At 44.8% G+C, this 68,196-nt stretch overlaps 7 protein-coding genes across 14 annotated transcripts; 4 read left to right on the plus strand and 3 right to left on the minus strand.

The window, feature by feature from the left end:
* Positions 1–2,574: 2,574 nt before the first annotated feature.
* LOC139421498 (ATP-dependent RNA helicase DDX42-like) lies at positions 2,575–10,014 on the minus strand. Of its 4 annotated transcripts, none has more exons than XM_071172453.1 (18): positions 9,928–10,014; positions 9,254–9,493; positions 8,969–9,116; positions 8,759–8,820; positions 8,233–8,269; positions 7,458–7,610; positions 7,233–7,337; positions 6,956–7,075; positions 6,686–6,862; positions 6,465–6,593; positions 6,247–6,346; positions 6,086–6,133; positions 5,903–6,000; positions 5,473–5,749; positions 5,061–5,287; positions 4,848–4,958; positions 4,627–4,725; positions 2,575–4,514 (listed from the first exon to the last, which is right to left on the minus strand). In XM_071172453.1, exons 2-18 carry the CDS (start codon positions 9,484–9,486, stop codon positions 3,846–3,848), a joined length of 2,793 nt encoding a protein of 930 aa, XP_071028554.1. In that variant the 5' UTR covers positions 9,487–9,493; positions 9,928–10,014; the 3' UTR covers positions 2,575–3,845. The 4 variants fall into 4 exon arrangements, with proteins under 4 accessions (XP_071028554.1, XP_071028556.1, XP_071028553.1 ...); XM_071172452.1 differs by having other exon boundaries at positions 2,584–4,514; positions 4,627–4,737; XM_071172455.1 differs by lacking the exons at positions 8,233–8,269; positions 9,928–10,014 and having other exon boundaries at positions 2,576–4,514; positions 9,254–9,391.
* Positions 9,433–18,544, plus strand: LOC139421500 (STE20-related kinase adapter protein alpha-like). 3 transcript variants are annotated; one of them, XM_071172456.1, is made up of 13 exons: positions 10,092–10,181; positions 10,491–10,570; positions 10,752–10,809; positions 11,864–11,892; positions 15,469–15,571; positions 15,694–15,815; positions 16,088–16,196; positions 16,389–16,512; positions 16,588–16,759; positions 16,853–16,957; positions 17,073–17,323; positions 17,413–17,455; positions 17,579–18,544. In XM_071172456.1, exons 2-13 carry the CDS (start codon positions 10,559–10,561, stop codon positions 17,732–17,734), a joined length of 1,284 nt encoding a protein of 427 aa, XP_071028557.1. In that variant the 5' UTR covers positions 10,092–10,181; positions 10,491–10,558; the 3' UTR covers positions 17,735–18,544. The 3 variants fall into 3 exon arrangements, with proteins under 3 accessions (XP_071028560.1, XP_071028558.1, XP_071028557.1); XM_071172457.1 differs by lacking the exon at positions 11,864–11,892 and having other exon boundaries at positions 10,076–10,181; XM_071172459.1 differs by lacking the exons at positions 10,092–10,181; positions 10,491–10,570; positions 10,752–10,809; positions 11,864–11,892 and adding an exon at positions 9,433–9,501.
* A 25-nt stretch (positions 18,545–18,569) lies between these two features.
* On the minus strand, positions 18,570–21,361 carry LOC139421501 (E3 ubiquitin-protein ligase RNF113A-like). Its single transcript, XM_071172460.1, has 10 exons — positions 21,232–21,361; positions 20,849–20,928; positions 20,666–20,761; positions 20,411–20,518; positions 20,148–20,257; positions 19,946–20,052; positions 19,743–19,832; positions 19,546–19,639; positions 19,347–19,453; positions 18,570–18,743 (listed from the first exon to the last, which is right to left on the minus strand). Exons 2-10 carry the CDS (start codon positions 20,858–20,860, stop codon positions 18,679–18,681), a joined length of 789 nt encoding a protein of 262 aa, XP_071028561.1. The 5' UTR covers positions 20,861–20,928; positions 21,232–21,361; the 3' UTR covers positions 18,570–18,678.
* Positions 21,362–21,840: 479 nt separating this feature from the next.
* On the plus strand, positions 21,841–36,875 carry LOC139422317 (RUN domain-containing protein 3A-like). Of its 2 annotated transcripts, none has more exons than XM_071173512.1 (11): positions 21,841–21,984; positions 31,095–31,210; positions 31,519–31,652; positions 31,953–32,038; positions 32,142–32,231; positions 32,321–32,401; positions 32,522–32,687; positions 34,420–34,577; positions 34,714–34,833; positions 35,281–35,372; positions 35,677–36,875. In XM_071173512.1, the coding sequence occupies exons 1-11, from the start codon at positions 21,878–21,880 to the stop codon at positions 35,817–35,819; spliced, it is 1,293 nt and encodes a 430-aa protein (XP_071029613.1). In that variant the 5' UTR covers positions 21,841–21,877; the 3' UTR covers positions 35,820–36,875. The 2 variants fall into 2 exon arrangements, with proteins under 2 accessions (XP_071029613.1, XP_071029612.1); XM_071173511.1 differs by having other exon boundaries at positions 21,859–21,984; positions 31,095–31,222; positions 35,677–36,096.
* Positions 23,596–30,169, minus strand: LOC139421502 (autotransporter adhesin UpaG-like). 2 transcript variants are annotated; one of them, XM_071172461.1, is made up of 3 exons: positions 27,892–30,169; positions 25,467–25,621; positions 23,596–25,229 (listed from the first exon to the last, which is right to left on the minus strand). In XM_071172461.1, the coding sequence occupies exon 1, from the start codon at positions 28,345–28,347 to the stop codon at positions 28,099–28,101; it is 249 nt and encodes an 82-aa protein (XP_071028562.1). In that variant the 5' UTR covers positions 28,348–30,169; the 3' UTR covers positions 23,596–25,229; positions 25,467–25,621; positions 27,892–28,098. The 2 variants fall into 2 exon arrangements, 1 of the variants encoding a protein (XP_071028562.1); XR_011635638.1 differs by having other exon boundaries at positions 23,596–25,621; positions 29,741–30,169.
* A 5,673-nt stretch (positions 36,876–42,548) lies between the features above and the next one.
* On the plus strand, positions 42,549–55,244 carry LOC139421503 (protein FAM117A-like). The gene is made up of 8 exons (XM_071172462.1): positions 42,549–43,076; positions 46,301–46,446; positions 52,717–52,812; positions 53,068–53,181; positions 53,679–53,786; positions 53,964–54,147; positions 54,235–54,391; positions 54,474–55,244. The coding sequence occupies exons 1-8, from the start codon at positions 42,959–42,961 to the stop codon at positions 54,733–54,735; spliced, it is 1,185 nt and encodes a 394-aa protein (XP_071028563.1). The 5' UTR covers positions 42,549–42,958; the 3' UTR covers positions 54,736–55,244.
* A 3,909-nt stretch (positions 55,245–59,153) lies between these two features.
* Positions 59,154–64,882, plus strand: LOC139421504 (solute carrier family 35 member B1). The gene is made up of 9 exons (XM_071172463.1): positions 59,154–60,024; positions 60,555–60,658; positions 60,816–60,946; positions 61,034–61,064; positions 61,956–62,113; positions 62,250–62,376; positions 62,981–63,087; positions 63,320–63,473; positions 63,763–64,882. The coding sequence occupies exons 1-9, from the start codon at positions 59,903–59,905 to the stop codon at positions 63,813–63,815; spliced, it is 987 nt and encodes a 328-aa protein (XP_071028564.1). The 5' UTR covers positions 59,154–59,902; the 3' UTR covers positions 63,816–64,882.
* Positions 64,883–68,196: the final 3,314 nt, after the last annotated feature.

The raw sequence follows: 68,196 nt of genomic DNA on the forward strand, positions 1-68,196 counted from the left end.
GAAAGTCTTTGGCAAAGACCTGAATTTTTTTTTGACAGAGCTCGAAGAATTTTGAAGAGAATAGAGGTAAATGTTGCACAATCCAGGTGTAGAAAGCTCTTAAGAGACTTACCCAGAACGAGTCAGCTGTAGTCGATGCCATAGGTGCTTTTACAAAGTATTGACTCAGGGGTGTCAACAACTTACGCAAAGGACATTTCTATATTTCATTTTCAATACATTTGCCAAAATAAATGTAAAATATTTTTTCCCTGTCATCATGAGGTATTATGTTTATGTGGAATAGGTCAAGGGATATGAATACTTTCTGAATGTACTGTAGGCTGCGACTAGCTGGAGAAGGAGCGCTCTGGGACGTTTGGTACACTGACCACTAGAAGGAGAGCACCTTGGCGGGGTGTAGCTGGTAGCCTGGGAGCCTGCAGGTAGCCGATTGGCAGGTCATTTAGTAGACCATATGGTACGGCTCTTGGTAGGCCTCCTGGTAGGATGCTTTATTGGCCACTTGGTAGGCCGGGGTGGCTGCTTGGTATGCTGCTACACTCCCTCCATTGTGTTACCATCCCAGGATTTGGCATCATGCAAAATAGCTTAAAGTCTAATTCGGCTGGGTGGGAGTTAACTCAATGGGTAGGTCTTCAAGAAAACAGGGAGATGGTAGTTAAACAGGCTTGGTCTTTATGGCTTCATTTATGGGTAAGTGTTCCATGCTGGTTTGGTTTGAAAGGGGCTAGTTATTGCAGGTGTGTATATTTAAAGAGGTAGTCCCGCCTCTTTCAGGTGGACGTGATTTGGTGTATTACATTGACTGAGGTGTGTGGCGACCAATAAGTAGCAGACTCCCCTCCAGGTAGGAGGAGTTTTGTACACTAAGGCTACGTTTATACAGGCAGCCCAATTATGATATTTTTTACATTAATTGGTCTCTTAACCAATCACCAATCAAATATTTAAACATCAGATCTTTTTCATTGCTGATCTGATTGGACAAAATACCAATTAGTGAGAGAAAAAAATCTGAATGGAGCTGCCTGTGTAAATGCACCCTGTACCTTTAACAAGTGTACATGGGCACATAAGGAGAATCTCAATTGCATAGTCCACGAGTCCTCTCTCCTCAAAACCCATTGGATGAGAAAGCAAAGGGTCCCTCCTCTCTGACCTCTTCTAATGGGTTTCGGGGAGGCGAAAACAGAGGTGTCACAGTCTGTCCTTTTGAATCAGTCTTTACCTGCCAAAGTCATGTTACGATATATCAGTTATCCTGTTAGAGCTTTCGTGCCGAATCCACTGCAGTGTTTCAGGTGCCACATTTATGGTCATGTCACACCAGTGTGTAGGAGGGAGATTCCAAGATGTGGGAAGTGTGCAGGAGGGCATGGGATAGAGGATTGTGTAGATTCTGTGGAAAAAGTTGTGTGTGCAACTGTAGGGGTGCCCATGTTGCTAGGGATCGGAAGTGTCCGGTGCGAGAGAGGCAGGTTGATGAGGCCAGAGTCAGAGTAGTGTAGAAGGTGTAATACGCTGTGGCTGTGAAGAAAGTAGAGGAGGATGGGTCAAGGGTGAGGGATCCTGGCAGGATCCCTGTGAGTAGTATATCTGTGCCAGCAAAGAGGGATAGACCAACGAGTGATATATACTTCAGTAACAAAAAATAGATGTTCTGGTGGCAACTGCAGAGAAGTATTTGGTTGTATGAGATTTGACTTCATAAGAGTTACAGTGTGTGTTGAGTGGTGGTGTCCCGTCCTCTCAGGCCATTGGCATGGTGTAGGAGCAGATAGGGTCAACATAGTGGAATGTGCTAGTGGGTTTTTAATGAGTGTAGGGTTATTTGAAGGGTGTTTTTTATTTTATTCAGTATTTTCTATCACAAATTATAATGGATTTATACTATAGTCCAGTTGGGGGCGGTAAGGCAACATATTGGATGCCAACTGCAGTTAAACCCCACCGAAGAGGAGGGGACGCGAGGAGTATGCAATTAAGATTCTTCCTTACACAGGCACACACTTACTCTGTCAATCAGGCTGGACATGGCTGGTGTTGGACCTCACTTGATACTCTGAAAAAGGATACCAAATGAATATATAAATAGGTGACAAAATACAGTCCAGTCTTTGGTAAAGCCAGTCAACTTACCAAAGCCCATATCAAACATGGCCTCACAAACACCAGTAACCAGCACAGTGTGTTAATCTAAACAGGAGGCCTGTCCAACTCTAGTTCAGCTGTAAGCAAGTGGGTCGGATCTGCTAGCTAAAACACCAGGGATACCACTCTCTTCCGGGTGGTGGCATTCTTTCTCACATGGTCAATCAGAAGAACATGGCCTTTCCTCAATTGTATACTCCTCACACCCTCCCTCTTCCTCAAAACCCATTGGAAGAGAAGATCAGAGGGGAGGGACCTCTGGATTTCTCATTCAATGGGTTTGAGGAGGTGTCAAGGAGAGCGGATACAAGGAGATTGCAATTGAGATTCTCCATGTGTGAGGAAAGAGACGCACCCAGAGTTGTGGCTGGCTCTGGATACCTTCTAAAAAGGTACCCTACAAACCACCCAAAAAGACAACTAAAAACCACATGATTTTATTAACAAAAATTAGACCATTGTTTTTTCACATGTATCTACTCAGTCTTAACCCTATTGTCTATGGAAGTTACATGTATACCGAGGAACAAAAATGCATCAAGGGTTAAATACAAAAAGGAATTGCCAATTATCGACAGCTGTTCGTGTCACATCTTGTGTGCAAATTACAGATATAATAGAGAATCTCACAGGTATTATCATGCCTAAGACTAGTCATTTTCAAGACAGAAGCCAATTCCAAATGGGAAGCTTTTGAAATAGAATGTTATGGCGTTTGAGAGTTCAGTTTCTCACTAGCATATAACCACTTCTACAATATCAGGTGTCAAAACGTAGTGAGTGGTGACAAATGTGGGACCAAGTGAATTTGTTTATTACAGTTCAGAACTGCTGTGTCAGCTGCAGCTAAGTTTAGAATGCACACTTATAGAACTGCCATTGACAAATTACAAACAGAAAAGGAGACTATAGACAAACAAAATAAACTGCCAAAGCCATTTTTTTAAATCAAAAATACTTGACATCCTCCTGTGAATGAACTCAAGCGTAGCCTCACACAAAAATTAACAAATACATTTTACATACACTCCACTTTCAAAAGCATAAAAAACACCTAAGTGACAGAGAGGCACTTTACTAAGAAGTGAATACAAGCTGCAAAGTTCACAAACACACATGGATTCACAGGAAGTAGTACACTTATAATAAAAAAAGGAGATCTGTCATTAACGCGGGTTGATAATATACACTCACATTTAGTCCAATAGGGCTATTGGGTTACTCAGGGCTAAGAGTTTAACTAGAACGACAGGGGGGTGGACGTAAGAATACAACAGACATCTCAAATCACAGGTGTTTTCTGTGGATTCAGGACTGCATAACAGCTCCACTGCTCCCTTCTATTGACCAGAAAGATTGATCATCTCACTTACGGTGAGGTTAAAACTATCTGGATGGTATATTTACAGTAGATTTCTTTCTCCATGCACAGTAGAGTGGAACTCTATCCAAAATCTCAACACTTCTTCAGACAAGCTGACAATCAGGAGCCATGTTTCTGAATCCCCAACCAATGCAGGATAGCATATCTTTCCCCTTGTATTCAGACCGCGCAGTAGGGTCGGTTCACACATTAACCCTTGAAATTCTGTGCATGTTTCAGCTGAAATGACCAGCTGTGCATCTACAGACTAGGCATGCTCATCTAAGAACAGTTGGTTGGTTGCTTTACAGGTGATGTGTTTTGTGCTTTAGTTGTCCCACCTACTCTTTTTGCGTTTTGGTGGATCTGGGACTGCAAAGCTGTCTTCCTCTCGGTCTCCTTTCCCCTCAGCTCTGTCCCCCCTTCCTTCACTCCCTGCTCTGTCTCCACTCTCCCTGTCACCTCTACAATTGTCTCGCTCTCTGTCCCTTCTACTTCCCTCTCCATTACGACTATCACCATGGCGCCCACTGCTGCCATGGCGATCCTTGTCCCCGTATCTGTCGCGGTCTGCGTGGCGGTCCCGCTCCCCGTAGCGGTCCCGCTCTCCCCCGCCACTGTGCCGCTCGCTCCTGTCTCTCCTGTCACGATAGTGGCCATCTCCATGGCGACTCCTGTCATCACCATGTCTGTCACGGGGCCCTTCCCTGGGTGAGGGTGGGGCGGCATTCCCCTGAGGAGCAGTGGCCTGGCTGTCTGACACAGAGCTCAGGGAGCCAGCGCTGGTAAAGCCTGCCATCTTGGTGCCCATGCCAAGGGCTGCTGGAGGGGCCATGGCCAAGGAGGGGGGCCCACGGGGCCGGTCTGGGCCCTCAGGAGCCCCGGTGGGGACGGAGCTCAGACTTCCAGCGCTGGTCCAGCCTGAAGAGCTACTGGACTTAGTGGTGAGTTTAGGAACCATGCCGGACGCCGCCACAAAGTGGTTCTTATACTGAGACTGAAAAATAGACAACGATTAAAGAGGGACTTCTAGACGTACAGAAATAATTAATGAGAAAAAGGGATAATTTTAAGCTAACAGAATAGATAGTGAGTGACAGTTTAATTACCTGGAAGGCTGACTTCATTGCTGACATGCGGTCTCCCATGGCTCCGGTAGGCTTGCTGTAGCCCTCATAGTTACCCATGGCAGCACCACCACTACGCTCCTGGAGAAACAACTAAATGTCAACAATTACCAAGAGTTACACTATTATGTCACTGATCTACCAACAAGATAACACACTACAAATAACACAACTTATGTTACAAATAGACATGGCCAACTCACAGAACTTTCAGCTCCCAATCCTGGCCTCTCTCTGTAGCCCAGACCACCTCCTCCAATGTTTAGCTTCTTCCCTTTGCCGCCCTTGAAGCGTGATTTCCTGAACCAGGGATTCTGAGAGGAATACATCAAAGGAGGTCAGTAAAGACATCATATAAAATTAACCTTTCCATAACCGTCCTCAATGCTCAGTCAGGGACATGTAGAATGGCTTACCTGCATTGCCAAGTCCATCAGCTCCTTAGAGACACTTTGATTGGCTCCCTCCAGGTTACGCACAAGGTCTCCTGCAAATGATGTGTCTTTACTGGTGAGAAGGGTGTAGGCAACACCCTTTTCTCCAGCACGACCAGTTCGGCCAATTCGGTGTGTGTGTGTGTCGATGTCCCGAGCCACGTCATAGTTCACTACTGTGCGTATTGAAGGGATATCCAGACCACGGGCTAGGGAGGAAATGACAAAGAAGGAGTGAATGATAGAATGACAAGTATGTAGGAGCACTGGAATTCAGGCAAAAACAATCAAATCATTGTCAGTGTCTGTGTAATCATACACAGATCTCTGATGATTGGAACGTTGTGCCACATTCATTCCCCACCCCCTCGTCTGCAGCCCACCCCCACCTCACCTGCCACGTCGGTGGCCACCAGCACGGGCAGACTCTTCTTCTTGAAGTCAGCGATGACCTTGTTCCTCTCACTCTGGTCCATGTCTCCGTGCAGCAGGCCCAGGCTGTGGCCCTCCTGGGTCAGGTTGGTGGCCAGCTCTTCACAGTTGGCCTTTTTGGTGACGAAGATAAGTACAGAGCCAGAGGAGGTAAACTCCACCAGGCGGCGGGTCAGCCAGCCCCACTTCTCCACCCCACTGGGCATGATCTCCACTACCTGGGTCACATCCTCATTGGCCTGGGGAGGAAGGATGGAGGATTGAAGAGCATTAGATGACTAAACTCCAGAAAATGTTCTGCCGCCAGCTGGTTGACTGTTCTGGCACTGTAGAACTTTAAATAAATTATAGAAGTGGCAATCAGAGGGTGATAGAAGAGCCACGGGTCTGACCTCCCCGATGTCTCCCTGCACCACGCGGATGGGGTCCACTAGGATATCTCTAGCCAGCCTCTCAATCTTCTTACGGAAGGTGGCGCTGAACAGAAGAGCTGTGAGGACAGGAGTCAAGTTAAGGTTCATAGGATGGGGAAGTCTTGTCTAAAGCCTCTAACAAGTGTACATGCACACACTTACTCTGTCGATCAGGTCGGACATGGCTGGCAATGGATCTCACTTGATACTCTGAAAAAAGTTTCCAAAAGTATATGATATAAATAGGTGTCAAACCATCTTCAGTGAACAATATTCTGGGCCTAGTGGTCATTGGGAACAAAAGAAAGGGAAAGCCAACTTACCAAAGCCCATATCAAACATTCTATCTGCCTCATCAAACACCAGGTATGTCACTCTCTGCAGAGAGGTGGCCTTCTTTTTCACATGGTCAATCAGACGACCCTGTGTGAAGAACAACATACACAACCCAATAAGTGAAATGACCTCAGGGGATTATTTTCCTCCAATACATAAAGACTAAACACAGTCTACCACAGTGATTGTCAACTAGAGCTCTTACCGGGGTGCACACAACTATCTCTGCCCCCTCCTGAAGAGCCTTGGCCTGCTCCCACATGCTGCCTCCTCCATATACCGCCACCGAGCGCAGGGAGTAGGCTTTCCCAAAACGCTTACACTCCGCGTGGATCTAGGAAGCACAACCATCATTTTCAGGGACCCAATCAACTTTTTGTCATGGAAATGTTTTGTTCCTGACCCATCTTTCCCTGGCTGTCTTACCTGCTGACAGAGCTCCCTGGTGGGGCACACGATGACTGCAATAGGCCCCTCTCCAGTCTCCAGTTCCTTCTGGTCCATGATGTGAACTAGCATGGGCCAGATGAAGGCTGCAGTCTTGCCACTACCAGTTTTCGCAATGCCAATCATGTCACGTCCACTCAGGGCAATGGGAACTCCCTACAGGACAGATGGGAAAGAAAATACAGGTGAGGCCTATTTGCTACTAAAGCAATATGAAAGTACCAACAAAAAAAATACGTGCTTAGGTACCTGGCACTGAATAGGTGTTGGCTGAGTGTACTCCGACTTGCGGATTATATGCATCAGCTGCTCGTCAAACCCAAAGTGGGCGAAGCTGGTGGAGAGTTTAGGAGGGGCGGCACCAGACACCTGCCAAAGTCAATGAAGCAAAATAAATAGACGAGGCTTTCGGTTAAAGAGACAATGGGATCATACAACAGTTGTCTGTAAGTGGTATGTTGGCTAGGATTGTGTGGTTGGGTTTAGATGTGGTTGTATGTGTGCGTGTCCTTCTCCGGACACTTACCCGCAGGTTGAGTTTGTGTCTCAGCTCAAACACCTCGGTGCCTGTCAGGCTGAGGAGCTCCTCATGCTCGTTGTAGAAGTTCCTCTCAAAAGGTGGGTAGTCAATCTATAAGGGGATGACATAAATGTATGACCTCAGACACTAAAATAAAATAAAAAATCCAATTGACAAGATAACATAACTTCCTGCCTCTTGGCTCAGATAGGTGCAGTATGCAGCTGTTACCTCAGAGTGGTCCATCGGGGGCAGGGGCATGATGATCTTCTTAGTGGTGGGGGCAATGGGATTCCCATCACTGTCGTAGTCTATGTTCTCATCCTCGTCCTCTGCGGTCAGCCCAGCTGTGGGATTCTCTGCCATGTAGCGGAAGTAGGCTTCCTGCACAGAGCACAGCCGCATGAGTCAACCAGGGTCAGCTTAAACGCCTAATGTAGCACACATTCATGCAGGCACTCTTACCATTCTCATAACCGGGGGACATACATTCAAATACAGTCAACAGCAAAATACTCTGATGATCACCCATATCAATGTCAGAGTCTAAGCCATTTTATGTTTTAACACTCAGTTTAAACCCGTCTTTGCGTTATTTGGGCTGAAATTGATCAGTGTCAGATTTTATAAACCCCCCTTCACAAAGTAGTAAGAACAGCAACAGTTAATAGTAAACATTCATTACAGTATGGCATATTTGAAAAGAGATGATAAACTATTAATCAACATGCTTAGTTTAGGCATGGGTATATTTAAAAAAAAATATATATATATAATTGACACCACAAGTATGCATGTACATATCCAAGAAGGATAGGGCGAAGGATTCAACCTGCAATTGGGTTTGTTAGCATAGTGTGAGAGAGCGATAGAGTAAAAGAGAGAAAAAAAGAGCAAGAGATGTGGTAGGTGGTGAGACTTGGCCATAGATGGGTCGGGAGGGGAGGTTGGGGTCTGGAGGCTCTCTGATCAGTAGTAAATTAGGAACGTTGGATGGATCACTTACTTGTTCATCTTCCTCTTCAATGTCATCACGTATACCCCTGTAAAAACAAGCGGAGAAAAAAAAACTTCCCTGCGACTCGTTTGTTCACCCATGATTCCCCACAACCTGTCTAATGTCACGCTTATCCCCTCCCTACAAAGTCGCCATGCAAGGCAGGCTTGATGAGTTACCTACAGTATGGACCAACTGGGGAAATTTAAGGTAATTGAATGGCAAGACAGATTATTTCAAATGAGACATATCTCTGCTCCACAGTGGTGAATGGTTGCAGTGGGAACTTTATATCTACAGTATCTTAATAACATGCTAGAGTTTTGGGATGAGAATAGATTAATAATTGAGACACTTGACTAATAACCATGGAAATATGTGCAAATCAATACACAGGTGAATGGGAAGAATGTACTACACCTGCCTGCCTGGTGGCCTTGAATAGGGCCTTTGCTAATAATATTTCTGCTTATATTATTGACAAGGTCATTTTCAGGGCCCTAAGCTTAAATGGTAGAAATTGAAGGGATCTTACTTTTCAACCTTCTTTTCCTTCTCTTTTTCCTCCAGTTTCTTCATGTCTTTAGCTGCTTGGTCCTAGAGCAGACAAGAGGGTGAACAATAAACCCTCTGCAATATTTCCCAAAAGCTCTGTGACAATAACCCCAGATTTTAAACAGACAAACTACGGAGAAAATGTGTATATTCCTACATGATCCAGGTCTAAGGGGAATCCATGACTCACCTCCACTTGGGCCATGAAAGCATCCAGAGGATCATCCTCGCTGTCTGAGCCCCCTCCAGACTGGAATTGTTGCCGTGTGGGGGAGTTCTCAGCTGGGATATATGGCAAATCTGTGCTGCTTGACTCCTCTTCATCATCTTCAAAATACCTGGAAATGGGTTAGGAAAGTTATCACCAGTCAAATGTCATTGAAATCAATGTAATACATCCTGCATAACTGGTTGATCATACAGCATACGAAGCACACCAAACCCAACCCTAAAGGAAAAATAAGTCTATACTCACGCATTCTCTTCATCAAAATTTGCTCTTTTTGTTCCTATCTTGTAGAATGCAGGGAGTTGCTGGTTCTTGCCATAACCTCCAGCTGTCCCTGCGCCTCCGAAGGACGTGTGGGATTTCTGAGGCACGCGCAGTTCTTCTTTCTTTCCTCCTCCTCCTCCACCACCACCACCAAGGGAAAATCCTCCAAACCCGAACCCTCGCTTACCACTTGGGCCACCCTTGCTCCAGTTCATAGCTGTCCTACAGAAGTAAGGGGAAAAGAAAGATAATCACATTTGGTATTTGACTGTTGTAGATTGCTGTTGCATTCCAGTCCATTCATCGCAGGCCTTGTGTGTCACCCACAAACGTCTGCTAAATGCTAATCATCTCGTAAATCACTGTCTGGGGGATGTCAAAGATTATCTGTGGCTTCTGGCAAATTAATATATAAAATCTCGCATTAATCTGTGTCTAGCTAATGTTTGGATCTCATTAATTGGCTAAATGAAACTAGCTAACGTTAGCATGCTACGCTTCTCTAGGGCCGCAGCAGCACGACGAAGAAGTGGGTGTGTGACAAATGATTTACTGAGCAAATATGGCTTGTCAAAGGATATTTGCAAAATCAGTTAAATATAGTGTACGTTAAACACTATAAACTAACCTCGTGGTTTCATGTACTGTTTATTTACCTGTTTTCACCACCAAGAAAGATCTGTTTACCACTGCCAAATCTCACAGCGCGACTCGAAAGTGTTTTGCGTCATTACCGTGTGTAGACGTAGATTACGCGCGACGGATTGCGTCTCACAACAACGAACCAATCAACGCAAACATGTTACATTAGTTACCGCCCCTTTTCGATAATAGTTGTTTGTTGAAAATGGTAGCTAACAAACTCGCTTCATCAGATATTAGCTAGCTATTTCTTCAAGTTAACATACAGGTAGGTTACTAGCTATCGTGGTTTATATAGCTACCAAGCCAATCTGTGTTGTTTAATGTAATGAAAAAGAGCCACGCTAACGTTAGTTTATTTATTTTTACATATCCATATGTTACTTTAGCTAGCTAACGTTAGGTAGTAGTCCTGCTAATAAAATGTTTTTGGGCCTATAAATTATACTATTTGTGAAATGGTTTTCACATTAACATTACAACTTAAATGATTCTATAGGCAGGTTATAGTTAGCTACATGTCTTGTTCATAGCGAAGTAACGTTAACGTGTTTCCTTTCCTCTGTTACTGTGTTAGTATTTATTTTGGAGGTATTTTTTCTGGATGGGGTTTCAGCGGTTCTAGCTGCCACAATCGACAGATCCATGTCTTTTCTGGTGAGTGAACTCTGTCAGCGCTCCCCTGCCTGATGACGTTAGAGCTCAGTCTAGAAAATATATCAAATAGTTGTGCTGAATCCTTACCAGTCAGTGTCACAGCAATGATCAGTTATTGGAGTGCAGATACCACCGGTCAATCATTTCTATCTGTTTCTTTCTTTCTCCCTCTCAATCCCAGCGTTGGGTCTCAGAGAAATTGAGTGTGGAGAACCTGAGGGATTTTGAGTTTTTTGGAGGTAAGGTCATAGGTTATGTTGAAAAAGGTTTCCCAAATCAACTGCTGCTTACAAACAAGACCTATCATCAGCTATGAAGTTGCCCGACCCTCATACAGAACCTGCTAGCTATATCCTATGTGCAGTTTTGCTTTCAAAACAAGATATTGCATTGCACAGTTTTTAAAAGGCAACACACTCTAACAAACAATTGGCATAATACAATTTAAACCTTCTGGAATTCAATCAGCATTGGTTCTTTGGCAATATGTGGCTGGATACCTCTGTCTCCGAGAGCTACTGCTTGCTTCAATGTTCTGCAGGTGTCAAATGTCTCACTGTATGTTACATGTGTGCCATGAAGAGAGTTTGTTCCAGTGTGATGTCTCCTTGTCTTTCAGACTTGATCAATGCAAAATATGCAGCCTCAGAATACTGCATGTCAGATTAATATTCTGTTCCGCCGTCGGTCATTGTAGTAGATACGAAGTTGACATGATACCTAGGTCAAATATTTATTAAGGAAATCATATTTTAAGGGTAACAAGTGTGGTGGCGATGAGGCATGTTCAAAGATATGTTTCTACAGTATGTGGGTCTTATTAGACTAACATAAACACTGTCAATTTATCAGTGGTTGAAGAATCGGTTTACATAGAGAGGAACTGAATTGCTGGGGAGGGGTGGCTTCACTATCAAGCTTTGCATTATCTTCATATTTCTGTGCGCTCAGCTCACATTGCATAATTGTTCTGTGTTCGTTCATACGCTTGATTTCAAGTTTGGTTTTGGCTGCTTCCGGTTCCCATGGTAATGCATAATCACTCAATCCCGCTAGACTGAATCCTCAGATTCCTCACTGATTTAACAGATGCATTGGAGGTATCTAATTAGCCTAAACTGAATCCTCCTTGTTATGGGAGCCAGCTAGCAGCATTGATACGACTCCTGCAACAAACACGACATGCTATACTTTACACTTACAGTGTACCTAATGGTTCCTGAGCTGCTCTAAACACAGATCCTTCTCTTGTGTGTGTTTGTGTTTGTCATTGATGTGGTTTCTCTACCACAGAGCAAGCTCAGGGAAGCTCTCACAGGAAAGTAAGTGCGGTACTCCAGTCACTGCTCTCGATCGTTCCATCTGCCTGTGTGTGAGGGTGGAGCCAACGTGAATGAATTCACAAGCCCTATGTGCTTTTGTGCATGGGCATCTGATTCACAGTGTTGTATGTGCTTTGTATTTTGAGGCCCATCCTACTTCACCCACCAGGGTTTCCTATTGGGGGAGTTGGGAGATTGGTGGAGTTCACAGTAATGATGTTCTCTTGATGAGACATGGTTGGGTTGGAGGAGAGAGCAACTGAGGTTGCTGAAGTCTGATGAAAAAAAGATGATCAGTATAAGTGGACAGATGGATCACCCCATTAATACTACGTGTTACCTGATGGCTCCATCGGTTGCTCCAGAGATCAAAACAGTCCTTTCTGATTCATAAAGTTGACCACAGTTTGTGTCTTTTAGAGTGGGCAATGATGGGTCATCCGTAATTACCTGGCTTAATTGACCTGCACTTGTCTTTTACGGCTGTCACGGAAAACGGCTGTTTGGTCTCAGCTGACCGATAATCTCCCTGTAAAGCCAGCTTTAATGGGCCCTTAGGAACCTCAGCGTGGTCTTAACATGGTGTTACTATTTGATTTATGGTTTCTGTTGTTCTTCACTGAAAGTCCTCACTAATTTTGACCAAGCCTGTTTCATGTTTGTGAAGTAGTTTAAGTGTGGACACTTTGTCTATTGCCTGTGTTCACTGTACTTCTCCCTTACTAGAAAGCAGAGGGCATGTAGGTAGGTGGGTGGCGGGAGGGTATGAGCAACTGGTCATTTGTTCATGTCTAATGTGTCACTGTTGTGGAAATCTCTGGATCCACCAATGGTTGTGAACTGGAGTTGAATGGAATGGATAGAGTTCCATGTGTTCCATTTTTTGGCAATGCATGGCAACCCCGTCTGAGTGATTTAAAGTGATGGGCATCTACCTCGCAATGCTGGCTGGAAATGAGTAGATAAATGGTTATTAAGTTGTTACTGCATTTAAAAAAATAATAATAATAACCTAATACAGTTGAAGTCGGAAGTTTACATACACCTTAGCCAAACGCATTTAAACTCAGTTTTACACAATTCCTGACATTTAATCCTAGTAAAAATTCCATGTCTTAGGTTAGTTAGGATCACCACTTTATTTTAAGAATGTGAAATGTCAGAATAATAGAGTGATTTATTTCATTTCTTATTTCTTTCATCACATTCCCAGTGGTTCAGAAGTTTACATGCATTCAGTTAGTATTTGGTAGCATTGCCTTTAAATTGTTTAGCTTGAGTCAAACGTTTTGGGTAGCCTTCCACAAGCTATCCACAATATGTTGGGTGAATTTTGGCCCATTCCTCCTGACAGCGCTGGTGCAACTGAGTCAGGTTTGTAGGCCTCTTTGCTCGCACACACTTTTTCAGTTCTGCCCACAAATGTTCTATAGGATTGAGGTCAGGGCTTTGTGATGGCCACTCCAATACCTTGACTTTGTTGTCCTTAAGCCATTTTGCCACAACTTTGGCAGTATGCTTGGGGTCATTGTCCATTTGGAAGACCCATTTGCAACCAAGCTTTAACTTCCTGACTGATGTCTTCAATATATCCACTTAATTTTACGTCCTCATGTTGCCATCTATTTTGTGAAGTGCACCAGTCCCTCCTGCAGCAAAGCACCCCCACAACATGCTCACAGTTGGGATGGTGTTCTTTGGCTTGCAAGCCTTTTTCCTCAACATAACGATGTTAATTATGGTCAAACGGTTCTATTTTTGTTTCATCAGACCAGAAGACATTTCTCCAAAAAGTATGATCTTTATCCCCATGTACCAAACCGTAGTCTGGCTTTTTTATGGCGGTTTTGGAGCACTGGCTTCTTCCTTGCTGAGCGGCCTTTCAGGTTATGTCGATATAGGACTCGTTTTATTGTGGATATAGATACTTTTGTACCTGTTTCCTCCAGCATCTTCACAAGGTCCTTTGCTGTTGTTCTGGGATTGATTTGCACTTCTTGCACCAAGTACATTCATCTCTAGGAGACAGAACGCGTCTCCTTCCTGAGCGGTATGACGGTTGCATGGTCCCTTGGTGTTTATACTTGCGTACTATTGTTTGTACAGATGAACATGGTACCTTCAGGCATTTGGAAATTGTTCGCAAGGATGAACCAGACTTGTGGAGGGCCACCATTTTCTTTTCTGAGGTCTTGGCTGATTTCTTTTAATTTTCACATGATGTCAAGCATAGAGACACTGAGTTTGAAGGTAGGCCTTGAAATACATCAACAGGTACACCTCCAATTGACTCAAATGATGTCAATTAGCCTATCAGAAGCTTCTAAAGCCATGAAATCATTTTCTGGAATTTTCCAAGCTGTTTAAAGGCACAGTCAACTTAGTGCATGTAAACTTCTGACCCACTGGAATTGTGATACAGTGAAATAATCTTGTCTGTAAACAATTGTTGGAAAAATGACTTGTGTCATGCACAAAGTAGATGTCCTAACCGACTTGCCAAAACGATAGTTTTGTTAACAAGAAATTAGTGGAGTGGTTGAAAAATAAGTTTTAATGACTGCAACCTAAGTGTATGTAAACTTCCGACTTCAATTGTAAGTTTAGGCCAACACCCCGTACCAGGGCTCTACAGTGGTACCATTTTGGTCGCATATGCATCAAAATATTTTACTATTACCTGGAATTTTAATTTGGGAGCACCAGTGCTTTTGTAATTGTCAATTGTTGTCATTAATACCTCAAATATTTTTCATTGTGCCCCTACATTTTAAGGTGCTCCTTGTAAAAACATTTTTTTTTGTAGCATAGAGCCCTGCATACATTTTTTTTGTAGCATAGAGCCCTGCATACATTTTTTTTGTAGCATAGAGCCCTGAATACATTTTTTTTGTAGCATAGAGCCCTGCATACATTTTTTTTGTAGCATAGAGCCCTGCATACATTTTTTTCCAGTCAAACATTTTGACAGTGAAAATAGTTTAATTTCTGAGCATCTTTTAAGACTGTTATTGGATCCCTATTTTCATCTTTTGAGATGATACTCGAGATGCTCACGTCTCCGCCCAACAATGGGAGTCATTGTTCCAAAGGCGGGAAGGCGGGAAACGAGCTTAAGTCCAAAATAAGCCCATAGAAACACATTGGGCTCATTTTGGACACATTTTGGCGAGAGTGCAACCTCTTGCTTCGCCTCTTCCTCTCTGAACACACTCATTATTATTTTCGGGTATCCACTCTGCATGTGTCTTACCATGAGCGTTAATATTTCAAGCACTATGGTGTGATGAGGTTTGGAGAAGGCATGATTCATAAATGATGTAGCTTCTTGCTTATAATTTGCCACCAACAGAATTCAAACCTGAAGTTAATGTTCTCCACTCAGGTTCCACAAGTACTGCTCGTACACACTTTGTTCTGTAGTCTGACTGTATATGATTTAGCATCAACCATCACGTCTGACCAAGCCTTTGCAGGCCACTCTCACAATGCCACAAGTAACGCCCAACACTAAGGGCCAATATATGCTATCATTTCCAATGCTAACTCCTTCCCTGCTGCCGCCTCTCTCCCCAGGCCCATGAAGACAGCCACGAGAGCCTGACCTCAGTCCCACGGCGGGGCAACATGGGAAGCTTCCTCCCCGACAGCAGCGCCTATGAGCTCCTGACCATCATAGGTCAGTCAGTCTCAGGCTTCCAACCCCAGTGACTTGGCTGCCAAGGCGCTTGTGTGTTTGTTGTTGAATACATTGTTTGTGCGCCTGTCTCTAGTCTAATTTGGTGTGTTTTGCTGTGCTAGGTCGAGGCCTGGAGGACTTGATGACCGTCAACCTTGCCAGATACAGACCCACAGGGGAACACGTAGCAATCCGTCGGATTGACCTGGAGTCCTGCACCAATGAAATGGTCAACTACCTGCAGGTCTGGACCTGTCACCATCAATCTATCATTCTACCATCCATCTGTCACATTTGCCTCTGCCAGGCATACAGACATCAGTCAAATCATCCTTGCCTTTATATCCCTCTTTCACTCCTCCCCTCTGAATACATTCATCCCTTGCTTTATGACATCACCTGTTATGTAATCCAACCTCCCATCTCTGCCTGTCTAATTTGTATCTATTACATAACTCAATGTAATCTCTCTCTCTGTCAATTTAAACCTAACCCAGTCTAATCTCTGTCTCTCAGGCTGAGCTCCATGTATCTAAGCTGTTCCACCACTCCAGCATCCTGCCCTACAGGAGCATCTTCATAGCAGAGAACGAGCTGTGGGTCATCTCTCCCTTCATGGCCTATGGTGAGGATTCACAGACAAAGCACTGACTGTAACACTACACCACTCTGGTCCTAGTCAAATGTAGTCAAAGGTTAAATGTAGACCGGAGGACTCTAGTTACCATTCCCACATTAAGGTAATTTGTCTCCACCTAACCCTACTATTCAGTCCTCTGCTCTCTCTCCGACTAATGTAGTGTCTAACATGTCCTAGGGTCAGCCAGAGACCTGATCAGCAGCCACTTCACTGATGGGATGAATGAGCTGGCCATCGCCTACATCCTACTGGGCATGCTCAAAGCCCTGGACTACATCCACCACATGGGCTATGTACACCGGTAAGTACAAAGTTCACACAGGCCCAGGACTTTTCATGCAGGATTGTGACATGGCGTCTAATTTTGTGTGTTTAGGAGCGTGAAGGCCAGCCACGTGTTGATCTCGGTAGACGGTCAGGTGTGTATGTCTGGTCTGAGGAGCATCATCAGTCTGATCCGTCACGGCCAGCGGGCCAGAGTGGTCCATGACTTCCCCCAGTACAGCATCAAGGTGCTTCCCTGGCTCAGCCCAGAGGTGTTGCAGCAGGTAACTCCATACCACACCTGGCTAACATACAATTCCTTGCTTTTCAACTATAATACCTTAATTTGTTTATCGGTCAACCCTGGTGTGTGTCAGAATCTGCAGGGATACGACTTCCGGTCAGACATCTACAGTCTTGGCATCACAGCCTGTGAGCTAGCCAATGGACATGTGCCCTTCAAAGACATGCCAGCCACACAGGTGACTAGTGGCCAGATCAACCCCTCACCCTATCTTTATTCTGAAAGATCTATATTCTGCTCCTCAATTGACTGGTATCTCTCTCCATTCCTCTTCGTGGTCCTCTTGTCTTTAGATGTTGCTGGAGAAGCTGAACGGGACAGTCCCCTGTCTGTTGGACACCACCACCATCCCCCCAGAGGAGCTGACCATGAAGCCCTCCCGCTCTGGAGCTGACTCTGGGATCTGTGAGGGCCCCAGCACCGGAGGGGCCCACCACTCTAACGGAGAGCCCTCCTCCTCGGGGAGCCACCCCTACAGTCGTACCTTCTCTCCCCACTTCCATGCTTTTGTGGAGCTGTGTCTACAGAGGGACCCAGAGAAGAGGTGAGCCACGCCAAGCTAGGCTGCTGGTCCTCACATTGATTGTCTTAAGAATTTTAGCTCATTTAATTGTTTACTTTCCCCCCCCTCAGACCCTCAGCCAGTGCTCTCATTGGTCATTCCTTCTTCAAACAGGTCAGTAGGTTCTAGTTCCTCCCCCCTCAACATCAATGTACAACATTTTAAGTCATATAAGGGCTTCATTCAGTCACACACTTTATTAGAATCCCAATGAGATTTATTTCCATTCTTCCCTAGATCAAGCGTCGGCCATCGGAGGCTCTGCCTGAGCTGTTCCGGCCCGTAACGCCCATCACAGGCTTTGAGAGTACCCAGCCTCAGGACGCTGCCTCTGGACTGGCCAGCCTGGAATCTGGCCTCAGCCACATGGATGTGGATGACTGGGACTTCTGACCACAGAGGAACAGGAAAGAGGTGTGTGTTGTAACCAAGAGGTTAACAGGAAATGCTCTGAGAAGACTTCGGACTGGATTTACGCTTTGTTCTTATTAAATGGTCCATGTAAATAATTCAAACTAAGCAGTTTGACTGGGTTTAAAAGCCAGCTACCATCTCACCTCCTTGCTATCACTCTAGTCTAAAAGATGCATGAGCAGACAGACCTTTGCACTGACTAACACACCAATTCCTCTCACGCACACATCTCTCCAAATTCGACTGAAGCTCCGGACCCGTCGAAGAACCGTATGGGGGAGTATGTCCAGTCAGCTCTTTCACTTGTCAATGGAGATGTTCCATTAAAGGTAGAGCAGGGAGACTCCTGAGCTGTACTTGACCCTATCTAGAGCCATCTGTTGACATTAAAGACCAGGAACTGACCGCATTACCAAGGGTTGATCCAATCAGCCATCTAGCCAGCACAACAGATGGAAGATTCCAGAAGATTGTCCAAGGCTATCACAAACCAGACAGTGTTTGCATTTCCTCAACTGTTCATAGATAACCATCAGTTTTACAGGAGGGAAGAAAAAATCTGTTTCTACCTGAAACCCTCAACTTGCTTTGCTATCTTCAGTTAACACTAGACTGTGCCAACTGAGGTCCATGTATTTGATTAACCTTCCTGTTATTGGCCATTTTTGTCCTGCAAAAAAGTGAATGTTACAATGGTGCTTGTTTCAGATAGTTTGTCTGGGTTTCAAGAAGGGAAAGTGTTGGGAGTGTCAACTATTTTACTTGATAATAAATACCTTTCACCTCGGGGCTCACTGTATTGCAAGTAATCAGTCAACTATTTAAAAATCAAGTTTTATTCCGGAAGGCTTGACATTGATACAATGAAACAGAGGAGACAGACACTGATGAAATTGGATAGGTACTGTATTTACAGTAGGTTGCTAATCTTCATCAGAGGGTGGCTGGTCTAGCATGGCTTGGTGTTTGGCGATCTTGGCTGCCAGCTCTGTAGAAAGAAAACACTTAGGGCTACTGCCTGGAGCTCAATAGCCTTACACAGCCACGGGCCTGAATATTTGAGCAGTGAGCTTTTTCTATTTGACTGACTATAGACGAGTCCTTTACCCGATGTACATAAGCTCTTGCCTGTCTACCAAAACTCCTTGCTCCGGCCAAACGCCACGCCATTGAACATGAGTTTCTGGAGCTGAGTACCTCCTCCAAGATTTCTAGAATGGAAATACATTCTAGCCTGTCTGATTGGTCCCAGAAACCTATGGTTTGGCCAGAACACACATGGGTAAAGCAACATTTAGAAAATGTGTCACTGGTTCTCTGATTGGTTAGAGATTATCCAATTGCTGATGACCTTGTTTTGTACACCACCACAAACGACTTCAATGATTGCAGTCTCAGACTGAAGTATGTAGCGGACGATAGAGCAGGAATTCAGCTCGAGTCAGGCAACAAGCTCCATGGTCAAAAACAAACTACTGTAGCTTTGGTTTTGTTTTCTTAGCTCAAAGTGGATGCTTTGGGGGACCATTCAAAACCTAATGTACATGCCATACCACTGCTGACCATGGTAATTGAGATGCATTATCCTCACCTTTAGCTGGGTTGAAGACGCCGTTGGTCTGGACGTTACACACATAGCAGCGCTGGGACTTGCGGTAGTGCTGAAGAGCACAGGTCTCACAGAAGTAGTGCCGACACCTGCGGGAGACAAGACAGGAGTAGTTTGATTAGCTGGAAGTTTCTCTACACACAATTAATGGCAAAGGAGTTCTTAAGGAGCATTGTCTTACTTGGTGATGACGGGGTTCTTAAAGGACTCTCGGCAGATGAAGCATTTGAAGGGCATGTCCTCCTCGTCACTGCTCACCTCGTAGTTCTCATCATCTACATACAGACCACACATTACTGAACAGCTGTATCACAACTCTCTAATCTGATTAATCTTAAATCTACACAGCCCTGTGTTTCTCCCCTGTTGTGAACTCACCGTTGGCCCCATAGCGCCCCTCATCCAGCTCCCTCTCAATCTGCCAGCCATGTTTGTAGTCTGAGCGGTCATGGAGGAACTTGCAGCTGTCTAAGCGGGGAAAAGAAACACACAAAGGAGACTTTCAGAGACTTCCACATATGATTAATTCAAGTTGGGAAAGGAGGACATTGGAGGCAACTTTCCAACAAAGTCCCACTCACCTCCAAAGCCACAGAAGCCAGTCTCTTTGTAGTCCTTACAGATGTCTGGCTGGTAGTCCCACCTCACTGTGGCCCTCAGGTGCTCTGGGGCCCGGATTGGGCCCTTCCTGACAAAAGAGAGAAAATAGTGATGATGCAAAAACAATTAAAACTTTCCCCAAGACATTTCAACTTTACTCTGTCATATAACATGCATCCACACCTGACCATGCCAGAGGATGCATTTCCCATGGTGGAGTCTTTAGGCTTGATGTGCTTTTTGTAGTTGTTCATTCCTCTGTAGATCTTATCATCCTCTTTACCGGTCAGCTCCTGGTGAGGGAGAGGATAGAAACCTCTAAGCATTTGCGGACCAACGCTGTCCCAATTTACAACAAAACTGGGGGAAGAATGCAAATGATACAATACTAAACTGTAGATACACAAAGGAAACAAAGTTCCTCCAACAAGAGACAGAGGTCTTGCCTCCTGGATCTTTTGACTCCTCTCAAAGATGGCCTGTGCATCATTGTCCTTTGCTGTGTCCAGCTCATAGATTGCAGTTGCTCCCATGTCATCTGGCCCCTCTGGTTTCTATACACAGCGAAGGGAGGAGGACGTGATTGATAGCTTTATACGGGGCTGAGCAATAAAGGGGCAGGTAGGATATAAATACAAAACATTGTTAATAGATTAATTAATAGATTAATGGGTAGAGAGGTATTTTTCAAAATAACTCACCGCTGACCGTGTGGACTTGTAAGCGACAGTGACTTTCTTTTTTTCTTTCTCCTCGTCACTTTCAGCAGATGACACCTCTCTCTCTACTTTTTTTGTCTGGGAAGAAGAGAAGAATGATTTCACACTATAAAAAAATGTTTCGTATAAAGACTGATTCGTTTGTAGTCAGCCATGCGACGTTACCCTTTGAATCATAGGGTTTGCTGAACCCGTCTTTTTTTATTTTCTGACGACGGAATTCTTGTCTTCGTCACTGTTGCCATCTGACAATGGAGGCAATGAGGCAAGCATCAGCATGTGAGTGGGACATTTCCGTGTTTACAGTACTCGGCCACTTGCAATCATTTCCATGGCTTGGGTGGTTTTATAGCTGGCAGTAGTTTTGTTTTTACTTAGCCCAATCTTAACGCCTTACTAAATACACTTCAAATGCTAGCTAACTAGGTCAGTTCGCCACTATAGCTAGATCGAGGACTATTACTAATAGAAATTGTTTTCATGCACAATGCAATCTTTTGGTTAGCTTTTGAAACAACACTGAGCTGGACTCAAACACTGTAGCTCACCTGTGTCGCTGTCACTGGCTTTTCTCTTCCGAGCGTTGCATCTTTTGGTAGATTTTTTAAATAGAAAAGTACAGGTTGCCTTGGGTTCCCCTGACTCCGCCATCTTTCATTCTGTTTACAAAAAAATGGTGACGTAAGGATTTTAGAGTGACCTCTAGCGTCGAGGAGTCACAATCATTTGGCACAGTATTCCACCTTGTGGCCAATTATCTACAGCACAACATATATAATTAAGTACACTACATTTGCATTTATTTCATGCCAATTTCTAATTGTTTTATTACATATTATCTGTAGATATGTTGTGGCGCAACTAAATAATATCCTATATAGTCAGTCATCATTTTCTATAGTATTATAAAACCAAAGCACATTATGATAAAATGTAGGATTATTAAATGATGGGATATTTTATGTAGGCTAAATCAACATATGTGCATTGGGTATCTTGGTGCAGAGGGTATTTTAATTATACTCTCTGTCTATTCACCCTGCACAACTCCATCGCTGTGCGTCAACGTAGAGCCCACTAATTAAGCATCAGCTTCTCGCGGAGAACTGAGAACACCGTAATATATGGCATAGGCCTGCGGAGGGAGGGGTCTTGGTGGTGCTGGGTTACCGGAAGGCTCCGTAGCGCTGCTGAATGGAATCCGGCTGTGTCCGAAAAGCAATGGCTATGGGTTTGACATCGAAAAAGGCATCTTCTCGGAGCGTCGGCGTGGAGCGAAAAAATCTCATCACCGTATGCAGGTAAACACAAGGGAGCAGATGTTTCGTGTGGTTGGCAGGTCATGTTAACCACACATATTAGTTAATGCATGCATGGAAATAAATGTGCAATGGCTTAGGCTACAATGTATTAAGCGTTGTTCCAAATCATATATTCTCATAAGAAAACGTAAAGAAAAACAAAAGGCAACATATTCCACAGCTATGGGCACTGTGGTACATACATTAGGCTACTTGGGGAAATTTAAATGGATAAACGTTTTATGTTTTTTAAAATCTTGCAAAATAACGGCTAGAGAGAATCAGATCGCCTGACAAATAAACAGCCACATATGCGGTTTCACCTTGGTGGACACCCCGCTGTCTCCGCCGCTATGTCGGCCTATTTGAAAGGAAAGAGGATTAAATGGGGTGTGTGAGGCCTATGTTTGAGAGGGCATTGGTCCACCAGAATTCCCCAGGTCGGTGATGTGGCAATGACGACAACCTTCTTGGAACGAGGACATTATTAACCGTTTATAGAAATGCTGCTCCAAGATAATGACATCACAGTGAAATCGGATGTTTATTATGGTCATTGAATGCTACTGTGCTGTACTCATTATGTACTAATAACACCCGGAGGTATTTCACCCGGTGGCCTGAGAGAGCTCTCAGAAAAAAAGTATAGGCCTACAACATTTTTGCCAGCTCATCTATACCAGAGTAACTGATACATACAGCTGATACCGCTGATAATATAATTGCATAGCAGTCATACCCCTGTGTCTGGTTGTCATGGGAATGCTATTTGATAACTTGGTGAAGGAGAAGTTATGTTTTACCCAATGTAGGCTAATGTATCATCAGTGCTCCATCCTAGAATATTCCAATTTGTAAAGGCATAATTAATGTGAATACTTAATGATGATAAACATTTGTTATGTAAATTAATATAATACTATATTCAATTTTTTATATATATATATATATATTCACAATTACTTTAAGAGTGCATATGTGTTTTTGCAAAATACCCAATGTGTCTTATCTCTGTGTTCTTATGCATCTATACTGTAAGCTTCCTCTTCACTGTGTGTCTTCATGTCTGTCTGACTCATCATGGTTTATATCCCTGTCTTCATATAAGGAGCTCCAGTAGGAACAGCAACTGGATTGTTGCCTCAGAAACGTGTGGGTCTGTGGCCTGCAGCTTGTATGTTAGCAATGTGAATATATTATCTGTGGGCACCCTCATGATGAGACGTGAATCTATCAGACGAGTCTTGTGTGTGTGTGTGTGTTGTCACTCTGAGCGGCCAGGGGACCCATTGTCTTGCTGTCAGGGACACAACATTTTATCTCCTGAGGGAGGCATTGTTCTACAGAGGACCAACAGGAGTGACATCACTCAAGCTCCTGGTGCTCTCACTAAATTATTTCTAGACAAAGAAATTAGCAGAAAATTAGTTACGCATTCTATGTGTTGTGTTGGTAGGCTTATATGGTTCATTGTTACTAATCATGGATATCTTGCCATCCTTCCAATCCGATGACATTGACATTGGCCACATCCTCATGATATGACATGTTGAGTTTAGTGTTTATTTCCTGCTTGGATAGAAGAATAAAGAGACAAATGAACTCCAGGAACACGATCAAGCACTTTTTTATTACAGCACCTCTCTGTCAAGGGTTCTGTCTGCATTTAGTGGAACATAGTGTAATAGAACACATAGAACAGACATAGATCATGACCAAAAATAAAGAATGTTTTCAAAGACACAGACTTCAGACTCCAGGAAGGATTAGCGAGAGAACAAAGAGACATTTGTTGCAGTTCGGTCATTTTTCAGACACTGACCGTGCCAAGAACATTTAATCCAATACATTTAAAGACACAGGCACAGGACACAAAACAAAACAAAAAATGTTCACAACAGTTTTTCATCAGTAATGCTAATCATACAGTTGTCTCCACTTGGAAAGACATGAATTACTTTTCAATGAGAGCTATGAATTAAGTTTAATGCATGTATTCCCCAGGCTTTGAATATCTGAAAGCATCTGTGTCGATGTCAAGTCTATCTTTTGTATTGTGCAGTCTAAGATGGGCTGTAAGTCAGAGAGGCCTCTTTTCCTGCCAGACAGACGTGTATAATACTTCCATGTGTCAGCCAATGACGGCCCTTGTCCCAGGTGGTGTTCAAGTTGACAAAGGTTGTGACTGTTTGTGACCTCAGAACCTCTGGCTGTGCATAGAGTCAGGCTGACGTTGTGTGTGTCTCATTGTGTAGGCAGGGCTACCAGCAGGGCAGCCTTGGGGCAAAGAATAGAGGGTGGATCTGTGCTCCAGACTAATGCCAAGAGTAATGGAGGGAGTCATGAAAAAGGTTTGACTGATATGGACACAGTTATCTTCAGATCATTAGCCATCCCTCCCAACGAAGCCCAAATTAGTGTTCAGTTAGCACACCAGCCCAAGCATGATCCTTCTTCTAACACTAGTGCATGTGTATATATTTTCAATTTGAATACAAAACATTTCCTCCACTATCACAACACACACATTTACCAGACATCGACACACACAGATCAATTTGGATTTCCTATTTTTCATTTTTTGGAAGTAAATCTTTGTCTTGAGGCCTATTTGTGAATGTTCTATTATCATACAGAGTTGTTCTTGATTACTGAATTTGAATCTGTTTACTGTGTCATTGACCCTTGGTGAAATGCTGGACCCAGTGCTTCATCCCCATGTCAATTTGTCATCAGGGATCATAATGGATTTTGCCAAAGTGGCATCACACTCCCATTCAAAGCTCTTCCTCCAAGTCATTAACATGGTTGTTGTAGTGCTATACTGATATAGTAGGGTTCAGTAATACTAGACCTACTCTGTGATGGCCCTATTTTCAACACCAAAGCCAAGATATAGTGACTTCTAAAATGGAGTGATCTAATGTGTCAAAGTGACCTCCCCATTACATCATGTTTCATCGACTGAACTTATTTTGATGACAGAGATTTCCATGCACAGCAGTAGACAGTACAGTGACGGAAATCTGGAAATACTCTCAACATCACAGGGAACTATTGTTGCTTCCCTGGGTCAAAGGTCTTAGGTCAATAGTTAAGTCAGCAGAGGTCATAGATATACAGTATGGTCCAGCTGGTAGTCTCCAAGTGGAAAAGTCTCATGTATTCATGTACTAATTTGATGTGTGTTTGAAAATGACTGAAGAAATCTCAGTTGGAACTTGGCACCATCAACTTTTCAAGTCCTGAGAAAAAAATAACTTTAGAAGGAGATACCACTCATGCCTTAAGCTGGCTTTCATTTATAAGTATTTACCATGGCCAGAATAAGAATAAAATGTCAAGAATAAAATAAATGTCTTACATAACAGTATAGCTGTTGCTATGTGCTACATATGTTTTTAAAACATGGCGGGACCAGAGTGTCATCTGTACTTGGTTCATCTGAGAGAAACGGACTGTACCAATAGCTGCTATTTTACCTTATTGAAAAGAGGCCAAACCAGGAGAAACAGCTATCACTAGGGAATCTTGTTACAGGCCAGTTGATCTATTACTTTGTTGCATATTCTCTCCTAAGAGCTCTCATGACGAGGTCCATGACTGGATGAACACTGTTGGTGCCAACACGTTGAACCTAAGAAAACAACATAAATAAGATAGTTAAAGATTTGGAGGTCCTACCCTATTGCACCCGTGCTCCCTGTAAATAAAAGTGGATGAGATGAGAAGGAAGAGCAAATCATCTTTTGAATGTTGAAGCCTTCAATTGTTTTGGGTGTGGCTGGGGAGAATGTGCCATTACTGTCTCTGTTGGAATATCCTGAGGAGGACATATAGTGGAACCAGCTGCACGATCATTGTAAAGTACTTTGAAACTTGAATGTGGCTTCTGTGAGGGACTGCACAGTATGGTTCTTCACTCTGAGTGTGTCCTTTCTTGTGTTAAACAATGGCAAAGCACCACAAATGGTCCCTCTCTCTCTCTCTCTCTCTCTCTCTCTCTCTCTCTCTCTCTCTCTCTCTCTCTCTCTACCCCCCTCCTCTCTCTCTCTCTCTACCCCCCTCCTCTCTCTCTCTCTCTACCCCCCTCCTCTCTCTCTCTCTCTCTCTCTCTCTCTCTCTCTCTCTCTCTCTCTCTCTCTCTCTCTCTCTCAGCCTCTCTCTCTCTCTCTCTACCTCTCTCTCTCTCTCTCTCTCTCTCAGCCTCTCTCTCTCTCTCTCTACCTCTCTCTCTCTCTCTCTCTCTCTCTCTCTCTCTCTCTCTCTCTCAGCCTCTCTCTCTCTACCTCTCTCTCTTTCTCAGCCTCAGGGTTCCACTGCTCTACTTTTTTCCTCATAAAAACCCTTCTCATCCACTCAGAAGTTGTTGTCCCTTTGTTCATTGTGCACATTAAAGCAGCACTCGGAGCCTGCCATCCTAGAATAACAAATTATCATCGTAATATTGGTGTTCTTTTCAGCCTGATTTATCCTCTTGTTTCCCTCTTGTTTTCACATATTTCTAGCATATTATTGCACAAATGATCTCTGCCTTACTAAACATAAGCAAGGTTCATTGGCATTGCAATGTGAACGTTACCAGCAGGACCAAACACTTAACATTACAGTGTATATATACACTATTATACAAGTTCAGATATCACTTGAACCTTTCCCCACCTATTTCCTCTCCTATTACCATATCTACTGTCTGTGACATACTATACCCTTCATATCACATCCCCTCATCATGTTCATTATTATGAATTATGCCTTCAGTTCTTCCCAGCCCAGCACCTCTATTTTTTAACTCCTCCAAATGCACATACACTGGCCATGAGACACCCTGCCTGGTTCCTCATTCCCTTCACATTCACTTCACTGAGATGTGAGGCACACCCTTCCAGCTATCGATATTGCCTGATGTGACACATTATTTTGGTCATAACGTTTGTAATCTCTCTGTCAGAGCAGATAAGTCAACTAATACTATCTCCTCCCATGATATTGCATGGCGCATAGACACAGGGCTTGCATCTCCTCCCCTGGCTGACCTCATCTCCCCTATGGGAGGGATCCTCCAGGTGCACACACACCCAGTAGAGAATCTGAAACACACCATCAGACAGACAGTGTTCACTTCACATGGCCGTGGCCAGGGAGGAATCCTCCAGTGTCAGCTGATCCTGCTGGTTAGGCCAAGACGGGGGAGAGGAGAGGAGAGCGATGAGGGAGAGAGTTAGTCAGAGAAAGTGGGGAAGAGTTAAAATTGTGATTGAGAGCTGTCAATCCTTCTGAGATTATTTTGGACAAATTAGAGAACCCTGATTCTAAATTGTATTGTAAATGAAGCACAACTGAACGTAAGTACAGTAGGAAAGGTAGCAAAAAGAACAAGAGGATGTTTGAAGAGAGCTGAGAGTGGGTTTGGCTGGGATCCAAGAGGAGTGAGAGGGGGCACAAAAGATGTTTGTTTTAAGCCGGGCAGTTGTTTTTCAGTGACAAATTGTACCAAGTGTATCTTGCTGTGGCACTCAATCCATTAGCATTTAAGTCATAGTAGTTATTACTGCTCTAACTCCCCTTCATATCGAGAGACATTATCAATTTCTAATCATTCAACCACAGTATTAGATTCGGATGTTGTAATCACATAAACTGATTTTACTGATAATCAGAGATGACCATCTTGCTAACTATGGATTTCCTTGACATATCAGGACTGCAGAAATACCTAAAGTGCTTAATTGTCATAGAATATTGCAACAATGTAGCAGGCCAAATGTTCTCAAAGTTTTGTTCTAGGCAACTGAATAGGGTGTCCAACAATAACATGTACAACAGACATTGACTTCTGCACAACACATAACTCACCTGGAATCATGGGTAGAGTAGAACACATCTAAGAATTCTAAAACCACTGACCTGTTTCCTTGATAAAATCCTGTTTGATCAAAACAGTAAAAGGGTCCAAAGCAAAATAATCCAGTGTTTTAGAAGTCCGTCTAGATATAGCCTGTGTAGATGTTGCGGTGATGTCCTTATGTCCCCTGTGATGGTGTTGTTGTATGTTGTCTTTACGTTGTGTTGAGTTAGCCACCAGTCCCTCCACCCAATGATGTCCCCTCTCATCTAGAGGGTCTTGCGTTTGGCGAAAAAGGCTTTTCGAAACGAGGTGGTGGTGGTGCCCCTGCTGAAGGAGGCATTGCCCACAGTGAGCTTGGTCTTGGCACTGGCGATGGTGGAGGCGCCCAGAGAAGTGGTCTTCTTGCCCCTGGTGATAGACGAGTTGCCCACAGTGAGCTTGGTCTTGCCCCTCTTGATAGTGGTGTTTCCCAGGGAGAGGGCCGTCTTCCCCTCGGTGATGCTGGTGTTGCCCATTGAGAAGAAGGTTGAATTCCTGACCCTGCTGAGGTGGTGGATTTTGGGGTTCACTCGGCGCGACACATTGCACGCTCATGCAGTACACCCCGCTCAGTAAAGCTTGGGTGTGATAGTAACAGTAACGAGAGTCCAGAGTAGACCAGAATGCTAAGCGTGGATAGTGCTACCCCCGTGTCACATAATGCCTTCGTTGAGCTTATAGACGTGGGCTCTGGAAGGCCACATACCACCCATGTGTCCCTGTGATTGGACAGAGGCAGCCGTAGGTGGCTGTAGCCTATCTGAGGGCTTGGTACAGTGGAACGATTGTCCCATCACCACCACGACGCGGCTGAAGGAGACATTGTTGCCCAGAGGACAATATGTGGTGACATCACTTGATCCTGCGGCATTGTTGGCTGTATCCCCTGATTGTAAATCCTTAGTTCTGTGTGAAGCTGTATAGAACATGTGCATCGTGAAACATAATGTGAGACATTATTATATAGGCAAGGATGTTGACGTAAGTTCATGTTTTCCATCAATGACCTATGACCGCTCTTCTCAAATGTGCAATGTGGCTTCAGTCTCCAATATGGGTGTGGCTCTTGGTGTGGATTTTTCCAAGTGTCTGTGTCCATAAAATGATCTATTCCGTCTAGAGATGATCAGATAATCTTCTATTCCATTTGTCTATGGTCCTTGTCCTTTAGTATGAAAATAATTCATTATTCCACTTCAGGACAGTACATATCATGTGTTTCCTACTACTTGTATGTTATATAATAAGTCAAATTTGCAAACAAACAAAATCAAGTCAAACCGTGTTGAAGCAGTTATTTTATAAGCATCAGGTTACATCAGTTATGAAAGACACATTTCCATCAGGTTACATCAATCAGTTATGACCGACACATTTCCTAGTTTAAGACTGTCCTTGTAAACTGAACATAGCATAGTTATTGTAATGCGTTCAACCTTGAAACAGACCAATTTAATCAGCATGCAATTGTTGTTTTATAACAAATGGGGACATTTTAAACTGTATTTTTGCTTCAGAGAATTACCGTTGAGGTTCTCTGTTGAACAGCACACTGATGATGACACATGCTCTGTCCAGTGTCTCCACATACACCACACACAGCTGTGTCCTCCTGCCTCCCTCCCTGCCAACACACCACCAACCTCATCTCCTCCGTCACACATCTGAATATCTGATTTCAAGCCTGTTAGATCTGTAACACATCCGAACAATACTCTCATCGTGTGGGATTCATTTTGAAAGACATGCTCAATGTTTCTCTTCGAAAACATGAATGCTTCATTGACACTCGAGCTGCAGAATGCTGCACATTGATCAGACACATGGAATAATTGATTACAAATGGACATGATTTAAGCTACTACTGACCTGCTGAAACTGAGCAGATTAAAGTCCCTCTGTTTTGAGTGAAACCGTATACAATAATCACAGGTGGAAATCCCAGTAGATGTTCCGTGTAGTTTGTCTGCCCCTAGTGAGGCTGGATTTGACCACAGACACCGACTTCTCTCCATGGGTGAAGGTGAGAGTGGTCAGAGAGCTGGTGGTCTGGTCTCGTGTCACGGAGGTCTTTCCCATGGTCACAGTGATCTTTCCCAGGGTAGCGGTGGTTCTGCTCCACGAGACTGAGGACTTGCCCCAGGAGATGGCGTACTTAGTCTTCAGAATCAAGATCCTGCCCTTAGTGAAGCTAGTCTTGCTGGACAGGAAGGTGACTTTCCACTCCTCCTCTTCAGTCAAGTCTTTTTTTGACGTCCTGGTTGCTTTGGGAGTCTTGGACCTGGCGTCTGAGCTCCTGTCCATTTATTCTAGGTGGTCCTGCGCTTTGGCATCAGAGCCTTCCGGAAGGAGGTGGTGGTGGTTCCCCTGGTGAAACTAGCTCCGCCAAGAGCTACTGTGGTCTTCTCCCTACTGATGGTGGAGTCCCCCATGGAGGTGGTGGTCACTCCTCTGGAGACGGAGGTGTTGCCCATCGCGACCGTGGTCTTGCCCCTGGCTATGGAAGTTTTGCCCACTGCCAGGGCAGTCTTGCCCTCGGTGATGCTAGTGTTTCCCATGGAACAAGAGGCAGTCAGCCCTAGTCTGTGCCTGGACTCTGTCTTAGCTTACACTCAGCAGGCACAGCATAGCCTCTTGCGCTTAGCTCTCAGTGGGATGTGCAGTGAAATCTTGAGGTCATCAACCAAACTAAATCAGTGGCCACAACTGTCCCAAATAGATCAGACCACCGTGTATAGAGAGGGTGGGGGGGTCGTATTTGGTCATCCTCTGATGCCGGCTGGTTCCTTACAGGGATCAGACCAAGGGACGGACAGGACCTGGAAGCCCATACTGAACAAAGGCTGCCACGCCGACAACCGTGTCATCTGCCATTGGTTGAGACAAGGGGGTTAATTGTGTTGTTGTCACGGACACTTTGCGGAGCATCTGAAGGGGGACATTGTGTTGCACACAAGACAATTGCGGGTGACCTCAGATGCATTCGATGGCATTTCTCCCAAAGAACTCCTCTCAGCTATTGTTTAGCACAAGTCAAGTACAGTAGTACATTTGTCTCTGCCTGTCTGCTTCTACTGTTGTTTTTTACATGATTTCTTTACTTTCAACATACTGTACCTCTTTGCTACTTGCATTGTTATTGCATATAATAGTTTTGCAAATACGTACGTAGTTATCTTGTTTGTTTCTCATTCCTCTGTCTCTCTCTTCTCCTCTATTTTAGATTCTCGGTGAAGACACTCCTGGAAAAGTACACAGCCGAGCCCATCGATGACTCATCCGAGGAGTTTGTCAACTTCGCTGCAATCTTGGAACACATCCTCAGCCACCGCTTCAAAGGTAACATGGCAGGTACAGGACATGGAAGTGTCCATCAGTCTCTCGGTCTTCTAACTCAGGATACGGAAGCCTCAAGGCTTACCCTAGTTTCAAATGTTACTATTTACCCATTTACATAATGTGTATGTCACACATATAATAGGCAAATGTAATGATTTTTACATGAGCTCATGGCATGTCCATCTGTTTTGACTGAGTTAAAGTGCTGGATGCAAAGCCAATCTGCTGTGGTGCGTTGAGCGACAGGGACACTGTGTGGGCTGTTGTAGGAGATGGGAGTCATTGTCAGTGTTTTATCTGTGGACCAGGTCCAGGAAGCTGGTTCATCTCAGATGGCCAGCGAAGTTTCTGGGACTACATCCGGCTGGCATGCAGCAAGGTGCAGAACAACTGCATCGCCAGCATCGAAAACATTGAGAACATCAGCACCTCACGAGCCAAGGCAAGGACTGGGATCGTGTGTGTGTGTGTGTGTGTGTGTGTGTGTGTGTGTGTGTGTGTGTGTGTGTGTGTGTGTGTGTGTGTGTGTGTGTGTGTGTGTGTGTGTGTGTGTGTGTGTGTGTGTGTGTGTGTGTGTGTGTGTGTGTGTGTGTGTGTGTGTGTGTGTGTGTGTGTGTGTGTGTGTGTGTGTCACCAGCGCTTCAGAGTAACAAATCCCTTAGCTGGCACTCACGCCCTCATTCCCACTGACCCCGCCTTTCACTCTCTTTTTTTCTTTCTCTCCTTCCATTGTTTCCTGCAGGGTCGGGCATGGATCCGTGTGGCGCTGATGGAGAAGCGTCTGTCTGAGTATGTGGCCACAGCCCTGAGGGACACACGGACAACCAGGTCAGATATACCACAAAATAGTATCCCATGTAGCCTATTAACTACCAAGTTACCTTAGAAACAACATGCAAAACATAACTAATCACAAGGCTTTGCACTGCAGGAGGTTCTATGATGACGGAGCCATCATACTGAGAGAGGAGGCCACTGTTCTGACAGGCATGCTCATTGGCCTCAGTGCCATAGACTTCAGGTGAGGCAGCATTACTCAGGCCTGCAGAATCATAGCATTATTATTTGTTACATTGTTATCTTAAAGTTCACAATTCTTTCTCTGTCCAGTTTTTGCTTGAAGGGGGAGGCACTGGATGGTAAGTCCCCTGCTGTGATTGACTTCACACCTTACCTGAAGTTCACTCAGAGGTGAGACAACCACATGCCCACTTTGTGAATATATGTCATACTAGTCAGTAGCTTAGTCATACCCATAGATATGACTGTAAGCAGTGTGTAACTCCCCTGCTATATGTCCCCTGCTTACAGCTATGACTACCTGAGTGATGAGGATGACAGGTGCAGTGTGGACAGCAGTGCCAGTGATGAAAGTGTCCCAGAACACCCATACATCCCCCTGGTCACCGACGAGGAGAGCTGGAGGAACAAGTGTCGCAAGATGGAGCAGAGGTTTAAGATCGTGTACGCACAGAAGGTGACCTTTTGACCTCCTGATAACCTTACATTCCTAAAGACATGGGGCATAGAATCTCTTCCAGCTTTTCAGGTCTCCAGAGATGTTTCATCGGGTTCAAGTCCGGGCTCTGGCTGGGCCACTCAAGGACATTTCAAGACTTGTCCCCGAAGCCACTCCTGCGTTGTCTTGGCTGTGTGCTTAGGGTTGCTGTCCTGTTGGAAGGTGAACCTTCACCCCAGTCTGAGATCCTGAGCGCTCTGTAGCAGGTTTTCATCAAGGATCTCTCTGTACTTTGCTCTGTTCATCTTTCCCTCAATCCTGAGCAGTCTCACTGTCCCTGCCTTTGAAAAACATCCCCACAGCAGGATGCTTCCAACACCATGCTTCACCATAGGGATGGTGCCAGGTTTCCTCCAGAGGTAATGCTGCCACAACCATGCTTCACCGTAGGGCTGGTGCCAGGTTTCCTCCAGAGGTAATGCTGCCACCACCTTACTTACCCGTAGGGATGGTGCCAGGTTTCCTCCAGACATGATGCTGCCACCACCATGCTTCACCATAGGGCTGGTGCCAGGTTTCCTCCAGAGGTAATGCTGCCACCACCTTACTTACCCTTGGGGATTGTGCCAGGTTTCCTCCAGAGGTAATGCTGCCACCACCATGCTTCACCGTAGGGATGGTGCCAGGTTTCCTCCAGACATGATGCGGCCACCACCTTGCTTACCCATAGGGATGGTGCCAGGTTTCCTCCAGACATGATGCTGCCACCACCATGCTTCACCATAGGGATGGTGCCTAGTTTCCTCCAGAGGTAACGCTTGGCATTCAGGCCAAAGAGTTCTATCCTGGTTTCATCAGACCAGATAATCTTGTTTCTCATGGTCTGAGAGTCTTTAGGTGACTTTTGGCAAATTCCAAGTGGACTTTCATGTGCCTTTTACTGTGGAGTGGCTTCCATCTGGCCACTCAACCATAAAGGCCTGATTGGTAAAGTGCTGCAGAGATGGTTCTCCTTCTGGAAGGTTCTCCTATCTTCACAGAAGAACTCTAGAGCTCTGTCAGAGTGACCATTGGGTTCTTGGTCACCTCCATAACCAATGCCCTTCTCCCTCGATTGCTCAGTTTGGCCGGGCGGGCAGCTCAAGGAAGAGTCTTGGTGGTTCTAAACTTATTCAATTTAAGAATGATGGAAGCCACTGTGTTTTTGGGGGCCTTTAATGCTGCAGACATTTTTTGGTACCCTTTCCCAGATCTGTGCCTCGACACAATCCTGTCTCGGAGCTCTACGGACAATTCCTTCGACCTCATGGCTTGGTTTTTGCTCTGCACCGTCAACTGTGGGACCTTTATGTAGACAGGTGTGAGCCTTTCCAAATCATGTCCAATCAATTGAATTTACGACGGGTGGACTCCAATCAAGTTGGAGAAACATCTCAAGGTTGATCAATGGAAACAGGATGGACCTGAGCTCAATTTCGATTTTCTTAGTAAAGGGTCTGAATATTTATGTAAATTGCCTACATTTTCTAAAATGTGTCATTATGGTGTATTGTGTGTTGATTGAGGAATTTATTTGATTTGAACCATTTTAGAATAAGGCTGTAACGTAACAAAATGTGGAAAAAGTCAAGGGGTCTGAATACTTTCTGAAGGCACTGTATATAGAGTAATAATTATGTACTTTTGGGGTATGCAGAACAGTCTATCTTCTAACTGTGTGTCTGCGTCTGGGTCTGTGTCTGTGATGCAGGGCTACCTGGAGGAGCTGGTGCGTCTGCGGGAGTCCCAGCTGAAGAACGTGGAGACGGAGAACAAGAAGCTGAGTGCCAGGCTGGAGGAGCTCAGAGTCCAGAGCCTGCAGGAGAAGAAGGAGCTGGAGTCCATCGTACTGGAGCTGCAGGCACAACTGTGAGAGCAGTATACAAATGCACACACACTGGTATACATGATGGGGACACATACGAACATCATAAACAGACACACAAATGCAGTACATCACATATCAGATGGTGTTAAGAGTTAATCACAAGTGTGTTCCTTCCAGCACTGCCCTCATCCCCTGTGATTCCTCCCACCTGACTAAGGATCTGTCCATCCCTCTGGTCAACCAGTGGCCCTCCATACGAGGCTACAACAACCAGGGGGACGTCAAGCTCTTCCGCAGGTATATCTACTGAATGAGTGTGTGTGTATATGTGTGATTTTGTGATACTGTACATTTAAAGCTGCAATATGTAACTTTTTGGGCGACCTAACCAAATTCACATAGAAATGGGTGATATAGACATGTCATTCTCATTGAAAGGAAGTATAAGAAGTGTTATATATGTTCTATGTGTGGTATTACTATGCTTCCCGTTCTTACGTTTCATTTTTGCATCTTTTACTTTCGGTTTTGTACAGCATTTTCAAACAGCTGGTTTTTGGTTCTGGAAAATATATTTCACAGCGGTTTGGATGGTACAATGATTCTCTACACTATACTTACTTGTTTTGTCAGATAAACTAAAATTAGGCGAACTATTATAATTTTAGCAAACAGGAAATGTCGAAGCGATTTCTACACAGATGTTATTGTAACAGTATTTCATGATGTCACTCATCCCTTCAGGAGAAGCTTCCACAGTTTGGAGCAGCTCTCAGCTGACGTCAGTCTGAACTCTGATTCCCAGAAGACCGATGGGCAACAGAACGGAGATACAGGTTGGTGCTCAACAGATAAATGTACATTATACAAACACATTTGTAGACGCACAGCAATGCATACTGATGCTGCAAATATGTGAACCAGTCATCCACTGTCATACATGCATCAACACAAAACCACACAGAAACAGAAACCCACTTAGAAGAATGCATCCACATGTCCTCACAAGCGCACACATACAAAGGCATGTTTGAACAGTGTCTATGGTGTATTTTGTGTGGGTGTTTAAGTTATGCTGATAGCCAACGTGTGCTTTAGGGACAGAGTTTTATTGTGTTTTGTCTATTCTCTCCTCTGTAGGAAAAGACTACACCCCTTCTATGCTGGGTCTCTGTGGCTCTCTGGCCTCTACCCCCAGCTGCAAGTCCATGTCCAGCCTCAAGTCCAGTGAGTGTCTGGTCAACATCAGCATGGAACCCAGCCCTGCACTCTCCCCCAGCTAGGGTGCGCCATGCCAACAGAGCTCTGTCTGCCCAGCGCAAAGCCAACAACACCCGCCTGCCTCAACCTGGAGACACTCAATAGATCATGAACATCTACCTACCTACATACTGTCACTATTAACACAGTTACCAACCAAACCCTTCTCCAACCAAACCCTTCTCCAACCAACTCCACTCAACCCACTGCTTCATGTCTGCAAAGATTAGAGGAGGAAAAGCTCTTCAATATTTCTGGATTTTTGTGTGGATTGAATTAAAGTTATAATGAAACAAAAAATATCCTAGTTCGTCTGTGCCCCTCCTCTCTCATATTCTCACACTGTCCATCCTGCTCTTTCACTGTTGTGTGTGTGTGAATTCCTATGTCAAAATGTTGGCCTGTATTTAAAGCCTTTTGGACACATCTAACTAGCGTAATTCAAAGATACAAAACTATCCAAAAGCATTTATTTATCTATTTAAATTCTCCTCTCCTCTAGATCTCCTTATCCACGTCTTTCTCTGCACCTGACCCATCTGGTCATTGTACCGTCTGTGTGTCAGTCTGTCCCAGCCCTGCCTCAAACTATACTATCCTCTTGCCTGCCTGTCAAAATGATAGACAAACTGGAATGACGCACTTGCGATTAATTCAGAACACTTGGAGGAGAAGGCTGAACTGAATTCTAACAAAAACATCAGCTATTCTTAGGTGTTTGTGAGTGGATGCAGGTTGAGTGTTGCTAACATAGTGGCTAGATGTGTATTTGATGCATGTGGCTGAATGATATTGGCATTGTTCCTCCATTGTACTGGGTTTTGGATGGCCTGAATCTCCAAATCGTTGACCTGCTTGAGTAATCAGACATTACTGTTTCAGTATGTGTTCATGTGTGCAGCAATTGGTTACGTCTGTCTATCAACAGTTTTGTTGTCACTTTGCTTTTTATATTTTGTTGATGAATCTGATTTTATAAATCAAGTGTGCTGTTATTTTTACACATGCATATTTGGTTATTTTTGTTCAATGACCTATGCTATTAGTTGCAATAAACTGCCTTATTTTTGTTATGTCAATCCCTTTTCAGTGAGTATTTTTTTCTCTGCAAGGGGTGTAAATGTTATTAAAGTATGTTTACCCTGAACTACTCCACTGGTTTCAACAGTATACATCTGTAATACTCATGTTGATTTTCTACTAACAAAAGGATTCCATTTAAGCAGCCCGTGATTAGTTGAGACAAGTATGTTAGTAAGCTATTGGGCCAAGAAAAAAGTAATTGATTTCAGTACATTGTGCTGCAAACCTGCAGGACCATCGCCCAGATTTTGCCTATCGGATATGATTAAATGCACAGAAATAGAATGGACAAATCATTGTCTTGAATGTGGATACCTTTCTATTCAATATATTTCTATGCATTTAATCCTGTACGAAAGGTGAAATCCAGATGGATAATTTTTGATAAACTGGGCCCAGGATTGTGTCCAAGGTGCTCTATCCACATTCAAGACAATGATTTGGCACCATCTAGTGGTCCATTTACTGTGTCCCCAATCAATCAATTGGTGGGCAGTGCGTCTGCAAGGGTGGTGTCCAATTAACCGTCACATCAGGTCATTGTTCTGTTTCTGGAAGGCAGAGGGTTGGTATGTTTGATAGAACTTTGTAAAAACCAAATATAAGATTTAAGATTGATTTGTAGGTTTATGCATGTTGGTAATGGGACATTTAGATGACTAAATTCACATTTAGTTTAGAGTGATTAACACTATGCTTAGCATAATTATATTTTATCTTTCTGTAATACACATGACTTCCAGTGTTTGTGACACTCAAGGTGTGGGTTGATGATCAATAGACTTATGTTATGGATTATTATCATATCTGTTGATAGTGGGTGATGCCAGACGATGTACAAGGATACACTTATTATTCACTGTAGTATTGTATTTATGACTCTGTAGCAGCTGACCAAGTCACTGCCTTCTGTTTTGACAAACCACAAGCTTCCTGGGCTGGTGTTTCCATAGCTTAATAAATCAGACTTTTATACCAAATCTTGGTATACAGTCTGAAGCAAAGCACTGCAGAATCGTGGTAATGTTCCTTACAAGCCAGAATGTTGAATAAAATGACATTTGAACTTACTCTATTGGTTGTCTGTGCAGTTGGTCCTTCAGCTGTTGGAAATTTGAGAGAAAATATCCATGGGAAAGTAATGTTTACTCAGCTTTTTAGCGCACCGGTACTGAAGTAGACATTTCTAGCACTTGGCACAAAACCATGTAAACACCTTGTATTATGTGTGCATGTACTTCCATCTCGTGTGTTCCGTCATGAGAAAACACATCTTGATTGCCACACACAGAGCCATGTTTTGAAGTCTGTTTAATACTTTCCTGTGGATGTTTTGTCATATTCTGACTAGCTGAACGACCAACACCCAGGACAATCATCAGAGTACGTTCCAATAATTGTATTCAACATTTGTGACAGACAAGGGACGTTTATTTATTTTTTCTGTGTGTGTGGTATTGCCTACACAATTGAAGGCCCACGTTTGTGACAATAACGTTTGGTGCTGTCTGATTATTATATAAGGGCCAGTCTCCAAGATGTCAGTTAGACATTTTCTGTGCCGAATGTGTCTCCTTGTTGCAACTTCTTATAAACCAGATTGGTTTTTGATTGACTTAGTCTGCGAATGCTCTTTTTTGTAAACCTAGACATTACTTTTACAATATGATTTTGTCTTGTGCAGATGATTATGTCTAAGTCCACTTCAAAGCCTTCCAGGCTCTTGGATTTTATGTTCTGTGCTGGCTTTGTGTTGGGGTTCTGTCTCTGTTTCATGGCCATTGCTTACTACAAAGCATATCAGATCTCTCAGGAGACAGTGCCCTTGCCATCACGGACCAGCAGCCTCTTGGGTGTGCTCCCTTCAGGTAAATTGGAGCTACAGTATTTTTTTTACACCTCTCTGAATATCTCCAATACACTCAGCCGCATGATCGTCTTTCTCTCTCTCTCCCGCCCTCTCTCTCTCTCGCTCTCAGTACACCACTCTGCTGTTGCCACTAATGCCTCAGTCCTCTCGCCTTTGCCCCCCTCCCCCACCCCCTCTTCGGGTCGACAGCTCTGCTGGGTGTTGACCTCACCCCAGACTCTGTGGACCAGAGCTAAACACATAGTGAACACCTGGGGGCCTCGCTGTGATACACTGCTCTTCATGAGCTCTAAGCAGGACCTCCTGTTCCCTGGGACCGTGCTGCCTCTGGCAACAGAGGAGGGACGGGCCAACCTGTACAATAAGACCATGGCCGCTTTCAACTTACTGCATGACGGGTAATGCTCCCACAACACCAGTATGTTCTCCGAATCTCTCTCACATTGATGGAGGACATGATTCTGGTGGTCTAGAATCCATGTGGAATGGGAGATCTACAGTGCATTTGGAAACTATTCAGACCCCTTCCATTTTTCCACATTTTCTTCTGTTACAGCTGTATTCTAAAATGTATAAAATTAAACATACACACAATATCCTATAATGACAAAGGGAAAACAGGTTTTTAGAAATGTTTGCAAATACCTTAAACTGAAACACCTTATTTACAAAAGTATTCAGACCCTTTGCTATGAGACTTGAAATTGAGCTCAGGTGCATCCTGTTTCCATTGATTATCCTTGAGATGTTTCTTCAACTTGATTGGAGTCCACCTGTGGTAAATTCAATTGATTGGACATGATTTGGAAAGGCACACATCTGTCTATATAAGGTCCCACAGTTAACAGTGCATGTCAGAGCAAAACCAAGCTATGAGCTCGTAGGAATTGTCCGTAGAGCGCTGAGATAGGATTGTGTCGAGGCACAGATCTGGGAAAGGGTTTCTACATTTCTGCAGCATTGAAGTTCCCCAAGAACACAGTTGCCTCCATCTTTCTTAAATTGAAGAAGTTTGTAACCACCAAGACTCTCACTAGAGCTAGCCATCTGGCTAAACTGAGCAATCGGGGGTGACCAAGAACCCGATGGTCACTCTGAGAGAGCTCCAGAGTTCCTCTGTGGAGATGGGAGAATCTTTCAGAAGGACAACCATCTCTGCAGCACTCCATCAATCAGTTATTTATGGTAGATTGGCCAGACGGAAGCCACTCCTCAGAAAAAGACACGACAGCCCACTTGAAGTTTGCCAAAAGACACCTAAAGGACTCTCGGACCATGAGAAATAAGATTCCCTGGTCTGATGAAATCAAGATTGAACTCTTTGGCCTGAATGCCAAGCAACACGTCTGATGGAAGCATCATGTTGTGGGGATTTTTTTCAGTGGCAGGGACAGGGAGACTAGGCAGTATCGAGGGAAAGGAAAGATGAACGGCGCAAAGTACAGCGAGATCCTTGATGAAAACCTGCTCCAGAGTGCTCAGGACTTCAGACTGGGGCAAAGGTTCACCTTCAAACAGGACAAAGACCCTGAGCAAGATCTGAACAGAACCTAGCATTCTGGCTTGTATATAGGCCTTTTTAACACTCAAGTTGATCCAATAGTGACAATGTCTTGATAAATGATATACTAAACAAAAATATAAACGCAACATGTAAAGTGTTGGTCCCATGTTTCATTAGCTGAAATTAAAGATCCCAGCCATTTTCCATGTGCACAAAAAAGCTTCTCTCTCAAATGTTGTGCACAAATGTGTTTATGTCCCTGTTAGTGAATTTCTCCTTTTCTAAGACTTTGGCACACCTGTCAGGTAGATGACTATCAAGAAGCTTATAAAACAACATGATCATTATACAGGTGCACCTTGTGCTGGGGACAATAAAATGGCATTCTAAAATGTGCAGTTTTGTCACACAACGCAATGCCACAGATGTCTCAAGTTTTGAGGGAGCGTGCAGTTGCCATGCATACTGCAGGAATGTCCACCAGATAATTTAATGTTAATTTCTTTACTATTATCCATCTCGACGTGGTCTTAGAGAGTTTAGCCGTATATCCAACTGGCTTCACAACTGCAGACCACCGGTAACCACACCAACCCAGGACCTCCACATTCATCTTCTTCACCTGTGGACTCGTCTTAGACCAACCAACCGGACAGTTGATGAAACTGGATTTGCCCAACCGAATCATTTTTGCTCAAACTGTCAGAATCCCTTTCGGGAAGTTCATCTGCGTGCTCGTCGTCCACACCAGGGTCTTGACCTGGCTGCAGTTCGGTTTCTTAACCGACTTCAGTGGATAAATGCTCACTTTTATGGCCACTGGCACACTGGAGAAGTGTGGTCTTTATGAATGAATCCCGGTTTCAACTGTACCATACAGAATGCGTGTATGGCGTTGTGTGGGTGAACGGTTTGCTGATGTCTATGTTGTGAACAGAGTACCCCATGGTGGCGGTGGGGTTATGGTATGGGAAGGCATAACCTAAGGACAACGAACACATTTACATTTTATCGATGGCAATTTGAATGCACAGAGATACTGTGACGAGATCCTGAGGCCCATTGTTGTGCCGTTCATCTGCTGCCACCACCACCTCATATTTCATCATGATAATGCACAGTACCATGTCGCAAGGATCTGCACACAATTCCTTTAAGCTGAAACAGTCCCAGTTCTTCCATGGCCTGCATACTCACCAGACATGTCACCCATTGATCATGTTTGGTATGCTCTGGATTGACGTATACAGCAGTGTTCCAGTTCCCGCCAATATCCAGAAACTTTGCACAGCCATTGCCAGCAGCATACCACCCTGCATACCACTGCTGGTTTGCTTCTGAAGCTAAGCAGGTTTGGTCCTGGTTGGTCCCTGGATGGGAGAGCAGATGCTGCTGGAAGTGGTGTTGGAGGGCCAGTAGGAGGCACTCTTTCCTCTGGTCTAAAAAATATCCCAATGCTCCTGGGCAGTGATTGGGACACTGCCCTGTGTAGGGTGCCGTCTTTCGGATGAGATGTTAAAACGGGTGTCCTGACTCTCTGAGGTCATTAAAGATCCCATGGCACTTTTCGTAAGAGTATGGGTGTTAACCCCGGTGTCCTGACTAAATTCCCAATCTGGCCCTCAAACCATCACGGTCACCTAATAATTTACAATTGGCTCATTCCTCCTCTCCCCTGTAACTATTCCCCAGGTCGTTGCTGCAAATGAGAACATGTTCTCAGTCAATTTACCTGGTAAAATAACATAAAAAAAAATTGAAGAGGAGTAGGGTAACAGGCCTGATCAATTATATGCGAAGGAGATGTGTCACTCTGTGTGAGGGAAATGGTCACACCAGATATTGACTGGTTTTCTGATCCACACCCTGCCCTTTTTTAAGGTATCTGTGAACAACGAATGCATATCTGTATTCCCAGTCATGAGAAATCAATTGATTAGGGCCTAATTTATTTATTTCAATTGACAGATTTCCTTATATGAACTAACAAACTAAAACCTTTGAAATTGTTGCATGTTGCTTTTATATGTTTTTAATCCGTGTTGATAAGGAGTTTAATCCATAATGTTTGAACATTCAAGAGGAATGTATTGTGGGGGCAAAGGCATAGGAGTGAGAAGCCCTGTTGTACACTGCTGGTTTGAGATTTAATAAACTGGGATGGAACATTATGACTTTCGAGGGCAGACCCTTGATAGATAGATAGATGGAGTTTATGACCAATAAAAGTTAAGTCGTATTTTTCAGTACCCAACCAGATCAAGAATGTGTCATTCGCCTCGCCCACTTGTAAGTAAATTGGACACGAGAATTTAGCTAGTTGAGCTGTTGTCAGTTTCAGACACAAGATTTGGCAATATTTTGTCAAATGTGGAGCCTGATAGTTTACATAAAGTAAAGTTATAATAGCCAAGGGCGGATGATCAGGTTGGGCATTTAATAGTTTTATTGTGAACTAAATGCAGGGCTAATATTTTTGAGATGTATTTATTTTAGTTCGAGAGAAAAGTTGGAGGAAATCATGGTCATCACAAAAGAAGCCTGGCTGCTAGCAAGAAGCTAACCATGTTGGATACTTATCATAAATATTGAAATACTGGCTAATTTAAACTGAAGAGGTAGCTAAAACTACTGATTGTGAGCTTTGATACGATTGCCTGTTGAAGTCGTAGTGTTTTCGGCTGCTTCATTTTGCACTTGGGGGGATGTCGTGCAGAAGTGAAGCGGCTCGGGGGGGCACCCCTTGTCTACAACCACTTCGAGCCACTGTCCCATTCCAGCTTCACAACAAAGCACAACCGCGCTGCAAAGATTCCAAGACTGGTAAATAAAAATTCTAATTTTGGTGCCAAATATTACACTATGGTGGGAATGTCGCTAGAGTTTGCATTGTTATTGCTGTCTAGCACTAGTCTAACGGGTATGTGGGCTATATATTATGATTAACTGTTATAGTATCTTACTGCTTAGCTACATGGGTCTATTTTACGTGCCTTTGGCCTCGATTTTTCTAAACAGACCACCGACTTACAGTGAATATAGCCTAATTTCCACCATGCATCAACCATCCCCCACCCTGCTCAAGCATGTGTTTTGATGTTGGTCTCTGTAGGACCCTATAAAAGGAAGTGTTGTAAAAGCAGAAATGTGCTACTTAATTTGAGAATAATGTCATGTTTTTTCCAAATCATTATTACACCATATAGCTGGAACATCATATAAATAGTTTTGTCAGTTACATACATGTAATAAAAAAACATCACAAATTATTGGAATGGCATCATAAAGAGTTCTCAGTAAAAGGAACACCTATGTGAGAATGCTATTCATTGACCACAGCTCAGCGTTCAATACCGTAGTGCCCTCAAAGCTCATCAATAAGCTAAGGACCCTGGGACTAAACACCTCCCTCTGCAACTGGATCCTGGACTTCCTGATGGGCCACCACTAGGTGGTAAGGGTAGGTAACAACACATCCGCCACGCTGATCCTCAGCATAGGGGCCACTCAGGGGTGCGTGCTTAGTCCACTCCTGTACTCCCTGTTAGCTCATGACTGCATGACTAGGCACGACTCCAACACCACCATTTAAATTTGCCGATGACACAACAATGGTAGGCCTGATCACTGACAACGATGAGACGGCCTATAGGAAGGTGGTCAGAGACCTGGCCGTGTGGTGCCAGGACAACAACCTCTCCCTCAACGTGATCAAGACAAAGGAGATGATTGTGCACTACAGGAAAATGAGGACAGAGCACGCCCCCATTCTCATCAACGGGGCTGCAGTGGAGCATGTTGAGCGCTTCAAGTTCCTTGGTGTCCACATCGCTAACAAACTAACATGGTCCAAGCACACCAAGACCGTCGTGAAGAGGGCACAACAAAATCTATTCCACCTCAGGATACATGGGTCCTCAGATCCTCAAAAGGTTCTACAGCTGCACTATCGAGAGCATCACTGCCTGGTATTGCATCTGCTCGGCCTCCGACCGCAAGGCACTACAGAGGGTAGTGCGAACGGCCCAGTACATCACCGGGGCCAAGCTTCCTGCCATCCAGGACCTCTATACCAGGCGGTGTCAGAGGAAGACTCCAGCCAGCCTAGTTATGGACTGTTCTCTCTGCTACCGCACAGCAAGCGATACCGTAGCGGCAAGTCTAGGTCCATGAGGCTTCTAAACAGCCTCTACCCCCAAACCATGAGACTGCTGAACATCTAATCAAATGGCTACCCAGGCTATTTGCCCCCCCTTACACCGTTGCTACTCTGTTGTTATCATCTATGCAAAGTCACTTTAATAACTCTACCTACATGTACATATTACCTCGACTAACCGGCGCACCCGCAAATTGACTCTGTACCGGTAGCCCCCTGTATATAGTCTCGCTATTGTTATTTTACTGCTGCTCTTTAATTAGTTGTTACTTTTTATTTATTATTCATATTTTTTTAAACTGCATTGTTGATTTAAGGACTTGTAAGTAAGCATTTCACTGTGAGGTCTACACCTGTTGTATTCGGCTCATGTGACTAATATGATTTGATTAACCACGTTTCCATCCAGAGTATTAATGCGACTAAAGTGGTACCATATAAACAATAAGTCACTACAAGTAGTTTCGGTACAATTTTATAAATGCCGACAGGTTATTTGTTCTTTCGAAATGGTGGGATCTTTTTGTGTCAGTAAAATGTATTATGTGAGAAATGATAACTGCAGTGGAGGCTGGTGGGAGGTGCTGTAGGAAGATGGGCTCATTGTAAAGACTGGAATGGTATAAATGGAACAGTATCAAACACATCAAATATAAAGAAACCATATGTATAACTCCGTTCCATTAATTCTGTTACAGCCTTTACAATGAGCCCATCCTCCTATAGCTCCTCCCACCAGCCTCCACTGAATAACCATCATATTGAAGTGAACTTGGAGTCGAGATGATATGGTGTGTGTGGTCCTCTTATTATTACTGGGGGAAACCATGCAGTTTATTCGGCGACAGAGGAAATAAGTTCTGAACTTCACAGGGTGATGAAAGTGCACTGTGATCTTGATGCTCTATTCCAATAGATAGAGGGTATTGTTCTGGTGACATGATTGATGCTTGACTGCCGTTTGACAAATACAAATATTCTCGCTCTTTTCCATTTTAATCTCATCGTGTAGACCACCCTACCCGCACTGTATCTTTGAGCTGTTTGGTAGAGCCAGAGTAAGCACATGTTCTATTTACCGCATCAGGTTTGGTGACAACTATCAAACATCACATAGCTTTAGTATGCGCTACATATCGTGATTATTTTAATCAGTAAAATGGCCTTGATAAATGGTCAGTGTTAATATTATTATTTGTATTGCCCCTGAACTCTCTGAAGGTGTTTTAAGAGTGTAATATTTAATTACACTACCTACCTCTGTAACCTCTCATGTGCCAATGTCAATAGAGGTTTTAAGGGACCTTTGTTTTATGGCCTGTAATTCCACAGTGTGTTTCAACAGTACACTGTAATGATGCACCAGTAACTCGAGTGCTTGTTCTGTGGTGTTTATTTATACATCCTGTTTGCCCTGGGAAGTGGTGTGTGTTGGGGAAAAGGTTTCAGGAGTAGAATCGTTGCCAGTCTTGTGCAACATGTCTTTGGAGGGCTTTGCTGTAGGCTCAGTGGCTTGGCTCACACCTGCCAGAGATGACTTACAAAGAGCTGACAATGCACACCTACTTGTACTACGAGCTCACCAAGCCCTACGAGGGGAGGTGGGGTCCGGGGGAGGCCATTTTATGAACTCCTGCTGGTGCTAAAGTAGTTTTGAGCCTCCTTTATGATGTGACTGTTTGTTCCAACTACGTTGCACCAGTAGGATGAGCATTGAGTTTGTCAGACCAATATGCTGTCAAACTGGGGCACCGTCACACAAAACAGCCCTCCATACAAGATTAGCATCTGTCTTCTGTTACAAATATTGACCTAATCACACACTCACAGTATAAAGCAGACACGTTTCATATCAGTAAATGTGATGTCTTTTGGCTGTTTCCTTCAGGCGACAGGAGCAAGTCTCGCCCCCCAAAGCCGACCATTCGTCGCACCCTGTCCCTGGATACAATTGTTGGACCATATCTGCAGGGCCGGTGGCCCAAGGAGGCAGAGAGCCAAGGAGTCACCTGTGTCAATGACAAGGCCACACAGGTAAACTCACCGGACTCAGTCACAGCCCAAATGTGAATTTAACATTAACATCCATTAACTCCTATAGATCTGAAACCGAGAGGAATATACTCTTGTCAAGCCTATATTGATATTGCTTAAAAGCCATTTGTAGCTCCCCATTCAATTTGTCACCGTTGTTGCTTACAATGGCCAGACTTTTAATCTATGAAAATGTGTGTTATGAACACTGTTGTCCTATTCTGTAATATAAAGACCAAGTGAGGCTATCTGAGGCTGGTGCTGCAGGTGTCTAGCAGTTCCATTCTGAAGCTGAGGAGCAGTGGAAGGCAGCCAACTGGAAATAGTTGTTTTGTTCTCTTCATCCTCTGCTGTCTCCTCAACCTACCCCTGCCCCCCCTCTGCTGTCTCCTCAACCTACCCCTGCCCCCCCCTACTCTCTTCAACCTCAACCTACCCCCCCCCCCCCCCCACTGTCTCTTCAACCTCAACCTACCCCTGCCCCCCCCCTACTCTCTTCAACCTCAACCTACCTACCCCCCCACTGTCTCTTCAACCTCAACCTACCCCTGCCCACCCTCTACTGTCTCTTCAACCTCAACCTACCCCTGCCCCCCCCCTACTCTCTTCAACCTCAACCTACCTACCCCCCCCCCCCTTCTGTCTCTTCAACCTCAACCTACCCCTGCCCCCCCTCTACTGTCTCTTCAACCTCAACCTACCTACTCCCCCCCCCCCTCTACTGTCTCTTCAACCTCAACCTACCCCTGCCCCCCCTTCTACTGTCTCTTCAACCTCAACCTACCCCTGCCCCCCCCCCTGCAGGGGTAGGTTGAGGTTGAAGAGACAGTAGAGGCGGGGGGCAGGGGTAGGTTGAGGTTGAAGAGACAGTAGAGGGGGGGGGCAGGGGTAGGTTGAGGTTGAAGAGACAGTAGAGGGGGGGCACAGGGGTAGGTTGAGGTTGAAGAGACAGTAGAGGGGGGGCACAGGGGTAGGTTGAGGTTGAAGAGAGTAGGGGGGGGGGGCAGGGGTAGGTTGAGGTTGAAGAGACAGTGTGGGGGGGGGGTAGGTAGGTTGAGGTTGAAGAGACAGTAGAGGGGGGGGCAGGGGTAGGTTGAGGTTGAAGAGACAGTAGATGGGGGGGCACAGGGGTAGGTTGAGGTTGACGAGACAGTAGATGGGGGAGGGCACAGGGGTAAGTTGAAGAGACAGTAGAGGGGGGGGAGGGGCAGGGGTAGGTTGAGGTTGGAGACAGTAGAGGGGGGGGCAGGGGTAGGTTGAGGTTGAAGAGACAGTGAAGGGGGGCAGGGGTAGGTTGAGGTTGAAGAGACAGAAAGGGGGGGGGTAGGTAGGTTGAGGTTGAAGAGAGTAGGGGGGGGGGCAGGGGTAGGTTGAGGTTGAAGAGACAGTAGAGGGTGGGCAGGGGTAGGTTGAGGTTGAAGAGACAGAAAGGGGGGGGGGGTAGGTAGGTTGAGGTTGAAGAGAGTAGGGGGGTGGCAGGGGTAGGTTGAGGTTGAAGAGACAGTAGAGGGTGGGCAGGGGTAGGTTGAGGTTGAAGAGACAGTGGGGGGGGGGTAGGTAGGTTGAGGTTGAAGAGAGAGTAGGGGGGGGGCAGGGGTAGGTTGAGGTTGAAGAGACAGTAGAGGGGGGGCAGGGGTAGGTTGAGGTTGAAGAGACAGTGGGGGGGGGAAGGGGTAGGTTGAGGTTGAAGAGACAGAAAGGGGGGGGGTAGGTAGGTTGAGGTTGAAGAGAGTAGGGGGGGGGGCAGGGGTAGGTTGAGGTTGAAGAGACAGTAGAGGGTGGGCAGGGGTAGGTTGAGGTTGAAGAGACAGAAAGGGGGGGGGGGTAGGTAGGTTGAGGTTGAAGAGAGTAGGGGGGTGGCAGGGGTAGGTTGAGGTTGAAGAGACAGTAGAGGGTGGGCAGGGGTAGGTTGAGGTTGAAGAGACAGTGGGGGGGGGGGGGGTAGGTAGGTTGAGGTTGAAGAGAGTGGGGGGGGGCAGGGGTAGGTTGAGGTTGAAGAGACAGTGGGGGGGGGGTAGGTTGAGGTTGAAGAGAGTAGGGGGGGGGCAGGGGTAGGTTGAGGAGACAGCAGAGGGGGGGCAGGGGTAGGTTGAGGAGACAGCAGAGGATGAAGAGAACAAAACAACTATTTCCAGTTGGCTGCCTTCCACTGCTCCTCAGCTTCAGAATGGAACTGCTAGACACCTGCAGCACCAGCTCAACCTACCCCTGCCCCCCCCCTCTACTGTCTCCAACCTCAACCTACCCCTGCCCCCCCATCTACTGTCTCTTCAACTTCAACCTACCCCTGTGCCCTCCCCCATCTACTGTCTCTTCAACCTCAACCTACCCCTGCCCCCCCCCTACTCTCTTCAACCTCAACCTACCTACCCCCCCACTGTCTCTTCAACCTCAACCTACCCCTGCCCACCCTCTACTGTCTCTTCAACCTCAACCTACCCCTGCCCCCCCCCTACTCTCTTCAACCTCAACCTACCTACCCCCCCCCCTTTCTGTCTCTTCAACCTCAACCTACCCCTGCCCCCCCTCTACTGTCTCTTCAACCTCAACCTACCTACTCCCCCCCCCTCTACTGTCTCTTCAACCTCAACCTACCCCTGCCCCCCCTTCTACTGTCTCTTCAACCTCAACCTACCCCTGCCCCCCCCCCTGCAGGGGTAGGTTGAGGTTGAAGAGACAGTAGAGGCGGGGGGCAGGGGTAGGTTGAGGTTGAAGAGACAGTAGAGGGGGGGGGGCAGGGGTAGGTTGAGGTTGAAGAGACAGTAGAGGGGGGGCACAGGGGTAGGTTGAGGTTGAAGAGACAGTAGAGGGGGGGCACAGGGGTAGGTTGAGGTTGAAGAGAGTAGGGGGGGGGGGCAGGGGTAGGTTGAGGTTGAAGAGACAGTGTGGGGGGGGGGTAGGTAGGTTGAGGTTGAAGAGACAGTAGAGGGGGGGGCAGGGGTAGGTTGAGGTTGAAGAGACAGTAGATGGGGGGGCACAGGGGTAGGTTGAGGTTGACGAGACAGTAGATGGGGGAGGGCACAGGGGTAAGTTGAAGAGACAGTAGAGGGGGGGGAGGGGCAGGGGTAGGTTGAGGTTGGAGAGACAGTAGAGGGTGGGCAGGGGTAGGTTGAGGTTGAAGAGAGTAGGGGGGGGGGCAGGGGTAGGTTGAGGTTGAAGAGACAGTAGAGGGTGGGCAGGGGTAGGTTGAGGTTGAAGAGACAGAAAGGGGGGGGGGTAGGTAGGTTGAGGTTGAAGAGAGTAGGGGGGTGGCAGGGGTAGGTTGAGGTTGAAGAGACAGTAGAGGGTGGGCAGGGGTAGGTTGAGGTTGAAGAGACAGTGGGGGGGGGGGTAGGTAGGTTGAGGTTGAAGAGAGTAGGGGGGGGGCAGGGGTAGGTTGAGGTTGAAGAGACAGTAGAGGGGGGGCAGGGGTAGGTTGAGGTTGAAGAGACAGTGGGGGGGGGGGGGGGGGGTAGGTAGGTTGAGGTTGAAGAGAGTAGGGGGGGGGCAGGGGTAGGTTGAGGTTGAAGAGACAGTGGGGGGGGGGGTAGGTTGAGGTTGAAGAGAGTAGGGGGGGGCAGGGGTAGGTTGAGGAGACAGCAGAGGGGGGGCAGGGGTAGGTTGAGGAGACAGCAGAGGATGAAGAGAACAAAACAACTATTTCCAGTTGGCTGCCTTCCACTGCTCCTCAGCTTCAGAATGGAACTGCTAGACACCTGCAGCACCAGCTCAACCTACCCCTGCCCCCCCCCCTCTACTGTCTCCAACCTCAACCTACCCCTGCCCCCCCATCTACTGTCTCTTCAACTTCAACCTACCCCTGTGCCCTCCCCCATCTACTGTCTCTTCAACCTCAACCTACCCCTGCCCCCGCCCCTCTACTGTCTCTTCAACCTCAACCTACCTACCCCCCCCCCCCCTACTGTCTCTTCAACCTCAACCTACCCCTGCCCCCCCATCTACTGTCTCTTCAACTTCAACCTACCCCTGTGCCCTCCCCCATCTACTGTCTCTTCAACCTCAACCTACCCCTGCCCCCGCCCCTCTACTGTCTCTTCAACCTCAACCTACCTACCCCCCCCCCCTACTGTCTCTTCAACCTCAACCTACCCTTGCCCCCCCCTCTACTGTCTCTTCAACCTCAACCTACCCCTGCCCCCCCTCTACTGTCTCTTCAACCTACCCCTGCCCCCCCTCTACTGTCTCTTCAACCTCAACCTACCCCTGCCCCCCCCTCTACTGTCTCTTCAACTGTAACCTACCTACCCCCCCCCCCCCCCCCCACTCTCTTCAACCTCAACCTACCCCTGCCCCCCATCTACTGTCTCTTCAACCTCAACCTACCCCTGTGCCCCCCCTCTACTGTCTCTTCAACCTCAACCTACCCCTGTGCCCCCCCCTCTACTGTCTCTTCAAACTCAACCTACCCCTGCCCCCCCCCTCTACTGTCTCTTCAACCTCAACCTACCCCTGTGCCCCCCCCTCTGCTGTCTCTTCAACCTACCCCTGCCCCCCCTCTACTGTCTCTTCAACCTCAACCTACCTACCCCCCCCCCCCCCCCCCCCCCACTGTCTCTTCAACCTCAACCTACCCCTGCCCCCCCCTCCTACTGTCTCCAACCTCAACCTACCCCTGTGCCCCCCCCTCTACTGTCTCTTCAACTTCAACCTACCCCTGCCCCCCCCCCCCCCCCCCCCCCCCCCTGTATCCACCCCCCATCTAGTGCACAAAGCCTGGGCTAACCTAACCACACTCCACCACTGTACCCTCAATTTTGACACAGTTTATACTGAACAAACCCCCTGCCCTTGTCTGCCATTATCTCCTTTCTTCAGTAATGAAACTGGCACATTTTCCCATTCAACCAGCTTCTTGTGGATTTGGGGGAGTTCCCTTCTGCCACAAACACACAAACTAAAGAGATACTACAAATTGTTTAGATTGGGTAACAGGTTCATATTCATATAATATTTAAAAGTAAATCTACATCAAATAAAACACGAGGCTGAACTGGCATTCAAAGCGTTAGACACCCAGAACATTCCATCACCTTTTGACCGGGGGGGGGGGGGGGGGGGGGAGAGTGTAGGGAGCAGTAACACTACACTGACAGGGTTGGGTAACTGACTGTCCCTCCGTGACACATTTAGCCACGATGTCTGACCACGGCTCCACCAGATAGGGCGGAAGATGGCGTCAAGGTTTTGTCATTTATAGCCCGGGACCGACACTGTTACACTACTGTGCGTCATGACATCAGTGTGGAACTCTGTGAGAGGACTGAGAGCTCTAGGAGACTAGACCCAGAGAGAAGACTGCATTTTGGGGAAACGTGACCTGGAGAGGAACCTGCATTTGGAGGAGAGGAGGCCCAGAGAAAATAGCTAAGTTAGGGGGAGGCAGAACAGGAAAAAATGAATTTATGTTGAGGAGAAATTGGCCATCAGCAAGAGGATCCTGTCCAGGCTGTGTGTGAAGCAGGAGTGTGGAGACGAGGGAGGGCAGCTCAGCAGATAGACCGCCACACACCCACATCCTCCCGTCTGCCAGCAACGCTCACCCCAGGGCTTGTGGGCATTAGAGGAGCGGGGCCTATGTCGGTAGGAACTCTCCACTGTCCTCTCTTCTTCCTCCTCCTCTTGCATGTGAAGACATGGAGCTCAGTTGTGATGAATGAAGGAGGGACAGCACAGGATGTCACCATGTTGATTACCCAAACTCTGTGGCGGTCTCCTATTCTGTGTGAATACAGCTGTCAGTCTACATGTTTTGTGTACTAATGTTAAACTGTGTCTGTGCTGCTGTAGCTGACGTGTGTCCCTTGTGTATTTGCATTGCTGTGGTTTTTGTTTTACTCATTTGTAGGGCGTGTTGTCAGCAACAGTGGTTTACTCCTCGCCTGCCTGTCTGCCTCTGCACAGCTGTGTAGCTGGCAGGTGTGCCTGACAGCTGTAGGGCACCACTTCTGTACTCTAGTCAAATCATGTAGCTCGGGTGATGTTTCACTTCCATAGGTTTCAATTGTACAGCGAGAGAAGAGCAAAACGGGTTCACCGCTCTGTAATGTTCTACTGAAAGGTCAATCTTAGAACTCGTAGATAAAGTTACCAGTTGTGTCGTTAAATGATCGACAAGAACATAATCCTGTCTGACTCCAATCCAATCTGCAAAGTTTCCACAGCAAAAAACTATTTTCAAGTCAGTTTAGTTTTTCAGAAAGTGTGTATTGTGTGTAGAGTTGTATAAACAACATATGGCTGGTTACAATAACAACCCTGCTCCTTCCATAGACTCCCAGCTCCTGGGCAGAGGAGACTCGGGGAAGAAGAAGTGTTGGCGGACACAAACGCTCAGCATCATGGGGCAGCGCTGAACACTTGAGGGATGTGAGTACTTTCTTTGAATGTAAATGTTTACTAAAAAAGGTCCTTTAACCAGGAGCTTGTCAATCAAACATCATTCTCACAATACACCAGTAAATCTCAGAGATGGGACTATTTTCCTCTCCTGTTGTCTGCAGAGACTCGGCCAGTCACACCCCTCTCTCCCTGTTGAATTATTCCTCCCCTCATTCTTTCCTCTGAAAGACGAAGTAGTCCTCTTTCCTCTGAAGTCCTTTTCCCTCTATGACTTGGCCTCAGGTGGTTAAGCTCAAGCACCAGCTGCAGAAGCGTTCCCGACACGCCCCTCCCTCTGGGGGATATGAGCGTCCCCACCACCCCCTACCTGGAGGCCATGTGCCAGGCGCTACACAGGTACGTCCTATACAGCCCTCCCCATAATACTGTGGATTTGATCTGTACTCTGAACCCGTCCTTATTTATACTGCAACTTGTTTACTTGAATTTAAAATGTTATTTTTGAATTTGAATGTCCCCTGGATGACTGTAACGTAAGATCATGTATGCAGACAGTGGGACCCAGGAGGTGTTCGGAGTATTCACTGACACAGAACACTGATGGTTGGCCTCCTGAGTTTCTCAGGCAGAGTAGAGAGACGTTAGCAACAGGGCTAGAAAAACAGCACTGCTTTTCTTAGGAGCTGGTGTCATCAAGCTGCCTGGTTGCACCATCGCCACGCTATGACAGGAATGCACATTGACAGGAATACACTCGTACTCATACGCCTAGCTACATGGCCTTTGGTACATACCCTCACACTCAAGCCCCTTTGTGTGGAACAGATAAGATGAGAGCATACACACTCCTTTGCTCCATTTTCATGTGTCCTTGGTGGCCCCCTCCCCCCCAGACGGTGCCCCTGAGCAGGTTGGCCCCTCGGCTGCGGCGCAGTGTGGAAGGTCTGAACCTGGAGCTGGAGGGGGTCTTTGTGTCAGAGACACCTGAGGACCAGCACAAGGTGAGCATGTTTAAATACAGCCTATCTGCTTGGGTACCGGCTGGCTTAGATCCATGATCTCAACCCTCTATGGAGCCACTGGATCCCTCTAGTGACAGCAAATTAGCTCTTATTTCTCTCCAATGGCCAGTGTCCCATAGCCTCACTGTACCTACACTCTCCCTGTTCACCTGTTAGATCCTGGATGTCCCAGATGGCCACAGAGCCCCAGTTCCTGCCCAGAGGTGCAGCAGTGGTACCCAGAGTGAACCCTCCCCTGCCTCGTTCGACTCTGCATTGCTCTCTCCATCTGAGTCTCCCTGTTCCCTGAACCCAGCTCTTCTCTCCCCATCTCAGTCTCCCTGCCCCATGGGAGAGCCAGGTGAGTAAATGGATGGTTTGTTAGACTTGAATGACTTAAATAACGTAGTGTACCTTTTTTTAAATCATTTTTTCCCCCTCTGTGTAGACCCTGTGGACTGTGAGACCGTGTGCCCCTCTCCAGTTGTTCTGGACCCCTCCCTGTTGCAGCCCTCCTCCTCCCCTCGTCCCAACAAGACCTACTCCTTCCAGAGGGAGCCCCCTGAAGGCTGTGAGCGAGTACGTGTAGTGTGTGAAGAGGCTATGTGAGTATTGAAACACACAGAGACTTTGTGTAATTAGAAATTATTTGGGCTAATCGTCTCTCTTTCTGTCCCTCAACCCCAGGTCTCCCTGTCAGAGAGAGCCTCTCCTCCAGGTATCCTGCCCTGACCCCAACAAGGTGAATTTCACTCCCCATGGAGGCTCTGCCTTCTGCCCTGTCAGTCTGCTCAAGCCCTTGCTGCCCTCAATGGACCTCCTGTTCCGCGGCCTGTCAGTCTCGCCTGTCACAGGCTGCTCAGGTCAAGGCTCTGCCCCCTACCAGACAGTTGGGCATTCGGTTGGGGGCTACATGAGTGGACCCCTCCAGGACACAACCACCATGTGACTGTGGAGATGGGGTTGTTTTCAGACTAATGTGGATGGATTTATCCTAATAGATTAAATCAAGATGGCTGCCACCACCTTGTCAGAGACTGTTATGACAAGCCTCCAGATCTATTCAACTAAGATCAACAAAAAGAGAGACCTCTACAGTGGGTTCTCTGTGGGATCAGGATCAAATCTGTCATTGGTGTTCTATCCTGATTCTCAGAGGGACTTGCTGCTCTGGGTACATTGATAGTCACTTGCCCCCTTGGTTAGGGGGGATAAATAAGTTGTACAAATGTTTGTGTGACACTTTTATTCTACACAACTTGGCCTTGCTCTGATACCCTTAGATTTGTTATAGTTAGAGCTTGGAGTCAGAGATGTACTAATTAGTGATGCCCGGGTTGACTCATAACCCGCAGTCCCCGCGGTTATATCTGTGGGGTGGATGGGTTTAGAGTCATTAAATATTGTGTGGCGGGTGGCAGGCTGGTTGAATAAAGAGAAATAATACCTTTAAAAAAATCCATAAATGTGTAATTATTGTGCAATTTATGAAGGCTACATTGTGGTTCATCTTTCATTATTTTCGGCTATCTGGTATTAGTGCATAAACCTAATCTGCAGGGCTTAACTGTAGGCACGCCAAATAGCCCACAGCCAATCGCCAAGTAATACTTTTGGGAACAGGCAGAAAAAGTTATCAATCCACAGAGGCAAAAAGGACATTGTTTTAATTCAATAAGACAAAAGCTACGACAGGAGAGTTGAAAACAAAGAGAAGGGAGGGCCAGAAAAGTCATGTTTGGAAACGATTTGGTGAAGGGGGGAAAAGAGGATGATAGCAGACGGAACTTCAAATAGGCCTATGGCATGTCAAGGGAACTGTGAAATCTGGGCACTGACTTGTAGGTCTATAACCTCTCACACAGCCTTAATAATAACTCCTGCAGAATTAAGCATTCCTTGCAGTAAAATCATACACTAAATGTAGGGTTACATTTGGAACAGGAGTGGAGAAAGATGATTTATTAATGCATCTTGAGAGAATGCCATGCTCAGATACCATCTGTAGAGGTGCTGTCTTCATCATAAAAGCTGATAGTATTTCAACCACATAAAAAATGCATCAAAACCGAACTGAAATCTTATCAGAAACACGTTGGGTCGTTTTCACAGCTTTACCCCATACAGCCGGTCAAACTGATGTCATTTGGACAGAAAATCTTTCCTTTAATATTTTTTTTGTTGCGTTATTGTATTTTCTCCCCGGTCCCTAAAATGTCTTTGCTCCGCGAAAGATGACCGAGAACTTTACCAATGTCAACTAGATTGAAGCACTAATTCTATTGATCTATTCCATTATTCTGTTAAGCAAGTGTTTATTTAAACAAATTAATGATTTAATGCAGTGTAAGTATTTACACATTTGATGCGCTAAAATAAAAGCAACTTCAGAAAAGGAACACTCGGACTACAGTGATATTATGTATGATCTCAACAATGTAAAGAATGCAATGATCAGTGGGATCTAGAGCCATGCGTTTTGATTTTAAATGCATTGATCGGTGTGATCTAGAGCCATGCGTTTTGATTTTAAATGCATTGATCGGTGTGATCTAGAGCCATGCGTTTTGATTTTAAATGCATTGATCGGTGTGATCTAGAGCCATGCGTTTTGATTTTAAATGCATTGATCGGTGTGATCTAGAGCCATGCGTTTTGATTTTAAATGCATTGATAGGTGTGATCTAGAGCCATGCGTTTTGATTTTAAATGCATTGATCGGTGTGATCTCGAGCCATGCCTTTTGATTTTAAATGCATTGATCGGTGTGATCTAGAGCCATGCGTTTTGATTTTAAATGCATTGATCGGTGTGATCTAGAGCCATGCGTTTTGATTTTAAATGCATTGATCGGTGTGATCTAGAGCCATGCGTTTTGATTTTAAATGCATTGATCGGTGTGATCTAGAGCCATGCGTTTTGATTTTAAATGCATTGATCGGTGTGATCTAGAGCCATGCGTTTTGATTTTAAATGCAATGATCAGTGGGATCTAGAGCCATGCGTTTTGATTTTAAATGCATTGATCGGTGTGATCTAGAGCCATGCGTTTTGATTTTAAATGCATTGATCGGTGTGATCTAGAGCCATGCGTTTTGATTTTAAATGCATTGATCGGTGTGATCTAGAGCCATGCGTTTTGATTTTAAATGCATTGATCGGTGTGATCTAGAGCCATGCGTTTTGATTTTAAATGCAATGATCAGTGGGATCTAGAGCCATGCGTTTTGATTTTAAATGCAATGATCAGTGGGATCTAGAGCCATGCGTTTTGATTTTAAATGCATTGATCGGTGGGATCTACATGCGTTTTAAATGCGTTTTTGATTGTGGCCCTGTTTCTACCCTTTTATATAAATGTATTGGTATGCAACTGAGGCACATATAATGATCCTTTTTTATCACAAAATAAATATTTAAAGATGCACAAAAGAAAATGTACATCAACTCCCCCCCCCCCCCCCCCCCCCATCGGGGCATGGACTCTTCAAGGTGTTCAAAGCGTTCCTCAGGAATACTGGCCCATGTCGGCGCGAATGATTCCCACAGGTGTCAAGTTTGCTGGATGTCCTTTGGGTGGTGGACCCTATTTGATACACAAAGGAAACTTTTGGGCGTGAAAAACCCAGCAGTGTTCCAGTTCTTGACACAAACCAGTGCGTCTTGCACCTAAGGTTACTACCATATCCCATATGTATGTGGGCACTCCAAAGAGTAAATATGTTATTCATACCCTGATTATTAATCTCCCTTTACAATACCTATGTATTCTCATGAACATTTGAACTGAAAGTTGAAGAACAAGTTAATTGGGCCTCAGTCAGTTGTCAATAGTGCATGTCTGAATTGTACTGACTCTGTCAGTATACTAGCTAGCTACATCTACCATTTCTAAGTGCTCAACTCATCATGGAGATTTAGCTTAGTAGGCCTATGACACATTAATTTTGCATTAAAAAATAATTACATTCATATAGTTTAACAATCTTTGCTTCAAACATTTAGGATTATGTCCATTGTTGCCATCACACAAACCTGTAAGAAAATACACATACAGTATGGATGCAACATCAAATGTGGTATTGGAAGGCAGCTTCATCAACACCATGCAGGAGATCATAACTGAACAAAACATTTGGCTTCCGGATCACTTCCCCAAAATATAGTTCATGGAACTTTTGTTCACAATACCTAAGTGCTCATTAGAATTCCATATGTCTATTTAACATTCCCATAAGTTAGCAAGGGTCGGCAAAATGTTTAAAAGTTTTTTTTATCAAATCAGATATTGTTCAGACATTTTGGTGGGAAATCAGGTATTCAATTTATTGCAAAATGTCTCAATTTTTTCTTATAATGTATTCATATACATGAGGTATACAAAACATAATAGACTATCCAGGTGAAAGCCATGATCTCTTATTGATGTCACTTGTTAAATCCACTTCAAATGTGTAGATGAAGGGTAGGAGAAGGATTGTTAAGCCTTGATACATGGATTGTGTGTGTCCATTCAGAGGGTGAATGGGCAAGACAAAAGATGGAACGGGGTATGTCCGTTTTTGAGTCCCAATGTTTATCATGAATTTGGATCTTGTCTTTGTATTCTCTTGTCCCATTGATGGGGGTGAATGTATTGTTTTTGAATCTGTCAAGTAATTGTTCATTATGATAGACATTTCCCATATTTAGGGCCTAGTAGAATGTTTTTACAGTTGGTTTGTGAGTATACCTAGTGAGTACTTTGTGACTTGACCTATCCCTTGCTCAGGTTGAGGATGAGCAATGTTTATGGCAATATAGTGGCTGTTCCTATATCAGTTTGAAATGCATGTTGTGTCATGCATGAGCATGAACCTCTGCTCTCTTCTGATGTAAAGGTAGTCTGAATCATTTCAACATAGTTGTCCTTTCCCCGAGCTTCGGATAAGATTTACCTTACTGTTTTGTGATGTAAAATGACATTGTATCACCAATATGTAGGTGTTCTTCCATTACTTTCCTGTAAAATGTAATGTTTTAAGCATTGAAGTTGTTTAAACATGTTTTTAGTTTAACAGTAGACACTAACATTAAATGGACATTAAACCAATTGTGAATGGGTTCAGTCATGATTATTGAACAATGCTAAAATGTGGTGGTGCATTTCAATGTTGTCAAATTTGTCTTCGACACGTGTAGCCGTGTCTCTGGAGTAGAAGCCCCGCCCATTCTCTAGTCCGTCTGTTTCAATGGCAGAATCTAGTGGTTTGTTGCCTTATTTGAACCAATAGAATCCATCCACATCCCTGTACGAAAAAAGACACGCGACAAGTTCGAGAAAGCCCCGCAAATGTTTTCAATAGTCGTCTGTGTAGACTGCCATTTAAATGAACAATAAATCAAAGAGTATAGATCACAAAAATATTACAGCTGAATCTTTTGATACATCAACAAAAATAATAACATTTTCGAGCTACCTTGTATGCTGCATATAAGTTGATTCAAATGAGAAAACAAATCACATGGTTCATGCATAGTTATAAAATTGTAGCATCTGCGTTCTGCCAGCACTGTTTTATATGAATGGTATAGTAGCTACAAACTCAAGCATATCCGTTGAGGGCTCCTAATGAACCACTGAGGTCTTTGAGCCAGCTTGTTCTCTGACGTATCTCAATGAAAACAACTACACTCCGGTTTCCACCGGGAAAATTGTCTGAATGGGATGCCTTTGACATAACCTGGATCGGGACAGGAGTAACGTTTGCTAGTACGAGAGACCTGCAATTAAAGACATATATTCCGGAGTCAACACTATACTGCGACAGCTGGATTGACAACAATGATGGATTTTGCTAATTGTTAACAACCAACCCACCAATCTAACGTTGGCTAACTAACGTTAGCTAGCTAGCAAAGTCAGCTAGCTAACAGGGACATTTAGCTAAATCTTTGAAGAGGAACCACGGACTGATCTGTAGTCACATTAGCAACTGTCTGCCCAGTTAGGGTAACGTTACAGCGTCACCATTTCCGGGTTTGTGATATCTGGGATTGTGGAGCGGGACGTTGCTTTGAGGGGTACGGGGATCGGATCTGTATCGGTTTCCATACCCGGACAGCTAGAGGACAGCATGGCTGCAGGAAAGGGAGCGGGGAAGCCCTCGCTACTGCAGAACGAGCGTATACGATTCATTGTCTGTTTCCTCGGAGTCTTCGTTTGTTATTTTTACTATGGTATATTACAAGAGACAATGTAAGTAGTTTCCTGGTCTGACATCCGAGCGACATCATTGATTTCTAAACATAGGCTCTTGATGCACATTGCTTTTATTGGCTGTTTCTTTGTGCACATATGTTAGTTGGTGATGCTGTAGTGCAACAAGTTCATGTCATTATTGAATGTAGGCGAGCCAACTCTACAGAGCTGAAACTGTTCAAAAAACTATATCCCTATGGTATTAGCTTGCTACATACTGTAGATATGTCTTGAATGGTATGTCACTTAAGGGTGAGGAATCTCATCTTGTTTCCAGTGATGATTTGTATCTGTAGTCAACCAGAGCAGACTACTAGTACCTCACACTGCCCTCTCATTCTCTTTTTATAGCCTACAGATACTCCACAGTTTAATTAACAAATAATTCCCTTGCTGAATATCAAGGCCTGTTTGTTGTTGTGTGTCACACCTGTCTTATATGTGTAATAAGAAGTGGATTAACTCTGGATTAACATGAGTGGTTGCACTGATAAACTGTCATAATACTGTTTGTCTGATTTATCCAGTACCCGAGGACAGTATGGTGAGGGGGAGAAGAAGGAGAAGTTTGTTTATGCCACAACGCTGGTATTCATCCAATGCATCATCAATGCTGGGTTTGCCAGGATCTGTGAGTAAACCACACATAGTCATCAATCGTGGCCTTTCACCTTCTGCCCAACACAGTTATCTCCAACATATCTTGCCCCCCGTGGGTGTTTGAATGGTCTGTTGGTATTGAATCTCCATGTATTATAGATGTCTCTTCTCTGCCTCCTCCCCATTAGTGATTCAGTTTTTTGAGGGTTCCAGACCAGACCACACCAAGAGTTGGCTCTATGGAGTGTGTTCCCTGTCTTATCTTGGAGCCATGGTATCCAGCAACTCGGCCCTACAGTATGTCAACTACCCCACACAGGTCAGTCTTATCCCTCGCTGTCATCATCATAATTTGTTGTGATATTTTATTATTTTAATATCTAAACAACCTCTATTGTTGTCACAGGTGTTGGGGAAGTCTTGTAAGCCCATCCCAGGTAGGTGTAATAATTATATTATTGCTCATCCTGACCCCACTCTCAACACCTGAATATGTAATAAACAAGTCATATGCAGCCTTTGGCTTGGTGACCAGTGCAGGTTTGAGGGTTTAGTTTGCCTTATTTTATTGCATGGCCTCTTACTGCAGCAGTGTGTCATGTTTCAGTGTCAGCCAGACTCCCTTATCTGCATTTCCAGTGCCATTTTTAAAGCTGCAATATGTAACTTTTTGGGCGACCGAACAAAATTCACATTGAAATATGAGTTATAGATTTGTCATTCTCATTGCAAGCCAGTCTAAGAAGCGGTGTATCTGTTCTATGTGCACTATTTCTATCCTTCCCTTTCTTAAGTTTTGTTTTTGCATCTTTTACTTTCGGTTTTCTATGGTACAATTATTATTTACATTATACATGGCTTGTTTTGTCACATACACTGACATTTGACAAACTATTTTAGCAACCAGGAAATATCTGTGTGATTTCTGCATATTGCACCTTTTTTAAACTACACATCCCATCAGCCCTTCCAAACTCAGTGTCCCTGTTTAATGAACATACATTCTATTTGCATGCACCTGCTGTGAGTCTCTGTCTCCCCATGTATACTCCTATGACTGCAAGTGTCATGCTAACAATAAGTACATGAGCCTAGTCTTCTGTCCTGCCCAGTATGTTGCAATATTTAAACACTGTCTAGGGTTAGTGTGTTCTATAGTAATACACTGACCAGTCTTATCCCTTGAGCACGTGCAGCCCATTAATCTACACAGCCATGGTTTTTACCCCCTGGCTGACTTTTCTTTCTATGTGCACATCAACCTAATAGACCAGTGATGGCTGCTGCTGATAACCGCCCCTCACATCCCTTTGCCTTTGGTTCCACAGTGATGATTCTGGGTGTATTTGTACTGAGGAAGAAATACCCACTGGCCAAGTACCTGTGTGTGCTGTTGATCGTCAGCGGGGTGGCCCTGTTCCTCTATAAACCCAACAAGAGTGTCACTTCCACAGAATCTGCTTTCGGCTTCGGGGAGATCCTGTTGGTGAGTGTAACTGTCCTCATCTGCCTGTGGTATTATCTCTGTGACCTCGTCTGTGTTTCTCTCTGCCTATATATGCATTTGCTGTCTGTGCCTCTGTGGGTTTGTAAATGTGACCTTCTCTCTCCCTGTATCCTAGCTGCTATCTCTGACCATGGACGGTTTGACTGGTGTGGCCCAGGACCACATGAGGAATCTCTTCCAGACCAGTGCCAACCACATGATGCTCAACATCAACATGTGGTCCACCCTGGTGCTGGGACTAGGTGAGACACCTGTTGTCCCTCACTAGTGTGAAAATATACACTTTGTCTGATCTCTCTGCTTTGTTTCTTCTGTATCTCTATCTCTGCCAACTCCCCATCTCTACTAAAAACACCATTATTTATTCAATAAAATATCTTAATCTCAGATCGTCCTTCTCAGTCTAAGTTTCCCAATCTCATGCTTTTCTACAGCCTTACTTTTATCAGAAACCCTTTGTTTGGTTTTGGCCAAAGCAGTCCCCACTTCCCCAGTTCTATTCAACCTAATCAAACTGCTGTTACTGCTCTGTACCAGTAGGGGGAGCCCTTAATCCACTGTTGATTTTGATTTTGGAACAGGCATTTTCACCATAAAGTCATGGAACCAAATCTCAGCATGGGTTTGATTCCAAAACAATTAAAGTAATTCATTGGCTTCTCCCCACATTTGTAGCAGAAGAAAAGGCTAACCAATCTTATAACTTGAGATTAAAAAATAAGAATCAAGCAGCCTAGTTAAATTAAGGTTAAATAAAAAAGCAATTGTTACATGCAGGAAAAAATAAATCAATTTATGCTGAATTGTGTCACTTTCAGTAAATTATCCCATGTGTTTTTCTTTCAGGGGTGTTGTGGACAGGTGAGGTATGGGACTTCCTGAGCTTCACAGACCGTCACCCCAGCATCTTCTGGAACATCCTTTTGTTTGGAATAACTAGTGCTTTAGGCCAGGTGGGTCTCACATGGGTGTGACTGTGTGTGTGTGTGTGTGTGTGTGTGTGTTAAAAGGAAAACATTTCCATGTCTGCAAATCACATTGTACATTTTAATTGGTTCACATGCGTGTGATTCTTATGGATAAGTGCCAGTATCTGGTTTACAGTGGTCTTTCGCTATTTTGCTCTCATTCTCATTGCAGAGGGTCTTTTATAGTAACAGTCATTCACTCCTCTTCCTCTCTTAGACCTTCATCTTCATGACTGTGGTGTACTTCGGCCCTCTCACTTGCTCCATCGTCACTACCACACGGAAGTTCTTTACCATCCTGGGCTCTGTCCTTCTGTTCGGCAACGTCCTCAACACCATGCAGTGGGTCGGCACTATCCTGGTGTTCCTTGGTGAGTAACAACATTAACTTGTTAACTCTTAATATCTCTCTGATGTTGTGACTATCTCTCTGTTTCAATCTCTCTCTCCATCTCCCTCCACCATGTGCTCATGTGTCTGTAGTAACTTTAAGCTTCACCTCATAGTTGAAATGCTGAGCTGCTCTTCAGCTGCTTATGGAAATGTTCCATTGGAGCTCATAGGCCTCAACTAGTAGTGAAGTCTCTTTTTGGTTGATGAGATGACTAGACACCTCTACTGTCTTAATTCGGCACTATATCATATGCTTTTTCATTTAAGGTCTCGGGTTTGATGCCAAATTTGGCAAGACACCAAAGAAGACCACACACTAAGGAACCTGGAATATGTCATGGCAAAACTGACAAACTGAAAGTCCAGTGGACAGAAATCCATCTCTCTCTGATTTTCTTACCACATCCTGCCTAGGCAGTACACCTACATACACTTAGTCATTGTTAGTTACCATATTATAATATTTTTTTTTACATAATCATGAAAGAAGCCCCTATGTTTTCAAACGTCCCCATTCTCCTGAACCTACTAAGACAGACAAGCATCATCTACTTAGACCGCAAGACCACATCCACATGAAGAGGAAATGGGGCAGAATGAGATGGGTGGGCTGAGGAAAGATGACAACATGCACGTCAAATCCCTTGTGGTTGTTGAGGCTGCTCCTCCCTTTGGACTACATCTGAACCACACAGGCCTATGAATCTCAGCTCCAAGATTTACCTCATGAACTCATCACCAAGGAATGCCTGGTTTTCACTGGTATTTGTAACCGTAGTAAAGACATTGGTTACAGAAAAACACCCTAATAAACGAGTCGATTATCTTGTCAGTTAGTAGAAGTTTTCCAGGTAAAGCTCTATTTATTATCAGATCTCAAGTTGTTGAGAACTGCACAAGATTCTGAACGTTGACATGCTGTAGATGAGGAGTTTAACACTTCCATGTAGTTGACTCAGGATGTTAGTCTTCATTTCCATTATTATCTTGGCAGACAACTAGCCTCTCTGTATTATGGAAATAATAAACAAAATACTGTAAATGAACCAATTTGTTTGATACTCATGGCTAATCTGACAGCTAAATCTTGTTGCTTTTTAAAAATAAAAGTAGGATATGCCTTGAATACATAGTAAAAGGGAAACCATAATATGGTATCAGCATAGTTATATGTTTAATAAATTGCTATTATTGAACGTTTTGGCCAAACTGCATGAAAATCTGCCAACGTACAATTATTTTCCAGAGAATTAAAACCAGATGAAATTAAACAGAGGAGACATGATATGGCTTGAATCTGTGTTTTGTTATGACAATTAAACAGAAGGAGACATGATATGGCTTGAATCTGTGTTTTGATATGACAATTAAACAGAAGGAGACATGATATGGCTTGAATCTGTGTTTTGATATGACAATTGAACATGTTTTCCATGGTTCTAGGATTGGAACACCAGGCTGACAATGACCTTGTTCTTTCTCAAAATGATAAATGTATCATGTAAGCATGTCATGGAAGTGCATTTGTAACAGTTTTCTTCCGTTGAAGGAGAGGAGGACCAAAATGCAGAGTGGTTAGAGTTCAACATGTTTAATCAAGACCATACACGAGAACACTACACAATACAAAACAACAAATGTGAAAAACCGAAACAGTCCTATCTGGTGCAATGACACAATGACAGAAGACAACCACCCACAAAATACTCAAAGAAGATGGCTGCCTAAATATGGTTCCCAATCAGAGACAACGATAAACACCTGCCTCTAATTTAGAACCAATCTAGGCAACCATAGACTTACATAAACGCCTAGACTAGAAAACACCCCATAAACATACAAAACCCCTAGACCAGACAAAACACATAAATCCCCCATGTCACACCCTGACCTAACCAAAATAATAAAGAAAACAAAGATAACTAAGGCCAGTGCGTGACAGCATTTGTTTTACTTAATACTGAAAGACTTTTGGAAGGTTTGTTTGTTGTAGTCTAACAAATTATGTCTACTTCACTGGTTGGAACTTTCCCACACAGCATCATAGACCGGCTGTGCAGAAACTCTTATGAGTGGTTAACGACCAATTTTCAGTGAAAATACAATTCAGAGGAAATTAACGTTGGTAGATGTTGGCGAGGCAATCTGATTAACAGGGTGAGCTGCAGGACACTGGCAGAGCACACAGAAAACTAAATTGTCCAGCTCACTGTTTGGGCAAGCTATCCCGAGGTCCTGCTGATAGAGACAATGAATTACAACACATGTAGTGTGAGGATGCTGTTCTCTGATGTAGCATCACCCTTATAATATACAAGAATGCTGTCAAATAGCAGTAGTTGAACAGTACGATACTGTTTTACAGCCTCCTTCGTTCAACACCAGAGGACCTGATGGTGCAGTGGTTTGGACGCAGGTTTGAGTCCCGGTCGGCTACCCAACAAAATTGCTGTGTTATCAGAAGTGGGATGATGTCGGTGTGCGCTTCCAAGGGGATAGTGTTGCATCCCACCTAGTTAAGAGCTTCCGACAGCTAGGCATAGTGGCTCAGGTATTGGATGAACAGGTGAAGGGTTAGTTTGAGTGAAGCCTGGTCTACCCCTGAAGACGCTGGAGTATCATTACTGAAAGCACTGTAGGTGTGTGAGACAGAGTCAAGTGAAAGTAATCTTCCATCCCTCCCTACAAATATTCTCCCATGAATGCTTCTGTTGTGGGATTCATCTTCAAACCTACTGAGGCCTTGTTCAAATACTTTGAAAAAGCATCCTTCCTTATTCCCTTCCTTGAAGTAGGCTAATCAGTGATTGAATATAATCAGATATAATTGGACTGGTAAAAGCTTTAGTAGGTTGAGGTACTTTATTTACTGTCAGATGACAAACATATTATGTGGTGGGATGAACTAAACCATCTCTGCCTACTGGTTGAAAATTAAGATAAGACTGCAGTGTAAAATGTATTTCGTTGAGAAGGAGAGGAATGGAGACTTTGATCAAGGGAGAAGGAAAGTGAGTCCCATGAGAGGATAAAAACTAGATGTATGTTGGGAGAAGTGCAATATTATCACATGGGGACGTATTTTTGGAATACGGTGGAAGAATGGAGGGAAAGAGAGAGGTGGCGGTTGAAGAGAGTGAGTGTGGCAGAGGGTGAGATTGAATCTGTTGAAGATGGTGAAGAAAAGGGAGATGGGAGGTCGAAAAAGGCTGGTAGCAAGTGCAAACAGAGTGAGCCGTACACCGGATCCAGTTCTGGAGGCGAAATGGAAGTGCATGAGAGCGAATTACCAGAGGTGGCCCAGTTTTTGGTACCAGGTTTGGTGAGGTTCTTGGAGCCTGAGCCTTGTACCGATGGTCAGGATAAATATGGGACTGTTACAGTAGGAGTGACATTTTTGGAGAAAGTAGGCCCCTGCTTTTTGGCTGATCCATATATGGTTTCAGGGTGGGTGATAACGGAGTTGGGTGCTGTGGAGTCGGTGTAGATAACCCAAAGTGGGCTTGTGATAATTACTTGTATTTCTGTCAGTCGGAGGGAGCGGGAGCCACGCGGGAGCCACACGAATGGGGACAAGAGTGATGACTTGTTTCTTTTCTCAAGAACAGGGTGCTATTGAAAGGAGTGATTACTGGGGTAGCGGTAAATGTGAATGTGGACCAGATGAAGGGGAAGATACCCGGTGTTTGTGATGCTTGTCGTTTGGTGCGACGCAGACAGGGTGGCGTGAGTGGTGAAACAGAAGAGTCATTATCTGTTCTTTTGAGTTTTGATGTTGAGTCTTTGCCTGACAAAGTGATGTTAGGATATTTCAGTAATCCCGTACAAGCTTCTGTGCTGAATCCATTAGGTTGTTACAGGTGTCAAGCTTATGGGCACGTGGCAGCAGTGTGTAGGAGGTAGGTTCCTAGGTGTGAGAAGTGTGCAGAAGGGCATGAGACAAAGGAATGTGTAGTATTGGGGAAAGAAGCGCTATATGTTAATTGTAGGGATGCCCATGGATCAGAAGGGTCTGTTGCGAGAGAGGAAGGTTGAGGTTACCAGGATTAGAGAAGTGCAGAGGGTGTCGTATGCTGAGGCAGTGAAGAAAGTAGAGGAAGATGGTTCAAGGTGGAGGGATCCTGAGAGGATCTGTGTGAGTCGTAGATCTGTGCCAGCACAGAAGGATAGGCCTATGAGTGACATATGCTTCAGTAAGAATGGCTTCTTAACATTTATAGCAATGGTTATCAACCACAGGGATGGAACATACGTCCCAGAAAATAGAGGTTCTGGTGGCAGCCTCAGAGAAATATTTGTGTGTACAAGATTTTACTTCAGAAGAGTTACAGGTTGTGTTGAGTGGTGGTGTCCAGATAGGGTTTTAAATATTGGAATTGGGTGGTGGGTTTATAATTGTTAGATGACAGTTTTTTCTTCATATTATTGTATTTAATTTTGATCCGTAAAGCATAAGGGATTTAGACCCGAGTGTAGTTAGTGGCAGTAATGCAACATATATTGGCTGGATGCCAACCGCCGTTAAACCACACCAAAGAAGAAGAAGAACGAGTTGAGGACTCAAGGGCGTGAGGAATCTCCACAGATAGAACAATGAGACAGATATTTCGCCGGATGTATAAATGTGAAGCATCCGGTTGGTGTTTCCACTCACAACCAGATATGGTGACGAGAGGAAGCTAAGTGGCCGGCAGTGGGAGA

The sequence above is a fragment of the Oncorhynchus clarkii genome, chromosome 12 (genome assembly GCF_045791955.1).
Source record: "Oncorhynchus clarkii lewisi isolate Uvic-CL-2024 chromosome 12, UVic_Ocla_1.0, whole genome shotgun sequence".
Taxonomy (NCBI): domain Eukaryota; kingdom Metazoa; phylum Chordata; class Actinopteri; order Salmoniformes; family Salmonidae; genus Oncorhynchus; species Oncorhynchus clarkii.

Coding starts and splice junctions, on each gene's coding strand:
- LOC139421500 (XM_071172456.1), top strand. Junction 16,197..16,388: donor CTCTCCCTTCATGGCCTATG/GTGAGGATTCAC, acceptor AACATGTCCTAG/GGTCAGCCAGAGACCTGATC. Junction 17,324..17,412: donor CAGAGGGACCCAGAGAAGAG/GTGAGCCACGCC, acceptor CCCCCCCCTCAG/ACCCTCAGCCAGTGCTCTCA.
- LOC139422317 (XM_071173511.1), top strand. CDS start 21,878: ATGGAATCCGGCTGTGTCCGAAAAGCAATGGCTATGGGTTTGACATCG. Junction 31,653..31,952: donor TCAGCACCTCACGAGCCAAG/GCAAGGACTGGG, acceptor TGTTTCCTGCAG/GGTCGGGCATGGATCCGTGT. Junction 32,402..32,521: donor TACCTGAAGTTCACTCAGAG/GTGAGACAACCA, acceptor CCCTGCTTACAG/CTATGACTACCTGAGTGATG.
- LOC139421503 (XM_071172462.1), top strand. CDS start 42,959: ATGTCGTGCAGAAGTGAAGCGGCTCGGGGGGGCACCCCTTGTCTACAA. Junction 43,077..46,300: donor CTGCAAAGATTCCAAGACTG/GTAAATAAAAAT, acceptor TGTTTCCTTCAG/GCGACAGGAGCAAGTCTCGC. Junction 53,787..53,963: donor CACCTGAGGACCAGCACAAG/GTGAGCATGTTT, acceptor TTCACCTGTTAG/ATCCTGGATGTCCCAGATGG.
- LOC139421498 (XM_071172452.1), bottom strand. CDS start 9,486: ATGAACTGGAGCAAGGGTGGCCCAAGTGGTAAGCGAGGGTTCGGGTTT. Junction 5,288..5,472: donor GGTGGCCACCGACGTGGCAG/GTGAGGTGGGGG, acceptor TTTCCTCCCTAG/CCCGTGGTCTGGATATCCCT. Junction 4,515..4,626: donor CAATGAAGTCAGCCTTCCAG/GTAATTAAACTG, acceptor TCTATTTTTCAG/TCTCAGTATAAGAACCACTT.
- LOC139421504 (XM_071172463.1), top strand. CDS start 59,903: ATGGCTGCAGGAAAGGGAGCGGGGAAGCCCTCGCTACTGCAGAACGAG. Junction 60,947..61,033: donor ATGTCAACTACCCCACACAG/GTCAGTCTTATC, acceptor TTGTTGTCACAG/GTGTTGGGGAAGTCTTGTAA. Junction 62,377..62,980: donor CACCCTGGTGCTGGGACTAG/GTGAGACACCTG, acceptor TTTTTCTTTCAG/GGGTGTTGTGGACAGGTGAG.
- LOC139421502 (XM_071172461.1), bottom strand. CDS start 28,347: ATGGGCAACACCAGCATCACCGAGGGGAAGACGGCCCTCTCCCTGGGA.
- LOC139421501 (XM_071172460.1), bottom strand. Junction 20,519..20,665: donor ACAAGTCCACACGGTCAGCG/GTGAGTTATTTT, acceptor CGCTGTGTATAG/AAACCAGAGGGGCCAGATGA. Junction 18,744..19,346: donor CGTCTTCAACCCAGCTAAAG/GTGAGGATAATG, acceptor TTCTTTCTACAG/AGCTGGCAGCCAAGATCGCC.